At 30.2% G+C, this 72,089-nt stretch overlaps 3 protein-coding genes, 1 long non-coding RNA gene and 1 pseudogene across 5 annotated transcripts in view; 4 read left to right on the plus strand and 1 right to left on the minus strand.

Annotated features, from left to right (window-relative positions):
• Window positions 1–10,929: 10,929 nt before the first annotated feature.
• Window positions 10,930–16,334, plus strand: LOC136980525 (nose resistant to fluoxetine protein 6-like). Its single transcript, XM_067276653.1, has 9 exons — window positions 10,930–10,993; window positions 11,708–11,791; window positions 11,853–12,015; window positions 12,089–12,168; window positions 12,928–13,047; window positions 13,389–13,512; window positions 14,546–14,732; window positions 15,122–15,264; window positions 16,093–16,334. Exons 2-9 carry the CDS (start codon window positions 11,754–11,756, stop codon window positions 16,270–16,272), a joined length of 1,035 nt encoding a protein of 344 aa, XP_067132754.1. The 5' UTR covers window positions 10,930–10,993; window positions 11,708–11,753; the 3' UTR covers window positions 16,273–16,334.
• Window positions 16,335–21,437: 5,103 nt separating this feature from the next.
• On the plus strand, window positions 21,438–22,859 carry LOC136980531 (tigger transposable element-derived protein 1-like). The gene has a single exon (XM_067276655.1). The coding sequence runs from the start codon at window positions 21,438–21,440 to the stop codon at window positions 22,857–22,859; it is 1,422 nt and encodes a 473-aa protein (XP_067132756.1).
• Window positions 22,860–40,741: 17,882 nt separating this feature from the next.
• Window positions 40,742–59,049, minus strand: LOC136980530 (uncharacterized). Of its 2 annotated transcripts, XR_010881573.1 has the most exons (6): window positions 58,857–59,049; window positions 54,623–54,664; window positions 54,346–54,441; window positions 54,026–54,156; window positions 43,931–44,036; window positions 43,750–43,860 (listed from the first exon to the last, which is right to left on the minus strand). It is a non-coding gene; the product is annotated as an uncharacterized lncRNA (long non-coding RNA). The 2 variants fall into 2 exon arrangements; XR_010881572.1 differs by lacking the exons at window positions 43,750–43,860; window positions 58,857–59,049 and adding an exon at window positions 40,742–41,030 and having other exon boundaries at window positions 54,627–55,347.
• On the plus strand, window positions 56,010–57,651 carry LOC136980527 (rab GDP dissociation inhibitor beta pseudogene; annotated as a pseudogene).
• An 11,109-nt stretch (window positions 59,050–70,158) lies between the features above and the next one.
• The window catches only part of LOC136980528 (nose resistant to fluoxetine protein 6-like), an 11,635-nt gene continuing 9,704 nt past the window's right edge, over window positions 70,159–72,089 (plus strand). Inside the window, exon 1 of the mRNA XM_067276654.1 lies at window positions 70,159–70,504. Coding sequence (XP_067132755.1) covers window positions 70,201–70,504 — 304 coding nt within the window. The 5' untranslated portion in view covers window positions 70,159–70,200. The remainder of the gene's footprint in view (window positions 70,505–72,089) is intronic.

Below are 72,089 nucleotides of genomic sequence, written 5' to 3' on the forward strand. Positions count from 1 at the left end.
AAAAAGAACCAAATGGCTCCTTAAAGTCTGAGTCGAAAAACCTTTAATATTTTTTTTATAGATCCGAGGATACTGAAGGCATAAATCAACGTTTAATAGGCTGAGTCTTTGTTTTGGTTACCATATGCATGCAGCATTTGTAATAACTGTTTTTTAGTATAGCGGTCATTTATCCCAAATTAAAATATACAGTAAATTGAATTGGAATTTTATATAGAAAATGATATTCTGCTGATTGGACGAAAACTGTTCGAAATTCTTAAATTCAAATCAGAAAAGTTTCTAAATTTTTAATGTGAAATTCAAAATGTGAAGAACTCAACATGGTTTGTAATATTAAATTTTTTCTGATTAACTTACTTTTAGTTGTATATAAGAAATTATATTTACAGAATGGTGCCGAAAACTACTGGTATGATGTTCTCTTTAGTGACAAATCCCTGTTTTGTTTCTCTCGTGTTGATCAAGGCCTGCGTGTATGGATAACAACCAAAAAGGCCTTCGAAAAGAGCCGTATGAAGAGATCCGAAATAAAGAAAACCGAATTGTAAGGCTATGTTTAATTATATATTTATAATATATAAATATGCATACTGTTTCATTATTCGATTATATTTTTAGACATCCGGTGGCCATGTTTTTCTACATAGTTTTCAAACTAGCTGCTTTGGTCGTGTATTTCTTTTCGGGTTGGTTTTATATCGATTTTACTATACCCGCCATTACTATAATTCTTCTGTTGTGCATAGATTTTTATGCAGTAAAGAACATACTAGGACCAATTCTTATTGCATGCAAATGGGGATATTACGTAGACGATAATCGAATCACTCATTGGTACTTCCAATCTAAAAAGGTACTTAACACAAACGATAAAATATCAGATTTAACATTTAATAGCTAATAAATTAATTTAAAATATTTCAGAAAACGGAAGAGACCATTGATTATGCTGAAAATTTAATATTTTGGTCAATTTTAATTATAAATCCCGTGATATGGTTAATGATGTTTTACGCCACCATTTTCCAACTCAACGTCAATTGGTTTGCAAGCAACCATTATTATATATTAAAATACGAAAAAATAACGGTTTTTTTATGATAATATAGAGATTGGGGCCGACGTTTCCAATGCGAAAACGTGTACGTCGGACGTTCAACGCCGCCTTCCTGTAATCCTAGAAGTTTGACAATGACATTTGAAACGTCAGTGGAATCATGCTCGACGTTTTAAACGTCATTTTGAAACTTCTAGGCTTACAGGAAGGCGGCGCTGAACGTCCGACGTACACGTTTTCGCATTGATAACGTTGGCCGCAACCTCTCTAATCTTAAAAATTATACGCTTTTTGGAGAATATATTTTCAATCGTTTATAACTTTAATTACTTATTCTAAATACAGAAAATTAACTTTCAGGTTGTCGTGTGTATCGCCTTAACGTTGAATATTATTAATTTGATTGGATTTATACATTGTAAATATCCAGCCGATTCGACCAAAACGGTTAAAGTTTTTAAGGATTTTTTCTCTAAAGACTGTTTAAAAAAGTAACATTTAGCACAATTAATGAAATTATTAATTAAAAATATCCCGTTTTAGATGTATACGACTGTAAAAAAAAAAGATTGAAGAAAGAACCTGAGCAACCTTAAAATTTATAATTAAAGTACTTGAATTTTCATTAATACATTGCTATGCTGATAGATACGAAGCACAAAATGTATAACTTATTTTCTAATAAAATTATAAAACTGAAATGTTTTATTTGCATAATGTGAAGGTTGCCAAACTTTTTTGGTCGTGGACTTCCTACAACTTTTCGAAACTTCACATCGACCCTCACCAAAAAGTTTGTGTTGCAAGCAAAAAAATAAAAGCTGTTACTATTTTAATGCATTTCTTACTCTCGTTTATAAAAGAAAGTAATTAAACGAACTATGAATAAAATTTCAATAAAGTATTATAAATGAAAAGCCAAGCCATTATTATTCGGTGTCATCAATTCCTGTAAATAGTTCTATTGTTTAGTTTATAAAACATGTTCATTTGGTTTTAAACAAATTTTCTAGAAATTGAAGTAAATAACACGAAACAGGTTTTTGCTAGAATCGTATTTAAATCTTTTAATAATAACCAACATTTATTTATTTTGAAATCGTCACAATACCGGGCTGCAATTTGTATTCACATTTTTAATTTATTCAATTTAAGATATAGCTTCTTTATTCGAAATCAGTAGCATCTTGCCTCCGTGCATTATACTTTTTCTGATTAGAACAAAGTCATGACGTATTTCTACCAGGAAATTTTTGAATTGACGTGACATCCGTTCTGGACCGGAAGTTTTTTAATAGTTAGTCAATGCCCGTGCTCCTAAGATTTCCATATATATTGTGTAGTCTGTCATTTATATAATACCATTTCCGAGATGAAGAAAAAAATAGCCAAAAAGACTGGCAACAGTGAGAATTTCCAGGTCGATTATTTTTTCTAATTGCAGCTCAATAACACTGATTATTCTGTGTATTCAGAATTTAGAAATTTGAAAAAAAACTAAAAAGAGGAAAACAAAATAATGTTTCTTAGTAACATCTGCGAAAGAATATACTGTATATTATCTATTTCGAACAACTGTTTTACCTCTTATTAAAATTTCTCAATTTTTTATGTTGACAATTAATTGTATTGACATTACAATGAACACACTCAGCAAATTGTAAATTAGAAAAAAAAACGTATACTCGTATTGACATTTGTCAACTTCATGGACAAAAAAAAAATTCAAAACAAATGGAGATTTAAATATTCATACCTTCGAATTAAGTCACTAATATCATGTTTTAAATTTCAGATTATTGTTCCAACTTAAAGCAAAAAACATGTGAAAATAACTGTTTCGCGTATTATGTACTACAAGATAAATCAACCGAGTCTGGTTTGTTCAAAAGGTGTTGGTTTATTTATAATTATTATTACCGTTTTAAAAAGAAATGCTTGTTATATATTCAAGGTCCAACTTACAAAATTTGCTTTGATGGAACACATACAACACATGGAATAAATGTTTAAATTATATTATATTCTGTATAAGAAAGAAGATTTTCCGAAGAAGGCTTTTTAATGAAGAATGGCACTTCATTGATAAAAATCATCTCTACCATAACAGATGGTTAGTGTCAGTTTTCTTACAATAAAAATTAAGAATAGAGTTGTAAAAAATTTATATTCAGCATTTGCGATCACCTTTGAAATTTCGTAACGAATGGCGCCACAAGGAATTTCATTTATAATGACTAATAATATATAAGTTATCATTTAATTGAAATCTCACTACAACCGGAAAAGTTATGTAAAGTACTTGATTTTAGTATCTTAGGAAACCGACTATAATTGCGGTCGGTAAAACTTCCGTTAACCTAACGGGTACTTCACGCGGATCCGAGATTAGTTTGCCAGGCCTGGGCTTTTAAGCGTGCACCGAAAAATTAGTAATAATAACGATAAATATCAAGTCAGATCAAAAGTTCAAATATATTTAATTAGCAACTAGAATGTACTACTTACAAATGTCAATAATCCAAACGAAATTTATTAACGAAAATCAACAAGTCAACCCGACAATAAACTCAGCTACTTAGCTTAACTTAATAGTAATTCCCCTTTGAAATTCGACAATCAAATACTTAGAAACTATGAACAAAATCTCTTACTAATTAAACGTCTATCCGTCACCTCACTATACGAAGAAACTATTACTTCCTCACTCCTTTCGATATCGTCAAATCGTCAATCGAACTCCTCCTCTTCCTTGGATCGTCCAATTATCAATCTGGACTTCTATCAGAAAATACTTCGCTTTCGAATCTACCTCGCTCTCAAAGTCGCCTCGATTTGGAATTCACCTCTCCTTCTTCGGTTAACGTACGGGTTTTATACTGTGAGGTGACGTCACACTTGAGCTGGGTTACTCCCCTTATTTACATACTTAGTTGCTAACATTAACTTTCTTTTCTGGCAGCTTTAAGTTTCCGACAAAGCTTATAAACCGTTTACAAAATATTTATCATAGTTTTCTGGGATGTTTAAGACGGTTTATCAAGTATTTCTCTACTAGTGATTGTGGGGACTCCCCTTTCCATTTTTTTTTCTGCGGACTGTTACTTCCGCCTGGCAGCGCAAGTGCGCAAGATTTTTCCTATGGCGCTTATCTCTCCGTGAGTTGTTTTATCTTCATTTTTTTCATTACTAACAAGAGAGTGGTGGGGAACCTTCGTCCTAAATAAACATAAACCCCAAACAAAAGATAATAAAACAGAAATAATAATAAAATAAAAATAACGTTCGGACTCAGTTCTTTACACCTATGCAACTTGTTGCTGCACTTTTACTTCGCGCAACAGCTGAGAAAGTAAAATGACGTTTATATTTATGTGTAAGAACAAACGTATCAATGGATATCGTGATTGATTTGTTTGATTGCTTCACCCTTTCGTATCAATCCGTAACTAAAAACGTCAATTTTACTCGAGGAGTAAAAGCCAAAGATTGCTTGAATTTTGGTAATTACTTTCAGCAGCACGTAACGATATAAATGCCTAATCTTAATTTTGTCAATTACAAAATGGTCTACGTAATAATTAAATTATCCATTGCTATTTTGAAAATATAAATATTTTCAAGAAAGATATTTTTAAATGTATTGTATTATAATTATATAACTTTACTGGGATAGTTATATTCTTTGATATTTATATATTAAAATAAAGTATAGAGGAAAGTGTATAGAAACAGTGATCGCGAGATCAGTATGGTAATTCATCAGCTGTACATGATTTGAATGTTTTTTATTTTTATTTTTATATAAAATTAGTAAAAGTGAGAAAAAAGATAATAAATTTACCTAATATTCCAAGAAATTTGTTCAATTTAAAATATAATCTTTTCATATTTCGAAAAACTTTCGTACAGGCGAACTGATCATATTTGATAAACGAAACAATAGAATTATTTATTATTCGGTGTCATTATTTCCTGGAATGGCTTGGCTTTTCATTTATAATATTTTCGTAAACAATACGATGAATTATTCTCCTTATCAATAGTCGACATCATTAAAATTTTTTCTATAGTTTCCTTGTGTTTTACGAAAGCATGTACCTGTACTTAAACAATACTTGACGGCGACGAAATGAAGATCAGCATACTTTTCGTCTTACTCTTTTCGTTAGTGGTTCCAGGACATTTGTTATTCACAAACGAATCATTTGACCACGAAACACAACCAGCAGACGAAAATGAAAGAGTTTTAGGTTTTATTAAAGATATGGATGGAAAAATGAAAACATTAATAAGATCCGTAGTCAAGTCTAATTTACCTTACGTGTTGAAGATGTCCGAAGAGGTGACGTTATCTTCTTCGTGTATGAGTAGTTTAATGCGATTCGTGAAAGATTTCATGAAAATGAAAGATTGGACCTTCAGCTGTGAGTATGTCTTAAAAAATTAGTAATTACACCTACGTTTTAATATTACTGTTTGCTTATGCTACATATTACAGAAAGTAAATGATGCTTTTTAAGATGAAACAAAACTCCTGGTCTAAAGCAAAACTACATTCTTTGATGTTTATATTATGAATTTCTAAATTAATCTATTTAATTAGCGAAGTTGAGGCCGAAGTTTTCAACGCGAAAACGTGTACGTCGGACGTTCAGCGCCGCTTTCCTGTAAGCCTAGAAGTTTGGCAATGGCCTTTGGAATATCAGTGGAATCACTCTCGACATTCCAAAAACCATTGCCTAACTTCTAGGCTTACAGGAAAGCGGCGCCGAACGTCCGACGTACACGTTTTCGCGTTGAAACGAACTTCGACCTAAACTTCGCTATTTTCTTTTAAAAAACGTAGTCTTAACAGTACGAATTTTCATGTATCCTCAGTAATTTGCCTACGGATTATCAAGGGTCAGCTGTATATGTAAAAAGGCACGATTTTGTTTATCCTTTTTAAAGCTTAATAACTCTTGTGCTTTTTGATGAAAGATTCTGAAATTCCGTAAACAGCTTTGACTTTTAAAAAAATTAACGTTCGTAAATTTTAAATGCTAAAGGGGGTTGGTATATTATATCTGGAATAAAGTTGAATTAAATGAACACTGTACCTCTTATTAGCATTTATAGTTTTGAAACAGAATAGTGTAACGAATGTTTTTAGTATTAAATATTGGCAAGAAAGTTAAGCAACTCGTTGCTATATAATTGTTAATGCTTAAAGTTGTGTTCGTTGTTTCAGTATTGGATTCTATTGGAAAACCCCCGTCGGGATTTTTAGGAGGAACATTCTGGATTCAAGGTGATTACGATCAATGCCTTGACATCGAAACCATGGAAAATAAAGTCATCAAAGGAAAATTCTGTTCAGTTCTTATCAAATTTCCGAAGTTACGACAGGAAACAATACGGATGGTTTCTTCATCCGACATCACAATCGTTCAGTTATTGAAAAATCTAGGTGTAAGTATGTAACGATTTTTTTATATGTTATTTTGTATCGATAAAAATAATCAAGTCTTTTAGCATGTGCGATACATAACTCGGTACAATACAGTGAAGTTTCTGAAGTGTGTTGAATTTCAAATCAATGTTTAATATCGTAACTGTTTAAAAAAAAAAAAAAAACTATTGTAGTGAGGAAATAATGCAAACTTCCTGCCCAATTTTAATATCTATGGTTAATTTTTATTATCTTCAAAAAGAAATTACTCATACTTAACTTTTGACTGTTGTTAGAAGTGCTGTAATAAGTTGGTGTTTGACTGTAGCCTATACATTAAGCTATAATTTGCGAGTCTAAATAATAGACTGTAATTCACTTTTATAACCATTTAAAGAAGGTTTTTGTACGAATAAACGGAAACATGACGTATTTATTCTTAAGCCTCTATGTTTTTATTATAAAATTTAATTATTTGAATGCCTACTTGGACAGATCGTATTAATAGGACTTATTATACCGGTGTCCAAGTTTTGCAGAATGAGAAAACGTATTCAGAGGAACCAGGAAAAATCTTTATTGTTTTTCTGTTTTACCTCTAAACAATTTACAATAGTAACACAATCTGTCATAGTAGACATTTAAATAATAATTAAAAAAAATATATAACGTCTTTCGAGTTAAAGAATTACTTAGAAGAGTATTTAATTTTCAGATATTTTATGTAAATGCATTTCACAATAGAGTTTTCGTCGATCTCTCTTCAGTAAAAGGTACACAATTCGACCGAGTTTACAGCAATACTTGGATCTCCTGGACAGGAATTACAGTAGCAATGTACATTGTAATTAGTTACAACAGATTTTCGAATAACAATAACTATACTATTCACGACAAAATAAAATACAAGTTTGTGATATTACCAACAGAAAATAACAAGGAAATCTACTCTTTGCAGAATGCATACATACATACACGTTACGTAGATAGTTTTTCATCGTCACGAAATAATGATCTCCTAACTTACATTTTATAGGTGCATTATCGTTTTGCAGCACCCAATCTTTTGCAATTGACCCATTTTTAAATCGTTTCAAGACATCTTTGTGGAAGACCTGATTAACTGTCTGTCCTGAAGCAAAAAATTCTTTGTGCAGAATTCCACAGCCGTCGAATGAAACGATAAGCATTGTCTATACTCTGGAACTTTGTGCCATCTAAACGCTTTGTTTCTTGGTAAAGTAGCATTTTCGTAAACTTCGGTTGAAGCCGTAAACGTCTCGGTTGCAAATGTTTTCACTTACCTGATTTGGTAGCGTAACTTTGTTCGAGATTTTTTTTTCATTTCAAATGTAACGACGTGTCAAAGCACTACCCTACATAAACAGGGATTTTGAAACGGGTCTAGACAGGCTGTTAGGATATTCACTAACGTAAAAGTACTAATAAATTATGTGTTAAACTGCACTATAATTAAATAAAAAATCAATAAACTTAGTCCTTGTATATAGAGAAATGAGACTTCTCTCTTCAACGCTACATCCATGTTATTTTACAACAACGAGGACTATGTATATTGTTATTCTCACCTTCCTTGACATACATTTGTTTGTAGAAAATTTACTAATAACATTAATTTCCTTTCAGCATTTGCTTTTTTTTTTATTTATCATTCCTATTGACATTCTTTTAAACAATGCTACAGGATATTGCTACAAGCACTTTTACTTGTATCACACATTGCCTATTTAGCTGTAATACACATTTTGTTTGCACTTCGTCGTGCACAAGACAACCGCTTTTGTATGTTCATTCGTATGCGTACGTCATGTATCACAATAAGATAACAGCAAATTGAAAATAATTTAGTGAAACGAATTACATATGATAAATGCAAGATTTTTAAATAAGATTTTTGGTGTTAATGGACTTGATTGTCTTCTGTATATCCTTAAATATTTAGGCTAATAAAATGCTGTAATTGATCAACTTAAATATTAAATATCAGTGTTATATATGATTGAAGTACAGCATGTCTATATTCTGTATAATTGTGTATAAAGTTACTGATTACCATGTAGTATTATATACGTTAATAAGCAGCTTTAGTACAGTACAATTTTTAATAGAATAGTTTATATGTGACTTACGACGAAATGTACTTAAGACAGTAGAAACAAAATGTAATTCGGGGATTTATTGATGTGTAGAATGGCAAAAATTCGTTCTTTTATGTCAACTTCTAGTATATAAAATGGCTAAAGGTAATATCGTAAACCTTTATATGTATTCATATGTACTGTACATATAAATGATACAAATATGCTCTGCTGTAAATGGCACTCATTACTTCATTACTGTTAGTACACAGACTTATGAAGGATATCAGAAAACAAACCTAAAACAATGTTCTTAAAAAACATAAAAATTAATGGCAATTCTTGTAATTTCCAGAAACCTTTTTCTATATCTCAACTGCTAAGCGTGTTAAAGGAGTTTCGTTTAGATGTTTGTATTCCAGATTCCTGTAGTGAAAATGACTTGGAAAATATTGGAAATTGGAGTAAGATTACTGCAGTAAAACGTTTTAAACATTTAAATATTTTATTGTTTACCGTAATGTCATAATTCAAAGATATTTTTATTATAACGTTATAAAAATATAAATTATTACCTGATAATTAATATACAATATATTTGACAATTATTTTTAATAGTTTAACTTTATGCTGTTTTTTAAGTAATAAGAAAAACTCTAAAAATTGAAGTCGAATTCTGTAAAACAAAAGAAGAGAAGAAAGAATATTCAACATCTCAACTGATTTGTTTGTAAGTTACTTTTTCTATTCGCGTTTTAATTATTCGGCAACAAAATTGCAAGCTACAAATTCTCACTAAAATTTATCCAGTCGGCTGTCTATCCGTTTGTCTTTCCTTAATCTCGAAAACAGATTTAGAGTGGATCCGAAAACAGTGGCAACAGTAGAGCCCGATAAACTCTACATAAACCTACGATAGAAATTAAAAGTCATTATATATTAATTCAGAAATATTCACCCGAAAGGTGTAAGATAGATGATCAGCACGACTCTATTGTTAAAAGTATAATGTGCAGGCACAGCAACTACATATTTGAGAAGGAAAACATGTATTTTTAATTAAATAGTGTGAATGGTTTGTTAACAAAATTAAAATAATTAACAACTGTAACAATTTTTCACACTTTACAAATACTATACATAAATATTTCCAAACATAATTACTGTAATTATGTTTCTGTATACGACTACAACCTATTACTTTATTTGAAGTTATAGGTCTTATTAGATTTTTTATGCTTGTAATTGTTATTGAAAAATAATATCTTATTCTTTAGATAAGTGTAGGAAAATAAAACAAAAAATTTATTTTAATTTCAGAGCCGTGTTCGGCACTTTAATTATTTCTGTAATCTTAGCAACAACCGTTCACACTGTGTCGAAATCACAAATAGTTAACAAAGAACAGATAAATGGTAAGTCAGTCAGTTGCAGAAGTATTGTAAAAAAACACGTGTTTATTTTTGGAACTTACACAGCAGATAATTTATATATTTTTCATTGTTATTTAATAATTCAACACTTGATATTTATAGGAAAAATATTTGACGTTGTCGTTTCGTTCTCCGCACTCAGCACTACAAGTAAACTGTTTTCCAGCAACACTTACGAGAATACAAAAGCGCTAAGTGGAATCAAAGTTTTACTTATGAATTGCCTTATATTTGGTCACGTCATGACAAGTTCCGATATAATACAGACCGTTACGGGTAATTATGTCTTGTGATAACAATATGTTTATATATATATCTCTCGAAATATACTCCACAAGACAAGTGTCTTGCTAATGTTACAATTATATTTTATGACATTGTCTATAAAGAAACTTATTCTTAGAAAATAATAAATTTGACAAGTTGCTGAGGCATTTATTTTTTGACGCTATTAATCGGTCTACAAGTGGCCGAGTAAATTAATCAATTGAACGTGTGTAGGCCTTTTGAAATATTTTTCACGTTTATAACATCTAAATACAAGCCAGTTTCCCGTGAAAAGTTGTTTTGGAAGACATCAGCCTAGGGCCTAGGCAGATCGATTACCAGCCACGTTTTTAATATTTGTATTATAGTTATGTCTCATTATATTTATTTTTGGCAATTTTCATAATGTTTAGCTTCGAAAATATAAATTTTACAAATTTTCACTTTTTAACTTTCAACTTTAACTTTGTGGTTCTTCGCATGTAATTTTATTTTAGTAACGTTATTATTCGGAGTGAAGATGTTTGTATCTAACGTAGTGATAAAATATAAACTTAACGTTAATATATAAAAAATTTTTAAATATTATTTTAAATTTACTTGCAGAAAAATATATAAATTTATCAAGAATAATGAATTACATACCAATAGAAATTGCTTCTAATTTCTATGTATTAATTGAAAGTTTCTTCTTAATCAGGTAAAATACACGCAAATCTGTTCAATTGTAATAACGATAAATTAAGATAACCCTACTTAGTTAATGCCATTTTATCTATCTTTGTACGTCTTAAATCAAACGGAAGGGGACAGTAATTAAAGCATCCATATTAAACGTTCTGTAAACGCGTCGTGTGATGAAAAGGTCAGATCGAAAATATAACACTATTGCAACAGAGTGTTTGCGGTAAACAATCGAACAATAGTGAGAGTTATTTATGCAAGGACACTACTCAATACATGTTTTATTTTGAAGTCTAAATCATCACATACGATCAATTATAATCATTATTTTCAGAATTTGAACAATACATCTATAAATTTTCGCGTATTTTGGATGGCTGCTATTTTACTCTCAAAGACAGAGTTAGATGGATGAAAGCCAAGAACAGATATGAAAAGATATAAGATCAGAATACCCCGTTAAACCGAGTAACCCCAATTATATATGTACTGAAATGTCACCTTACGAAATTCGGTTGCATTTCAATTCTTAAATTTTTCTGTAGACAACGTTTAATAACGATACTTTAATTATGACCATTATTAGTTGCCGCTCTATAACTTTATCTGCTTGTAAATACAATGATCTTTGAAACAGTAGTTGCAATTAGAGTAAATTTAAATTACGATGTTACGATTTGTTATATAATAAAATTGCTGATAAAATTATCCACATTTTTTTTTTATTTAGTGGATTGCTGACATGTTACACACGAAAACAAAGAGCAAATTCAAAGATGCAATATGTGCAATTCGTGATGAACAGAGCTATCAGGTATAATAACTTACATTAAAGTTTCGCATAAAAGAAGCTTTTACCTACGAACTTTTTTCAGGTTAACTCTACCAGTTCTTTGTGTTATGGCCACGACTATTATTTTACCTCTTCTGGGCGATGGTCCACATTGGGAAGAGGTTAAACGTCACGCTGAATTTGCAGAACGACATTGGTGGGAATTTACAATTCATATTCACACTTATACAATTTATACACATAACGTAATTGTTTTAATTTTCATTTGAATAGATATTTTTATTATATTTATAATCCGTGTATTATTTTAAATTGCAGTTTTTGTCTCATTTATGGTTTATGAGTGTTTTGATGCAATTAACGATTATTGCAGCACCATTGTTATTTCTGTGTGATAGGTAAAGAGATAAATTACTTATATGATTATGTAGTGATATTATTAAATTGAAATTTTTAATTAAACAATAATTACAAAAATTATTTGCATAATAATTAAAATTAAAGATGGCTTTGTTTATTTCAATTGAACACTGGTCATATAATTATGTTACAACTTTAAGGATATTTCTCAAAAAAACATTTGTAAATCTCCGATTATAAAAATTCGTAACATAATAAAAATGTACACCAGTAATTTAATGCACAATTAAACCTGTCGAAAATAAAACATCTATAAAACAAAAAAGATTTTTCTCGGATGCAATTACACTAGGGCGTAATCAACGAGTACACAAAAAAAGAGCATAATAAATTTATATGCCTCTGTGTCCTTATTTATACAATTTATTATGTAAATTTCTACTAGGACATATCGTATTAGTAAGACTTATTATACTGATGTCCGGGTTCCGCAAATTTAAGAAACCTATCCAGAAAAAACAATTTTTTTTCACCCGTTTCAATTGTACACATTTCACACGCTGATGAGGAACCAACAGATCGGTCTTTCATCAGCGGGTTTACAGCCAATAATTATTGAAAACATTTTTTGAAATAAAATATTAATTATTGTGTATGTTTCGTCTTAATTTATCACTAAGAATTATTTAATAATATCGATCTTATTTGTTTTAATTATACTATAGATAAATTAGAAGCATTTCATTAATTTATTATTATGATTTTACTGATAAAATTTGTATATATTTTTACATCAGATGGCCAAAACATGGACTATTTGTAATAATTATGTTAGTCATTGTTGGCATTACCTCACACGTGACTTACATGGTGACGACAGGCAACTTCGTTTTTATTGGATACTCTTTTGACAAGGAGTATGTTTTAGTAATATTTAATATTTAGGATAAACTATTTTATATTTTCGTTTACTTACATAGCTAAACCTTACTGTGGCAATATGCGGGAACGTGATAAATCTATTTAAAACACATTGATATTCTTATGTACTGTGCGTTTGTTAATTTATATAAAATAATTATTACGTAATATACTTAATGGATTTCTGTATCATTCAGGTTCATACAGAAACTATAAAAATAACTTTGTGAGGCCACAAATTATTTTTTTAGTTTGTTAAAAAGTTTAAATAAAAATAAGAATTCATACATTATAATTTAGTTAGCAAGAAATAATAATGTTATTAATTTTTTTACAGAAATTTGTATTCTTACCTAGCTTTTAACTATCAAAGACCGTACTACTCGCACCTCTGTTCCTATTGCACGGGTCTATTAATTGGAAATATTCTGTCAAACAAACTGCAGCTGAAGATTAAAAAAGTAAGTCAATTTCTTAAATTTTTGTATTGCGCATTGCACGTATCGTAACGTAAATCATATTAGAGACAAATAGTCACAAGTGAAAATGGTAAAATTCAGAATTTTTGTTATTATTTATTCAGATGAATTAAATACGAAATTCGACGAGCTTCACTACACTTTCGTTATCATTGATATGTTTATGCTTTAATGTATAAATACAGTAGAGTGTCGTTAATCCGAATCAATTGTAAACTGGGGTTGTTCGGAGAAACGATTATGTACGAAAAAATATATCAACTTATCTAATATTGAAATTCTTCTCTGCTGCGTGTCGCTTCGTGTTAAATTTTCTTCGATTTTAAGCCTGACGAAAATTTTTTTAATAATAATCGAGGCTATCGTATCGTCAAAAATTATTTCTTTATTTTGTACAAACATAAATATATTGAAAAATATAAAAACAAAATAATTATACTTTAGAAGTTAATCTAGTATCAAAAACGTTCGATTCACCACGACACAGTAAGACTGGAAAGCTTTCGGTTAACCGGCTTTCGGATAAACAACTCTCTTCTGTACTAAACTACAATTTTAGTTCTAATGTTGTCATTAATCATGTTACAACTAAATTATATATAAATATATATTTTAAATACAACAATAAATCTGAATTTTAGTATTAAAATATATAATCGTAAAACCTTTCTAAAAAGAGTGACATTCCTGCAAACGATCAATATTAGTAGTTTAGTGGCTATTTAGCATTAGTAAAATCTACTATTTTCGACTTCTGGAATTTAATATTAACAGTGGCCCGCTTGATGGCAATCATATAGTTTTTGGATTCGGAATAAATGCTTTCTTAGACCTACCAACAGATATTGACGTCTACCATTTTTATTCCTTGATAGATTTGTCGAGAAATTTATTAAACGACTGTAAGTGATCATCGCTATGGTCATTTGCTAAACTATTTTTTATTCTGTGTTTCTAATATTTCATATTATTAATGTATATTACATTTACTTTTAAAAAATTTGTTTTTTTTCAGATTTACCGTGTAATCTTTTGGATCATTTCCTTGTCTTTATTGATGTATTCTACTTTTGGATTGCACAAACAGATAACTGAAGTGTCTCCAAACAAATCCTTTGTTTTTATTCACAAAGCTTTGTCGCCGTTCATGTTAATAATTGGACTTTCGTGGACATGTGTAGCTTGTATAACTGGACATGGAGGTACGTCGATTGCACAGCTTTATATTTTTTAAACATAACTCTTTTGCTCGAGTTTCACTTTTATTCTCTGTTGTATACATTTAAAAGAGTATTGTTTTAAATATAAAAATACACAAAACTGTATTTTTCTTTTCTAAATTTAATCATGAAAATTGTCGTTTAAAAAAGTAATTTATTGTACTGCTGCTTAAAAGAACCAATTGACTATAATAATTCGATATGCATGAATCATTTCATTTTATTCTGAACGAAATTTACCTACGTCGTGTCTTTTGATTAATTTACATAAATACAGTTTATTGTGAAAACTATTTATAAAATTATTGTTATTTCTGCATTATGTAAACATGTCAACTGTTACTTCTGTCAGATATATTTTTTATTTTCAGGTGTTGTTAACAGATTCCTGTCTATGAAAGTCTTTACCATTTTTGATCGTTTGAATGCGTGGGTTTACACGCTTCATTTTCTAATTATACTTTATATTTACGCTCAGCTTAGAAAAGCTACAACTTTTACTGAACTAAATTTGGTATGCCAGGTTTATTTATATATTTTTTAATTTAAGCAGTAAAAGTTCCAGACTTAAGATTACAGTAGAGAGTCGTTAATCCGAATCAATTGAGGACAGAGGTTGTTCGGATTTGTGATTTGTTCAAATAACCGATTACGTACGAAAAAATATAACCTGTCCGATGTTTAAATTTGTCTCTGTTGCGTGTCGCTTTGTGTTCAATTTTTCTCCGTTACGTGTCGCTTCGTGTTGAATTTTCGTCGATTTTAAGCCTAACAAAAATTTTTATAATAATAATCGAGGCTATTGTATCGTCACAAATTATTTTTTTAGTTTGTACAAACAAATTAATATATTGAAAATTATAAAAACATAAAAATTATACTTTAGAAGTAAATCTAGTATCAAAAACGTTCGATTTAGCACGACACTGTCCGACTGAAAATCGTTCAGATAATTGGCGATTTGAATTACAGGAATTCGAATTAAGACTCTCTACTGTACTTATAGTGTTATAAAAATTATTCTAAGTAGTATATAAAGAAAAAATATATATATAATTATATTGATAATGTTTTACTAGAACAACTTTTTAAAGCTGTTAACACAATTAGCAAATATATAATAATAAATAAGCTGTCATAAATATCTAACTTAATTTTTGTGAGAGAATAATTAGAGTCAGTACTACGACAGTGTATTATGTGTAATTCATATTTATAAGTCGTATACTTAAATATATATAAAGTTTATTAACTATTTTTTGCAACAAAAAAGCAATAACAGCGTTTAAAGAAGCAAACGGAAATTTAGAGATTGTATTGTTAACATTATTATATTTTTCAGTGGATGCTGTTCGCAGTGGTGTTGTTTCTTTCGCTGATTGTATCTTTTTTCTATTACATCTTTATCCAAGCGCCTGTCGATTTTCTGGCTGCGAAATTGTTACGTTCAAGTTCAAGGAAGAAAGCTCCAGTCGAAAATTGCCAATTAACAACCATAAGTACGCGACTTCGATCAGATTAATATGCGCAAATTATGAATAGCAGGTTATTGATTATATTGAAATGCTTGTACTCGATGTTTTAAGTACTTATATTAACACATATTAAAATGTACTCATTTGTTTTAGCTTCATACTAATAACGAATATTTAAAAATTTTTATTCTTCCTAGAGAGAATGACAAATATATATATATTGTATACGAACTATTAAAGTATTTCAAAGTTAATAAATTACTTAAATGCTCATAATTATTCAGTGTTTTAATATATATTTAAAATAATAAATATTACGTGTATGTGTACTGTTCATACTATTTTGGCATTTTCAAAATTCGTATGAATAGTATTAAAATTTTCATTGGCCAGAGGCTGTTTTTATATAAATCTTTAACGAAAGGAGAAGTTTCAGAAACTTTCTCTCTTTTCCACAGAGTAAGAACGGCAAAATACATGCATTGACCCGCAAAAATAACGAAAATATGTTATAACGGTCGACTGCCGTATGTGAGAAAGTTGATGATTAACCTCTTAACAGTGGAACAGTCAGACGTAGCGCTACCTACTTAGTTGTGGAGAAACCGTGGGAAAATTTTTTAAAAATTTTCCCACGCGTTTTTCTCGTTTCCGTTTAAGAAAAAAAATTTTAAACAGTTACGTCTAGTAAAGAAAAAATCGTTCTTTATTGTCATATAATTTTTTTATATATGAATTTTTTTCGCAGTAATTTTTTGCAAAATTTTTTTTAAAATTTATATTAAATTCTTTTTTGATTTTCCATCCGTTACGATTTTTCGAAAAGTTTTGAATTTATTTTCAATTTTATATAATTTTTTAAAGTTTTAGGCATTTAAGTAATGACGATTTTTTCCAACCTGCGAATCAAATTTAAGAAAACGTAATTGACAGTTAACGAATTTCATCCACCACAATAGATGACGTAAAGGTTGTTTCGTTTACAACTATGACGACTGGAGGCTTTTCCCCCTAGACTGAAATGTGGGTGAAGGTCGTCTCGTGTTCTACTTTCTGTAGAAGTGACGTAATCATTGTAAATAAAAGAAAATTTCAGTATATCTTTTATTTAAAATTTTAAAATTCGTTGTTCAAATTTACACCGAAATATTAAAGCAGATTAAAATATTAGCATTTTGTAAATAAACTTACTTCACATATAATAAATTTAAATGAATTAATCTATAAAAAACAACAAAACAATAAAGAAATGTAGAAATATTTTTATATTCATTTTCACATTTATAATATATGTTATCGTCATTGATCGATATTTAATTTTAAAAACAATTTTCATCATTGGCATGCATCAGAAAAAAAATGCACAACTTCCCTAAAACACACTTCATTGAGAAGGTCCGCTTCACTCTGAAAAAGCCGACAGTTTTATGTCAGAAATCCAATGTGTAACCTACTTTCTCTAACATAGTAAAACAAAGTAAGTTACAGTACAACAATACACATAAACATAAATAAATTAGTAGCCCAATAATACATACTTTAATGTAAATCCATATGTTATATCCAAAAGTCAGTTTTCCCAAATTGTTGAAAAATAAATTATTTTCAACTTTTCTTTTTGTAAAGTAGCATATTTTAAAAAACAAGTTCTATATTCAGAGTAAAATTTCCACCTTTTATCCGTTAAAAACAACGCAAAATGTACGAATCCACGTAATAAAAAATTATCGCAGTGAACTTCGAAAAAACGAGAAACAGAATTATTAAACCGCACTTTACGAAATCTGGCGCGAACTGTCGTATACAATAAACAAAACGAAAATGCTCTTGTCCAATGTCATCAGGTGACAAAAAGTTTCTAAATAAACGCTAAAAGTTTTAAAGAATTCTTTCACAAAAACCGATGAATTTAATTAATACACAATAACTAAATCTGTTTAATAAAGATTAATAATTTTCCATTATAATTATGCAAATTAGATCTAAAAAAGATCATCGCGCAAATTCTCCCGTGAACCATGGATGACTCTTACGTCATCTGGATTGAAGTTTCCTGCAAAATACTGAAAATTTTTATATAATTATTTTACTAATTCAGCCAAATTTAAATAATATAAAATGTCTAGATCTGTTTAATAAAGATTAGTAATGTACTATCATTAATATGCAAATTAGATATGACAAAGATCACTGTGGAAAAATTCCGCCAAGATAAAAATAGTTTTCGGTCACGTGATCACCAAGAAATACGAAGAAATATGCCTTAAATTTAATGTTTGTGTACAAATTAATACATTTTAACTAATGTCATCGTTTAAAATTGAATGTGGCTGTAAAAATTAGTAAATTGTAACAAATTTCATCAAAGACAACAGAATAATTTTCAACTCATAAAAACTACAATAAATGATTATTTCTTCGAAAGACGTCGATATGCACGAATAAATAATAAATATACAATAATGCTTTTATCCATTTTAAGTGGATATTGTAAAAATTAAGCTATTTAATTTGTTTGGCTTTTATAATTTAGTTTCCGAATATTTTACTGTGAAATTCCATTTAGTAAACAGAAACGAAGACAAGCTATTAATTATAAACAGGACAATAGAATAATTTTTACGTAAATTGAGTGTAAATACAGAAAAAAACGAATTATATCAAAGGTGGGGACAAACTAGCTTACATCCCCAGAACAGAGCTTATAAATTCGTTGTTATTTTCAGCCTGTTTCTACTTCGACTGTTTTTTGTTGGTAAAAAGTTAATGTTTTAAGATGTTCTTAGTGAAGAAACATAAAAGTATCGAAATATACTATTCACACACACAAAAATATTCATGTATGTCAACATACTAAGTCCGACTGTTCTAACTGTTAAGAGGTTAAGAAGGAGAATATCATAAAAACTTTATTTTTTAGTATAATACAATTTACAAAATCGAAAGTTCGTATATCGTATTATTACGAAAAAACTACATCGAAACATACAAAGTGAACTAATTTACTTAAATACAGTTCATTATACAACTGTCGATACTCTTGCCTTCCTCAGTTTCCTCAAACAAAATTCGAAAATTTCAATTAATCCTATAAATATTTAAGCGCAATTACTATTCGAATGATATATTATTATATCAAGCTGAATTTTACATAATTTGTAACTGTAATTACAAATATAACTGAAAAATATTTTCGACATAAACACTAGGCCATAATTATCAAAACAAAATTCTTCAAGTATAAATTTTTCTGATCGAGTAATATGTAATAATAGTTTTATCTATTAGTCTTGCCATATTCTACTTTCTATGTTCACATCCATTTAGTTTCATCTAATTACACTTTAAATGTAAAAAAATCTACCAACAAATTAGTTTGCTAATAAAGGGACTACTTGCTAATTAAAGTTTGTATTCTTCTTTGACGTAGTTCTACGTTTTAGCACTAAATTGGTAGACATGTCTAAATAACACGCTTATAAACACTAAATACCATAAATGTTTCGAAATTAGAACTAGATAATTATATGCAGAAATAAATTAGTAAACCTATAATACATGCCTTTATTTATATCCAAAGATCAGTTCTCGCTAATTGTCGAAAATAAATTATTTTCAACTTTTCTTTTTGTAAAGTAGCATATTCTGAAAAACAAGCTCTAAATTCAGAGTAAAATCTCCACCTTTTATCTGTTAAAAACAACGCAAAATGTTTGGATCCACGTAATAAAAATTTATCGCAGTGAACTTCGAAAAAATGAGAAACACAGAAACACCAAGCCGCACTGTACAAAATTCTGCTGATAACTGATTCATCCAACAAATTCTCCCGCGAAACATCAGATCACTGTTATGTCACGTGGTTTTGAAGCTTTTCTAAAAGCAAAACACTAAAAATTTTATATAATTATTTTACTAATTCAGTCAAATTTAAATAATATAAAATGTCTAGATCTGTTTAATAAAGATTAGTAATGTACTATCACTAATATGCAAATTAGATATGACAAAGATCAATGTGGGAAAATTCCCGCCAGGATAAAAACAGCTTTCGGTCACGTGATCACCAAGAAATACGAAGAAATATGTTTAAAATTTAATGTTTGTGTACAAATTAATACATTTTAACTAATATCATCGTTTAAAATTTAATGTTTCTGTAAAAATTAGTAAATTGTAACAAATTTCATCAAAGACAACAGAATAATTTTCAGCTTATAAAAACTCTACAATAAATGATTATTTCTTCGAAAGACGTCGATATGCACGAATAAATAATAAATATGTAATAATGCTTTTATCCATTTTAAGTGGATATTGTAAAAATTAAGCTATTTAGTTTGTTTGGCTTTTATAATTTAGTTTTCGAATATTTTACTGTGAAATTCCATTTAGTAAACAGAAACAAAGACAAACTGTTAATTACAAACAGGGCAATAGAATAATTTTTACGTAAATTTGGTGTAAATACAGAAAAAACGAATTATATCAAAGATGGGACGAATAAGCTGACATCCTTGGAACAAAGCTCATATACTCATTGTCATTCTCAGCCTGGTTCCCACTTCGACTGTTTTATCTTGGTAACAAGTTAATTTTTTAAAATAAAAGTACATTGTTCTTAGTGAAGAAAGATAAAAGTATCAAAATATAATATTCATTAATAAAAATATTGATGTACAGTGGTACCTCGATATACGAGTGCCCTAATATACGAGTGTTTTGAGATACGAGCCGCCGAGCGAGCGATATTTTGCTTTGAGATGAGAGCAAGATTTGAGATACGAGGAATCGCACACTACACCGCTGCACACGACCCCAACATGCGGGACGCATGTTGGGGTCGTGTGCAGCGTCTAACGGTTTTTCCCACTTCAGACTAGACCTCAGTCTGTGTGCTTGTTTCCCTCGTTTTCGAAGCATTTTTGATAAGTTGGGTTCGCGTTTTTTGCTTTTTGTACATTTACAAAACATTATCACATTTATTTTTATAACTATGGGTCCGAAGAAGAAGATGATGTCTATTGAGTTAAAGCGTGAAATCATAGAAAAACATGAGCAAGGTGTGCGAGTAATTGACTTGGCGAGGATGTACGGGCGTAGCACATCAATGATATGTACTGTGCTTAAACAGAAGGAGTTGATAAAGAGTATAACGCCAGCTAAGGGCGTTACAATAATTTCTAAGCTCCGGACCTCTCTCCATGAAAAGATGGAAAAACTACTGATGGTGTGGGTGACAGAGAAGCAGCTTCAAGGAGGAACCTTAACACAAAGCATCATATGTGAGAAGGCACGAGCGATTTACGGTGATTTGCTGAAGCAGATCCCACACACTTCCACAAACGAGGAATCGGAAGACTCGTTTAAAGCCAGTCGGGGCTGGTTTGACAACTTTAAGAAAAGGACCGGCATTCACTCCGTCGTCAGGCATGGTGAGGCAGCAAGTTCGGATGTGAAGGCAGCTGAGGCTTACATCAAAACGTTTTCCGAACTGATAGAAGCCAAAGGATACATCCCCCAGCAAGTCTTCAACTGTGACGAGACAGGGCTTTTCTGGAAAAGGATGCCGAATAGGACTTACATAACGGCAGAGGAGAAGATGATGCCAGGTCACAAACCCATGAAGGATAGATTAACTCTAGCACTTTGCGCCAATGCGAGTGGCGACTGCAAAATCAAGCCTCTGCTAGTATACCATTCGGAAAATCCCAGAGCCTTTAAGTCACATAAGATTTTAAAAGAAAAACTGCAAGTTATGTGGAGGGCAAATCCGAAGGCGTGGGTCACCAGGAAATTCTTTGTGGAGTGGATAAACCTGGTGTTTGGCCCTTCTGTTAAAAAATATCTACAGGAAAACAACCTACCCATGCAAGCCCTTCTTGTCCTCGACAATGCCCCTGCTCACCCACCAAATCTCGAAGATGATTTACTCGAAGAGTTCAAGTTTATAAAGGTTCTCTACCTACCACCCAACACCACTCCTATCCTGCAGCCCATGGATCAGCAGGTGATTTCTAATTTTAAAAAGTTGTACACCAAGCACATTTTTCGGCACTGCTTTGAGGTGACGGAGAACACAAACCTTACCCTTCGAGAGTTCTGGAAGGACCACTTTGACATCGTGATATGCCTAAAAATTATTGATCAGGCCTGGCTGGGTGTTACAACGAGGACCTTAACCTCTGCATGGAAGAAGCTGTGGCCTGAGGCTGTAGTTGAAAAAGCCTTCGAGGGATTGGAACCCGAAGTGTCAGTGGTAGAGGAGCTTGTTTCTCTGGGAAAATCCATGGGTCTGGAGGTGGATGAGAGAGATGTGAACGAACTCGTCGAGGAACAGTCTCAGGAGCTGACAACCAAGGAGTTACACGATCTACATTCGCAGCAGCAAACGGTGGTTCAACGAAAAATTAGTTTTGAAGAGGAGCCAGAGATGGAGGAGGTTATCTCAACAAGAGATATAAAGGAGATCTTGGCAATGTGGGAGAAAGTTGTAGAGTTCGTGGATAAAAATCACCCCGAAAAAGTTGCAACTGGTCGTGCATCGGAGTTGTTCAACGAAACTTGCCTAACTCATTTCCGCAATATCCTGAAAGAGAAAAAAAAACAAACCTCCTTGGACAGTTTTTTTTAAACGATCTGCAGGTGAAAATGAGCAAAGCGTGACGAAAAAAGCGAAGACCAGTGACGAAAATTAAGCGCTTCCGTAAGCACTTCACTTTTTCTTTTATTATGTTTTTATAGAATATGTATTTGTTATTTATAAATAAATGTTTCTTCTTGTAAATACATTTTTTCTTATTCAAAAACACTTAACAAAAACAACTGAGGTGGTGTTTTGGGAGCTGGAACGGATTAATGGCATTTCAATTAATTTCAATGGGGAAAATTGCTTTGAGATACGAGCAAGGTTACGGAACGAATTAAACTCGTATGTCAAGGTACCACTGTATGTCCATATTAGAAATGTATATTTTTTTCTGATATTAGAAATAATATCACGAGAAAAACATTAGATATATGAAATACGGCCACAAACAATTTCTTTCTGTCAAATTACGGATTAAACAGGTTTATTTAGAAAAATTCAATAGCGAATAACTGACGTTAAATATACAGAGGGTACAGTATGCTTTTTATGTGATAGTATCTGCGTTTACAAATTAACAATTTTTAGTTTTATTTACACATTATTATGCTATAATCTAGGAAACTATGTTTAATACACAAGACATACTACAGAAAGAGTAAAAAAGGAACGACAGTCATTGTAACTAATGTATTATTGAAAGTTTCATTCATATAAATAACTAATTTTATGAAGATACATTTTTTCCAGAAGAAAATTGCCAATATATCTCGTAAATATAAGTAAATTTTATTATAATTTAGATAAAAACACATTTTTTCCCACGCATGGCTTCTTTCCCCTCCCTCTTACTCTTATACTTGGAATATTCCATTTCATAATTTGATGTAATAATAACGTTTAAAATGATTCTAAATAAAATATTGACACTTAAACTAGGTAAATATATATTGTCATTAGTCTCAGATGTATTCATAAAAATGTAATAATCGATACAGTAACACTTTCTCACATGCTCCATGTATTAAAGTTTGCATCTGTAATTGAAGGTAATATATAACGAAACAAAATGTTTATATTATCAATAGTTATAAAAGATATCTTATTTTCACGTAAAAAAACAAAATAAGAGAGAAGAAACAGACAATCACTCGATATGTCAACCCAGGACATTCTATAATTCATTCCAAATTTCTAATATCGACATACATGAATATTTTTGTGTGTGTGAATATTATATTTCGATACTTTTATCTTTCTTCACTAAGAACATCTTAAAATATTAACGTTTTTCTAACATAGAACAGTTGAAGTAGGAACAGGCTGAAAACGACAACGAATTATAAGCTTTGTTCTGGGGATGTAAGCTTGTTTGTCCCATCTTTGATATAATTCGTTTTTTTCTGTATTTACACTCAACTTACGTATAAATTATTGTGTTGTGCTGTTTATACTTAATAACCTAACTTTGTTTCTGTTTACTAAATTGAATTTCACAGTAAAATACTCGGAAACTCTAAATTATAAAAACCACACAGATTAAATAGCTTAATTTTTACAATATCAACTTAAAATAGATAAAAGCATTATTAAATAATTATTATTTATTCGTGTATATCGACTTCTTTCGAAGAAATACTCATTTATTGTACGGTTTATGTAAGCTGAAAAATTAAATTTTAAACATATTTCTTGGTGAACACGTGACTGAAAGCTATTTTTATCTTGGCGGGAGATTTCCTAGTGACCTATCTCATATCTAATTTGCATATTTGTAATAATATTTGTGATAATCTTTATTAAACAGATCTAGATATTTTATATTATTTAAATTTGACTGGATTAATTAAATAATTATATAAAATTGTCAGTGTTTAGTGGGAAAGCTTCAATTGCATTGACGTCGTAAGTTTTCTCATGACGTATAGTTGGCGGGAGAATTTGCGCAATGATCTTTTTTTATATCTAATTTGCATAATTATAGTGGTAAATTATTAACCTTTATTAAACAGATTTAGTTATTGTGTATTAATTAAAGTCATCGGTTTTTGTGGAAGAATTCTTTAAAACTTTTAGCGTTTATTTAGAAACTTTTTATCACCCGATGACATTGGACAAGAGCATTTTCGTTTTGTCTATTGTATATGATCAGTTCGCGCCAGATTTCGTAGAGTGCAGTTTGATGTTTGTATTTTCTCATTATCTTTTAAGTTCACTACGATAAATTTTTATTACGTGGATTGATAGATTTTGCGTTGATTGCAATGGATATTTTAAGGCATAAAGTTTACTGTGAATTAGTTCTAAATTCAGAAAGAAAAGTTGAAAATAATTTATTTTTCGACAATTAACGAGAACTGATCTTTGGATATAATACTTGGATATAAGTGGAAGTATGTATTATTGGACGACTAATTTATTTGTGCATATAATTATGTAGTTCTAGTTTCGAAACATTTGTTTTTTAGTGTTTATAAGCGTGTTATTTAGACATGTGTACCAATTTAGTGCTAAAACGTACAACTACATTAAAGATCGATTAGAGGTTTTTAGAAAAACTTATCCTTTAACAATTTAATTTGATTATTATGGTTAGTGTTCATGTGTATTATTGTACTGTAAATTACTTCGTTTTACTATGTTAGAGAAAGTAGGTAGCACATTGGATTGAGGACTGTTTACTTTTCAGATTAAAGCGGTCCCTCTCAGTGAAGTGTGTTTTAGGGAAGTTATGCATTTTTTTTTCTGATGCATGCCAATGATGAATATTGATTTCAAAATTAAATATTAGTCAATGACGATCTCATATGTAATAAATCTGAAGATGAATATAAAAATATTTTTACATTTTTTTCATTGTTTTGTTGTTGAGGTTGAGCCGAAGTTTTGTCCGACGGCAAAACTTCGGCTCAACCTCGCTAATAAGAAAAAAGTAAATACTAGAATACTATTTCGAAATTAATCTGTTCTTGACGTTCAAAAGAAAGCTTTTTAAAATATTTTTAGCTCGTTCATAAAAATGCCTACAAATTCAATGTATTATTATGTACCAGCAATTATTTATTGTGACGTCGTCAGAATGTATTTCTTTTAATAATGCACTGAAGTTTAGAGGTGTCTTGCTGTGGAGTCGGTGTCAGAGTCGGAGTCGTGAAAAATCCCATGACTTCGACTCCTTTTTCTTTCCCAAGTTGTTATGTATATAAAAAACGAAAAAGTGTTTGAATCGTGTCACATTTGACTCTGCGAGTTTTTGCAAATTTTAACGTTTGGAGATCCTATACATTCAAAACAATGTCAAATAATGGGAAAAATTCGAGCGTCCACGTGCATATGTTGAAGTCTAATTTGTTTAATTTCTTTATTCTGTTCTGAACTATTAAACAATATCTCACTATGAGTAAAGTTTAACCCTCTGGCACTCGCCGGACCAGATTTGGTCCGGCAGGGAAGCGGTTTTGTAGTGACCTTGACTCTCGCCGGACCAGATTTGGTCCGGCGTTTTTACTTTAAGTTTTCTTGAGAACTATACATTTTATACATAAGCAGATCACATTATCGTTTTCTTCTGTTTTTATTCTACATCGTAGTATACTTTTTGGATTTTATTTTTAAATAAATTCGTTGCTTTAGATTTTTTAAATAAACGTACTGCTCAGATAGAAGTGTATCATGTTTAGTATTGAAGTAAATGTGTTGTTTTTCTTTCTGTCACTTTAATTTTTTTGCTAATTTTTGTTATATTACAAAGTTATATAGTTCGTTACATATTTTTATTATATTTTTCATGTTTTCTGGTGATTGTTTTTTTTTACGCCAGTTTAAACTTTTTTCGGAACATAAATGGGTTGGCGCAGTATGTTCCGGGGTTTTACATTTTATTTTTCTTGAGAACTATATAAGCAGAACACGCCATCGTCGTCTTTTGTTATTATTTTACATAGTTATTTGTTATTCGTCTTCGATTTTCAAATAAATTCGTCATATGTGGTCCGGCAGGAGACGTCTGACTTTGACTCTCGCCGGACCAGATATGGTCCGGCGTTTTTACTTTAATTTTTCTTGAGAACTATATAAGCAGAACACGCCATCGTCGTCTTTTGTTATTATTTTACATAGTTATTTGTTATTTGTCTTCGATTTTCAAATAAATTCGTCATATGTGGTTTGGCAGGAGACGTCTGACTTTGACTCTCGCTGGACCAGATATGGTCCGGCGTTTTTACTTTAATTTTTCTTGAGAACTATATAAGCAGAACACGCCATCGTCGTCTTTTGTTATTATTTTACATAGTTATTTGTTATTTGTCTTCGATTTTCAAATAAATTCGTCATATGTGGTCCGGCAGGAGACGACTTTGACTCTCGCTGGACCAGATATGGTCCGGCGTTTTTACTTTAATTTTTCTTGAGAACTATATAAGCAGAACACGCCATCGTCGTCTTTTGTTATTATTTTACATAGTTATTTGTTATTCGTCTTCGATTTTCAAATAAATTCGTCATATGTGGTCCGGCAGGAGACGACTTTGACTCTCGCTGGACCAGATATGGTCCGGCGTTTTTACTTTAATTTTTCTTGAGAACTATACATTTTATACATAAGCAGATCACATTATTGTTTTCTTCTGTTTTTATTCTACATCGTAGTATACTTTTTGCATTTTATTTTTAAATAAATTCGTTGCTTTAGACTTTAGATATTTATATTATTTTGTCAGTTTTTGTACTAATTTACGCTCTTACATATTTGTTATTTATCGCTTTCTGTAATTTATTACATTTTTATTTAATTTTGTTAATTAATTTACCAAATATAATAGCAAGAAATGTTGTAAACAAAAACACGTGTTTTTACGGTCACGTGACAGGTCATGTGATCGCAGAAACCCCTGCGGCGGGTGAGGTGACGCCATTCTACTTCCTGTCACCTCTTTATGACGTAGAAGCTATCTAAGAAATAAAAATAATTTAAATTATTAAATGTTTTCTATTATTTAAAAGCATTATTTCAGTAAATAAATTCATTTCTCATTGTTTAGTTAATTTACCATTAATTAAATTTAAATATATTAAAATAATAATAATATTATTATTATTATTATTATTATTCATCAAAGTTAACGTAATAAAAAATATAGATAATACTTTTTAATTATTATAGCATAATATTTAATAAGTTAAATGTTTTATTTTTGTAATATTTAAAATATTATTTGTGTATGTTAAGATAGTTAGTATTGTGACATCCAGATGGCGCTAATTGTAAAAGTTTGGAAAATCTCTCGGTGTAAAATTGCGCTGGGGTGTTTAATTTCATTTTTCTTGATAATTATACATCATAAACACAAGAAGAATAAGCGATAGTCTTCTTCTGTTTTTATGTTACATAGTTATTTTTTATTCGTCTCCGATTTTTAAATAAATTCGTCATTTTTGATTTTTTAACTTTTTTTGCGTTCGTACATCAATTACGCTCTCACTTTTTTTTTAAATATTAAATGTTTTCCATTATTTAAAAGCGTTATTTCAGTAAATAAATTCATTTCTCATTGTTTAGTTACCATTAATTAAATTTAAATATATTAAAATAATGAAATTATTATTATTATTCAAAGTTATCGTAATAAAAAATATAGATAATACTTTCTAATTATCGTGTAGTATTTAATAAGTTAAATTTTTTATTTTTGTAATATATAAAATATTGTGTGTGTAGATAGTTAGTATTCTGAAATCCAGATGGCGCCAATTGTAAAAGTTTGAAAAAAGTTTTAATTGATGTAATTTCCAATTTTAATATAAAAATGCTTTTGGTAATAAAATAATTAAGACTATCAAACAGTTTATAATTTATAGTGATCATATCTACAATTAAGATTAATTTACATATTTTATTTATGAAATAAGCAATATACATATATATATATCTACATTTTAATGGGTATTTGGAATACATTTTAACCCATTTGTTACACAGTATCAATTTCAGTTTCCTTCTCAATTGGATGAAATTTTTGTTATTTGGGCTTCCAGTTAGAACAAGAATTTGTGGTCTATAATTTTTCACATAATCTGGAACTAGATTTAATTTTATAACAACATTAAGAGCAATTTGATACATTTGAGCCTGAGTTAATGATCCCCAATTTACATCTGTAATGCAAATATTCATTTTAATGAATTGTTGCAATGCTAATAAATCTTTACACATATAAATAGAATTATACACACACAAACACAGTATCTAAAAATATTCTAACAATGTTTTTTTGGTTTCAACAAAATTTTTTTGTATACAAAAAATTTGCATAAAAATTTTTCTTATGGTAATTATATTGGTCTTTATTAATTCTACAAAAACTGTTTTAATAAGCTATTTTTGTTATAATTTCATTGCCATTTATAAAAAATTTACTAAAACTTAAAACTATATTTTTAAAATTTACTATATAGTTGAGTATGGTTATAACATACTCCAATGAGGAAACATTAAAGAATGTTATAATTGAAAGTATAACTTATGAGCAAGGTCTTGAAAAATCATAGTAAATAAAATAGCAATTTATTGCATCAAAGTGCTATGCAAAAAATGAAAACCATTAAAGAAAATTCAATGATTTTTATTTGTTTTTATTTCACAGACTGTTCACAGAGAGTTCTTAATGCCAAGAAATTTACTGTTTGCATGTCTCCAATGTTTATAAAATATCTTTCAAGGTGTTCTAACATAGCAAATGCTTTTGATATTATTAGTGGTGAAAACTTAACATCAGTTCCTTCTGCATTATTGTCAACTTCACAGTTGTCATGGATACAGCTGTCTGTTAAAGACAACTGTAAGAATATCATTAATATTGGCAAGATTATCAGCAGTTAAAAACTCCAAGTGTTGTCTGTAAATTAAAATGATTTCTATCTGGTTCCCATAATTCCTCAATGTTAGTGTTAAATATAAACAGATTCAGAGATTGCAACATTTTGTTCTTTTGATATTGGATCATTTCTCTAGGTATCTGCTTCTAAGCTTAAAAAATACAATAATGCTATTTACCAAACTTAGTTTGTTAAACAAGCTTAATATGTGCAAGTCTTATGACTCATAAGTCATAAGACTTGTCATTTGTTGTGGATTACTCGTACAAGTAATCTAAAAATTATTTTTCACTAATTTTAACAAAATAATCAAATAGACGAATCTGTTTAAATTTTATTTTTAATCCATTCTAACATAAATCTTAATTTCTACAAATGAGATCACACTAACACTATTTCTATTTTAAAAAAACTTAATTAAATAAACTATCATTAAATAATCAATCTCACATTTTTAAAAATTATTCCCCAATTCTCTGAATTTATTTCAGATACCATCTTTTTGATCCTTCTTGATTTCTTTTAACCAATTCAATATTCTTTTTCTGACTGCTGCTTTTGTGTTATTTCCTGCTGCTCAAGACATCTACTGCAAAAATTATGAGCAGCAAGTATCAGTCTTTGTAATATATATTTGTAGATAACCACTTTTGATATTAGCAGCATCAGATACAGTTTGCAATACTACAATAGATAATTCTAAGAAACATCTATTAGGACAAAGTTTAGTATTAATAATTAGTTTTAAGTATTTAGTCCATTTTTTCTTGTCCTTGCAGTAGATTAAACCTCTGTTTTACTTAAAATATTTTGTATGCATTTTTTTTTTGTTTATTTTTATTGTATTGCACTTGAATGTTTGTTGAGAGTACACTCATTGGCTGACATCATGGGTTGTGTGTTAATTGCTTGTAAAGATTCCATTGTCATTTTTAATAAAATTTTAAGCCAAACAACTACTAGATAAAATCACAGAAAAGTAGCCTGATGTTATTTAATTAATTTTTTAATAATTTGTCCTAGAGGAAGGCATTAGGTGCAATCTCTTATTAAATTTAATAAGAGATTGCGCCTAATGCCTTCCTCTAGGATAAACTATTAAGAAATTAAATAAAATCACAGAAAAGTGCCCAATGTCATCCAGTAGTTGTTTGGCTTATTTTAATTATATTGGGTTTAGAGATGTTTGTATATATAATGAAATTTTATTTGTACAGATTTTATTGTCACAACCCATTACTTAAAATCTTACTTCTCACACTGATATCAACAACAGGTAACTTAGATAAACTTTCAATGTCTGTAAATTCTTTGATTTTATCAATCTTCCAAGAGTATTCTGCAGAAGGATGCTTATGTGTTCAAACAGAAATGATGCCAATAATTTGTTTCCTTGAAACTTTATCAAGAATGGCTCAATGTCAGGAGCTACGGACAAAAAATTATAATTTACATTGTATCACCTCACTTTTATTTTCCAATACTGACTTAACCATAGCATAATATTTGTAGAGGGTTCAATTCTTTCAGCTTTTCCATTCTTAATATATTGTTTTAATTTATGAAGTTTAGATTTTTCTCCTATTATTATGTAACTGATAGAATAAAACTTATTAGGCAAATGCTAAGCCCTCACAGTGGAAAAGGTTCACAAAGCCATATAAAATTTACATTTTATTATTAAAAACAGAATAAATTCTGTATTTTTTAGTAAATATAAATAAACCTTGTTGGTAATAACAACAGATTACTCTTTTACTCTAAATAATACTTGTTTGTACAGTACTCAACAGTTGTAAAAATAGACAATACAGTGTAGGCTATTTGATTTAAAAAGAATCTTAATTAGCATTAATAAAATCCATTTAACTACATCCCATGAGATTAAAATATATTAATTAATTAATTATTAATATGTGCATGAAAACAGAGCCGGATTTTAGGCGATTGGAGCGATTGGTGCCAATCGGGCCCCGCGCTTGAAGGGGCCCCGCATCACATCAAAATTTATATATATTTAAAAATAGTACATGTTACAAAAATAAATATCCAAGTATATTGTTATGAAAAATAAAAACATATTTCAATATGTAAATTAACTGTTAATTAATTTTGTTATTTATAGTTTGAGGGGCCCCGCAAAAAAAAATTCAATCGGGCCTCGCAACTATTGGATCCGTTATACTATTGGATAAATTATAATTATTAAAGTTAATATGAGATGGCGCCTAACGTCTACCTCTACTGCTAAATTGGTTTATAATTTATGTAATAGCCGTAAATAGCCCGATATGATTCGGCAGTTGTTGGTATTTAGATGTAAGTTATAACTTAAGTTATTTTATTTCCAATCGATCTTTTTAATTTTGTTTTTACTACGTATTTGTAGACTGAATAGTACCCTAAGGATATACTTTAGTGGGGACATATGGTCTAGTTTCTCCCCAGTTGTGGAACAGTTCAAATATATTATTGGGGGGTTTCTATTTGTGAAGTTTTGTGATAATTTGTTGCTATTGTTTTTGTCAATATTTTTAAAATTAACATGATTTCAAATGTTATCTTTTGTATATAATGAGAAATGCTCATTCTTTGCTTTATATATAAAATTAATTATATATTAGTTACTTATCTTCTAGAAATAAATAAATAATTCTTTCATTAAATACGATAAGTTTCAATAAAACGTTTCGTAAAAAATATTAAAATACACGCAAATACGAATATAACATAATTAACTAAACAATAACATTAATGCCCGATACATTCTAACCTACACGCCACCCGGTCGCCCCATTGTGGGCCTGGCCGAACTCATAATGGGCCTTCTAAAAGAGGCCCTCTTAGTGCCCACAGGGCGGAAAGAGTTAAAAAAAAAAAAAAAAAAAACCTACACGCCATCAATGCCATAAGATATCGGGCTAGATAAAGGCTATAATATTATTTAATTACGAAATAATTTAATCCTAGAGTTAGATGCTATTTCTTATTAACTTTAATAATTATAGTTTAATGTTCAGCATTAATAAAAGTTACCAAAATGATTAATTTACTGTGTTTTTGTTATTTTTTTACTCCTGTTTTCAGGTATTCGGTATTCGGCCGAATAGCGAAAAATAGGCCGAATTGGCCGAATACCGGGTAGTAACCGAATATTCGTTACATCACTAATTTTCACCAAAACAACCGACATCGATTACACGTTCATTTTCATCGTTTGTCACCTTGTGTTACAGTTTAATCATTCCTTATCTTAGCTCCACACATGCTCAGGAATGGGCTTCGTTCATCACACTACGGTTCACCGTTAACGCGCGTACCTGCTTGTTCTTGTATGTGTTGATTATCACTTATTGTTATACCACTGTAGCACTGTATATCCGCTGTATAGCCGCTTTCATTTGCACCCGTGTAACCATTTTCTTGTGTAGTCAAATTTATTTTCTTACTATGTAACATATTGTTTCAAATAAAATCCCGGTGCGGCTGGTGACCTCCCCTTCCCCTTCTCACTTCTCTTTCACATTTTCATCCCCTTTGGCCTCTGCCACAAATAACTTTTCCTTCTGTCTAACTGCTCTAACACCTTCTCAATCCTTTTCATCCCCTTTAAAGGAAATACCATTGAGTAATGCCTTCTAAACTTTCCACCTGTAATTGACATCGATTACGCAGAGTTACCAAAGTCAAAACGCGTGAAACACTAATTACAGTTCACAAGATTCAGGAAAGGAAGAGAGAAAATTAGAGGATATCTTCAATGCACCAGAGAAAAATGATCCTAAGGATGGAGAAGGACTAGAAGGATATTACTTTATGAGCACGTGTGCCTTTTTCATGTATTGTGACTTACAAAAAACAATCGGAAATGATTTTTGTTATGGTTGTCTCGTCACCCCTACTTCGATTACGCGTTCCAAACTTCTCGAAAGATCGTTTAGCCTATATTAATATAATTTAATATTATTAGTCTTCGATTAATAATACTTCGAACCAAATATTTGGTATCAAAGGACGACGCAATTTCTGAAATTACTAAGACGCGGCTGTTCTGTTGGTTTCGTTAGAACTACATTCATTCTGAGATACAAAAATCGACGAATCTATATCTATATCTATACTACTATATAAAGAGACAACGTATTTTTCGTTTGTGACCACTAACAGTGAAAACTACTGAATCAATCGTTTTAACTGTGGCATCTTTATGAACCCCGGAATGTTTACTACTAATCAAACTTTCAGATGCCGGAGAGGCCGCAACGGGGGGTGCTAGTGTATTATATTTTCGAATGCACGTATAGTACAAAGCGAGAAATTTGCAATTTTATTAAATCAGATGTACTGTACAGCACTTTGATCACGTTACAGAAACAAGAATGTTGAAATCTTTTACAGAATATTGAAGACTTACGTGCATTAATATCAGAGACGGATGCCCCTTTATCTATTTAATACAGAATTTATATTAACAATATTTATGGCAGAATTCTCTATTTAAATCCAGATTTGACCCTATTGATATAACTGGAAGGAATAATGAACATATATAGAAAATAATAGACAGACAATAAAAATACAAAAAGTAATTCATAAACTAATTGGCGATTTTAGAGTATCGAATTTAATTCGATGATACGTAAAACAACCTTATAATGTTTTAATTGCGTTTTAATCTTGAACTATCCTACAAAAAAAAACACGCAATTAAAATGAAGAATGGGGTTTTTTTATATATATAGTGTAGCTTAATCACGCTAAATTATTTATGATTAGCCAATAACCGTTTCAATAGGAAGAAGCTATTAGTTTCCGAAATGCCTTTTCTGTAAGCTTCTCTAGAACTATTATCTAAACCAGGTGGAATTGATTCACAGCAAGGTCGTTACTTCCACTATCTACAATGTTTCTAATTATAACACTGCTCTTGCATCGTGTACTTTCTTATTTTAAATCGAAGCTTTGTTATCCACATGAAAACATTCGTTTTTATTCAAATGTTTTAAAAATAAAATATGTTAATCCGTTTTTAATTAAAGAACTATAAATTTGAATGTTTTTCTAATAATACTAAGCATAATCGAACTTCCCAGGCAAAATATGATAGAAAAACAAGCCAATTAAGTATTTAGATTAATTAATTTTCATTTTTTTAACAACGTTTTGAATAAACTGAATTAATTAAATTATCATATTAGTCTATTTAGAAAATAATTATTATTTGAAAAATTGATGGTGTTTAGTAAAATTTTAATGTAAATTAAAAGTACTACGTATATTATCAAATTACTTTTATTAGTTATTTAATTAATAAAACGATACATTCAAATTCTTATCGGGCTATATAATGGTCCGATAAAAATACGGATGAATCGTTTTATTAAATAAACAATATATATCGGTTGGAGATTTAAAATCAACAAAAAGAAAATGTAGAAAAATTTAAAAATCCAAAGCACCTTTGATGCATTGAAATTAATAGCAATATTTATAAAAAGTACTCTTTTGAAATTTAATGAAAACTTTAAGGAATATGTTCTGTAATTTGAAAAGTGAAATTTTCTCTCTTTCCGAACAATGTGAAAATTATAAAAACGTTGTTGTTTTCGTATTTTTGAACGCATTGATAAAAACATTTCCCGTTTGTCTGTGCATTACATACGATACGCTGCATTTTTATAACAAGGAAATGCTTAGCATGGTTTATTTACCAATATATAATATACCATAAATTAGTGTTCATTATAAAATATTTACTACATTTCAAAAGCGTATCACGATATACGGGGAAAATTGCGTAGACAGTAAAAGCATATATAGATATATGTAAAAGAGGAAACAGTTAACTTCGCCATCTGTGACTGCGGGTGAAATAGGTTAAAAACAAGAGTCTCCCGAATTGTGAAATGACCCGTGGTTAATAGTTCATAGAAAAAGAATTAGGACACTGTTTCCGGATCGTACTAGTGTTGGGCACAAATCAGTTGTAAAAAGCCAATTATTCGATTCGATTGTTTTTCTTAGAATCGACTGATTCAGTTGTTCTGGCATACTTCTAGAGAAACTAAACTTTTTGAAGTAATATATAAGAAAAATATATTCAAAAGACTTAAAATTTATAAATTTTTATTAAATTAGAATAAAAATTCTTACATGATTTCATTTATTCTAATTAATTAAACAAATCCGAGAATTAGAAATTACTTAAAGCGTCGTCTAATTTTAAGATGGTTCGTGTTAGTTTTACCGACTTTTTAATTGTCGCATTTCCCGGACCAACTCGACACGTCCCCAATCGTAAATCAGGAGAGAGAGCGATCCCCCAAGGGAGAGTTGGCCGGTCATCTTACATCGTGTTCAAAGAGGAATTTTGCGGACCAAGAAACGACTTAAGTCGAAACACGAATTTACTTGTTACTAGGCTAAACCACAAATAACCATTTCCAGACAGTGTGACAGAGCTGTGGACTGTACTGTACATCAACACTACGTAACATAAACACACGTGTTACAATTTTGTTAAATTGAATATAGAACTTAACACACATCTTCAATATTTCTTATTATAACTTAAAAACTTATAACTTATAACTTCAATATTATAACTTAAAAAACTGAAATATATTAATATGAGTGAAGTCATCAATTTGAAATTTTCTATATAGCATTTCTAACAATTAGTTAACGAGAAAAGAGAGATAAAGAAAGTTTAAAGAAAGTGCACCTTTTGCCACCTTTTTTCTGATTGCTTCGTGTTCGTAAATGATCGTATTATATACAAATCAATGAAATGCTGCGATAATTTAAATCAGCGTAAATTCTGAACTTTTTTTAGGTTTTAGCAGACCACGTTATATCGAATCAGTGTTAAGCGAGGCAGTGTTAAGCAGTAATAAATTATCATCTCTGTAAATGATGAGTACATGATTATAACGTTTTTCTGCTTCAGAGAGTGAATATTTGACACAGTTTATATTTTTTTTCCAACGCTTTTACAATATAATATACTATAATAACCCATTAGTTTTCTCACGCGATTACGCGATTCCCCGGAAGTAACGATTTTCCCCGGTAAATTTTTTGATTGGAAGCTTTTGATAAGAAATTTTCTGGTCTAAGTAAAGTCAAATAACATTGGGTGAGGCATCCCAATTAATTTCATATCATTAACTGATATCGCTGATTTAATTATTATAGCGAGTGAATTAATAAATAAATTGCCCGTATATAAATTTTTTAAAATTTAATAAATTCCGATTAATTTATTACAATTAATTAGATATTTATTTATAAAATATAATTGGTATTTTAATTTGTATAGTGAAGTTTGATAAAAACTGTAATGATAAATTATCCTGGAAGAAAAACTGAATAAATATTTTTAGAAAAATAGATACAGGCTTACAAACATCTGTTAACTTTTAAAAGTATTACATGTTAATTTAGCTGATTTACAAATATGCAATATAAGCATGTTCAATCTTTATTAAATAAACTTTTAATTATAATAAAATTTCATTTAAATATCAGTAGTTTTGTACACTTTAGCATTTCATTTTTATAAGAACACGTTAATATAATTAAATATTTACATTTCCAACAAGTGTTTGAAACAAAGGCGTTTCGAAACAACTTTTTACTCTTAATAACCGTATTCTTCTTCAAGTTCTGGAGTGAGTAAATAAACAGTCACAAATAAAACCTTTGTATAGTGTAATTTTACGTTAAAGTCAAATCACTGTCTACAAAGGTGATGTTTGTAATTGTTTAGTCTTACTTTAATTATTTATTTATAACAATATTTTAACACATTCTGATTGTGTTATTTTGTCATATAAGTTTAGAACGTTTTAATTTATAATTTAAAGGTTATATACTTGATTATTTCTTATTATTCTTTTTCTTCTGAATATTTCGTGATGGTCCCGTAAATTTTGGTCTAATGTGTTTTTCTGACTCAGAGAAGATGCAGCTGGGTCCAACCGTCCAGAAGGTTTGCAAAATTCCGCTTTGAACAGTAAGATGACCTCCACCCTCACCGGGGGTCCCTCGCTATCCCATTTTCCACGATTTACGATTGGGGACGTGTCAATTTGGTCCGGGAATGCGACATTTATATCGTGTTACACTCCGATGTTTTTAAAGCGAATTGACCCTGAAGTAATTTAATTTTTCCATTGGTATTTTTTAATCATTTTATAATGTTTTATGATACCATAAAACACAAAATTGTCACAAATTATATACGATTACAATATAAAGTAAAAATAAATTAATAATAAAGCAAAACTATCAGGTATGTCTCCAAAGTCAAAAAGTAAAATATTACATTGTACTATTTTATAATAAATATTCAATTTTAAAACTTTGGATTTTAAGTTTTGCATATATTTGCATGTTCATAAAAAAAACAGATAAATAATAATACAAATGAAATTTTTAAACTTTTCTTTGCCTGAAGATGACTGGTAAGATGGGAAATTGGTATATTTAGATAGTCATTTGTTATGTAAACGTAATATATCGGAACTTATAAAAAAAGTAACGCTTTTCCATGATTTTTTCCCTTTCCTAGAGCAATCTGGCCCCAAGCATGTGCCTTCTTCTGATTCTCACCCTATACAGTATTTACCTTTTTTTCACTATGTTTCTTCAAAAACAAAAAAAAAAAAAATCTTTTGCTAGATGTATTCTTTTGAATTATTTTATTTTACTTTTTCAAAATTTCTAAAAATGTGTTATTTATATAGTTATATATATGTATATATATATATATATATAAAATATTAATAAAAGTAGAATAATTCAATTGTTAAACTTTTATTAAAGTTATATAACCTGTAATTATTTATCACTCTTCTCTTATAATGCAGTACTTTGAGCTGATTCATTCTCAAACATGATCATGAATTCAAGAATCAAAAATAATTATAATGGAATGAGCTTAGATGTAGCTAATAATTTTTTTTATTAATTGTTACATTTTTGTTATTTCTTTGTAATTAAACAGATGTTTTCATATTTCAAACAAAATATCAATAAGATTTTATGATCAATGGAAAAATAATAATACAGTTATTCCTGTTATGATACTTTACATTTTAATTTATATTTAATATAGAACAATGTCTAGTTAAAATCTGAGTTAATTACACTTTATAGGGTTTATTGTATTAAATTTAATTAAAAAATATATTTAAAAGAAAAATAAATTATATGTATTTTATATAATGGTATATTTTTCAAAAATAAGTATTCGTAAAGCAAAAGAATGAGCTGAATCACAAAATTACATATTGTGAAAAATCTTCACTTGAAAATATTGGAAGATTTAAAATTTTTAAATGTAAAAATTAAATTATGTAGAACTGAAATGTTTCTTTTGTTTAATAAAAAATGTTTGCTCCATGAAATAAGAAATTTGATTTATTTGTTTTAAATTATATTGAATGTTTGTTAGCATTTATTTTACAACATATTTGTGTTTTAAGATATTTTATCTAAAGATCTGTTAATAAAGAAAATTTTTTATATATATATATATATATTTTTTTTTTCGTACAAATTAAAAATGAATATAGTTGCTGTTCATTGCTATTTGTAATTTTCTGAATTTTTATTTAATTTTGTTGATTTATCTACAAAGTATGAAAGAAAACATAATGAAGAAAATATTAACCGATCTCTTTAAAAGCACATGTTTCTGTTTAAAAACAACATATTTAAATTTAAATACTTAATCAGAAAAGGTAAAACTTTTTGAAGAACTAGCAATGAGTTTGTAAAAAATTTTTAGCTTATAAATAAATTTATATCTTTTTAAATCAATTTTAATTAGGGAGTTAAAAATTAGAAAATAAATACATAGTCATAGTTAAATATTTATCTTAAAATACTTCCACATTTACAATATTTAATATTAATTGTATCCTATAAAATCAGATTTTAATTGGTTGTTAATAATAAAAGAGTATTTTATTTGATAGACAAACAAGTAAAATTGTAACTGTAGGTCATCTCATAAGAAATTACAGAGTTTACAAAGCCATATTTATTTACTTTTATATGTTTTGTTTGTTAATTATATTGTGAAGAAAGAGTTAATTAAATTTACTTATAACAACAATGACCAATAACAATGTAGTTTATCAATAAAAAATGAATGCTAAAATCTTGAATGGTTTAAGAAGTTAGTTTTTATTGATAAACCTTTTCACAATCTGATGTACCTCTTGTTTCACTACAACTATAATAATTTATATATTTTTTAACATCTGAGAAATTAAATCAAAAATAAAAAGGAAAATTTGATAACAATTTAAAAAGTTTACAATTTATGTCATAGTAATGTAAAAACTTGTTCAAGATAAAATTATGTAATGAATTAGAGCTATTATATTACCTTAGAATAAAAATCACTTTCTTTAAATAAAAACAAATAAGTTTTATTATGAAACTTTCATTAACTTTTTGGTTTTACCTAAATATCATAAAATGAAACATTATATATGACATAATGATATCATAATCCAAACACAAATGTTACTAATTTTGCTCAAAAATTGTCCAGTTACATTCAGATTAATTATATAATTTGATGATTTTGATTACGATTAGTTATATTATCATCTGTTGATTATGTTAAAAATTAGGTTATTTCAGATTTAGTTAATTTTAGATAATTCTGAAAAATATTAACCTGAATTCAAGTATGCAATTCTATCTATTTATAGTGTGCAGGTATGCTGAGAGTTATATTATTCAGATGTAAAAATATCATAAAACTAAAAAAATAAAACTCTGCTGACAATGATTTTTGTCAGCAGAGTTTTATTTTGATGACAGAAATCAATACATAAAACTAACATATTTTGTCTTTAATGGAAGATTGTATAATGAACTAATATTTTATTTCAGTGACAAAACTCTCATATATGAAAAAAATAATTACTAAACTTTGTATATAATAATATTTGTAAATATTTTTTTACAATACAAGATTATATTTTTAGAGTAACATAAAAAATATTTGTGTGTGTTGACTACAAACATTTGAATAGTAACTAATTTTATTTAATAATGTACACTTTTATATAATGTATATTCCATTTATTTACATCCTCTGATTTTTCCGTGACATTTTCTGAAGAATTATTTTGCCTACTATGTTGATGTAGAATTCGACTCAGTTCTGTCAAGTGATGAGACAATGTAGTAGTCATCTGAATAGAACTTAACATTAAAGTATTACATATCTGACTCTGCATAACCTCTAAAATGGAAGAGTGCTGTAATTTACAAGTTCTTCAAGGCTTAAGAAATGATTATTGATGATTCCAGCTAAAATAAAAAATAAAAAAATATATATAAAAGACAAGTTACAAAAAATTGAAATATAATAAAATTCATAAGTTTTATATCTTAAAAATTTTATCATTTTAAATGTTAAATACTTAAATATTTATAAATAAATGGTCAATTTTATTAATTTCTCATTTATTATTAACTCATTCAATTTATTATTATTCAATTTAAAAAAGTTTAAACTCCAAATACAGTCAATACTATGTATTGTAATCACAGAAGCCTGATACATAGACACTCAATCAAATGATCGCATTAAGCTATCAGTCTATAAATCTGCTATTATTAATGATTAAATACTAAATAATTTGGCATTTAATCATTAATAATAGATTTATAGCCCGATTGTTTAAGACAATCATTTGGTTGAGTATTCAAAGCACTTAAAAATATATTTGCTAGCCACAAAAAGTAGCAAATATGTTAATTTTGAAATTTTGTAACAATTAGAACAATTCAAAAAATTTGATTATCTGAAGACTTTTCATGAAAACTTTTATCTCTTTCTTTATTATTTAACTATTTTAAAAAAATTAAAAGTGTAGGTTTATTGCATTTTTATATTTCACATGTTAATAGCATGAAGATAAATAAAGAGCTTGTAAAATTGGATATAGCTCAAAAAATACAAGGACAAAGAAACAATCTCCACGTAAAAGTCCTTTTACTAAGTGCTTTAAACAAGAATCCTCCATTCCCCTCACAGTAGCAGCACTTATATTCTCACAGGAAAGAAACAATCCTAGTGCCATTACTGCATATTATTTTCTAAATGTGCACGTACAGTACCTACACACACAATAAATATACTGTATTTTCCCTTGATTACATTGTTATACTGTAGTACTATATATCAGTGCACTTGAATAAGCATGTGCTTATGAGGTATGATTCATATCATATGAGCATCTGCTTATGTGACGAAACTTAGACTGACTATGTTTCAGATTAGAGACTATATGAAGTCAAGCGCTGAAAACACAACTATATTTAGTGCAGTGTTTTCTAAACTATGCACTCAATGATCAGGATGAGATGTTGGCACAACACAGATCTTTTTTGCAAGTTAATGATTTGTGTTGTATCTATTTGCTATACTTATCAAATACTGTGCACTGGTTGAACAAACAAACAAAAATTATGCAAACTGGGATAAAAATACTCTTGTTTGGATCAGAGAACAGAGTGGGACTTCAAAAAGGATGGTTAATGTTAGTTATGGAGCAGTCAGTTTATCTATTAATATATAGAACCCACAGATGGGGTTGAGCATTTTGTCATATTACAGAGAATCAGACTGGAGAGCTCTGAATGTACTTACTTTTGCTATTTCATTTTAATGAAAAGGTATTCCTATTCCTACTTTTTAAATTTTATATGTAAACAAATATTTAAACATGTTTTACAAAATTTATTTAAAAAATTTTTTCTTCAATAATTTTATTTTCCTTTTTATTAGAAGAAGTAAAAATATTAATTTTAAAAAAAAATGTGTAAACTTTGCTTACTTTGGTTGTGACTGAGGATTAGCATTATGTTTACTATCACGAGGATAAAATTCATCTAATATATTCTTAGGAATACATTTTAACATTTATTTAGGAAAGATACAAAGAAGTTGCCATTGAACATCCAGAGAATCAAAGACCGTACAATTTTCATAATGACCTACAAAATAAATCATTGTCCTTAAAATATAAATTCGAAAAAATTGTAGATCTACAAATTCCCACTGTCATCTGTCTGTCCTTAATCTCAAGAATGGAGTTAGATACAGGAATGTAAAGACCAAATATAGAATAGGGGCAGAAGGCCCCTATATACAAACTTCTGATGCAAACTGGAAATCACATTATTTCAATTCAAAAATTTCCCTGGAAAGGAGTTCAATAATGACTGGTAGGACTATGTTGCTAACAGAAAAAGTATGATGTTCAGAGGTAAATCAATTTCAAAATTTACTTCATCAATCTCAAGATAAATTATGAAAATTTCATGTGACTATCTTCTGGACTATCCATGTATTTATAACTTTTCTAAATAGTCTTTTTTTGGTCACGTTCTTTGAGTGTGGTTATGATCATGTGCATTAAAACAAATGTAAATCAGCACCACTTAACTTTCTACTTTTAACATAGTAATGTTTAATTTAAACTAAATATTCTAAAACAAAGAACAATATCTACTATGTTTACTATCACCAGTAACAATGATGTGTTACATTTCACAACTGTTTTAATTAAATCACACATTTATTTCAGATAACCACAGCTTTTAAAAATACATTAAAACTTTCTGTTCAACCCAATATAACCTTTACTTATTAATCATGACATCAGAAGGCATCACTGTACTGATTATGATGTCTTTAAATTTCAAAACATATCTTTATAAAACCTACAAGACTAAATCTAAGTACTGTTTTTACATGTATCAGATAATTTAAAGAACATTAAAAATTGAAGCACGGCATTGTGACAATGTCACAATAAACAATCGCTTGTTCTTATAATAAATTGGTTCCTTTTAACTGAATTACAGATATTAGAGTGTGCACTTTTATTTAACCAAAGCATTCACCTGCTGAAAGTAAAGTGGTACTTTGTTAACTTCTAATATCTGTCTCTTCATCCTTGGTTGTGAATATGGCCAGAAATACAATCCTGTTACATTACTAAAAATGTGATTTTGTAATATATAAAAAAATTATTTATCTCACTAAGATTAATCTCAACTACTTGATCATATTCACAGTTCTGATCTGGGGTTAAGAGTTCTTGATATTGATCAGCTAAATTTGCTATTTCTAAATATTTGAAAATAAATTAGAAATAAAACACAAATTTTTTAAACAAAATAAAATAAAGAATTCTTACTGTTTCTATTTGTGGCATTAAGATAATCTTTCATTCTAACATTATACGGGAAAGATAGAAGTTGTTGCTCTTATTTCTGCACCCACATTACAAATTGTTCTCATTCCTAAAATGTAAATTTAAGAAAAATTAGTATTTCATATACAGTAATGTTTTAACTTTCAATTATATATAATAATACTTTTATTATGAATTGTGAAAGACTAACTAAACATACTTGAATTTTTGATTGACAAACTTATATACATAATACAATATCTTATTTTTGTACACAATAATTAAAAAATTATCATCTCAATATCAGCTTTAATGTATTGTGTTAATATTTGAAATTTTTAAAGCTTAAAAAAATTTTGTAACTTGATGGATTCTCAATATTTTCTACATCAGTCTTTACATTCTAATCACATATGTTAAAATATGAACTTTTTAGTACCTCACTATAAATATATTATTAAATAGCATTTCAAAAATTTGCCTCTTTTCAATATAGCAATATTCTATAAGAACATGTTTAAAATATGTAACAGAAAAATTTAATTAACTCTTTCAAGACATTTATATAATAATACTATATACTATATCATTTCAAAAATCATTCATAAGATATATATGTTTACACTAATTTGAAATTGTAATTAAAAATATTTGATAAATTTATAAACTAGAGCAGTCCTGAAAGATAAACATTAAAAATTGAATTCTTGATATCAAAAAATAGTGAACAGTTTTTAAATATTAGAAGTTTTTAATATTCAAAAACCCATTCAAATAATTTGTCAATAAAATATTTCAGTGACAAACATATTACAAAACTATTAACATGTAAACATTTCCTACTACAACAGTTTTTATATAAAATTTTAAAAGTAAAAAATTCTAATTGTTCTGCATTAAATTATTTCTATAAGTTTGCAAATATATGTATTATTATGAGAAAAGGAAAATGTCAAAATATCAATATTAAGTAAATTTATTTAAAGTCGTATTCAAAAGATATATTCTTCCTTTATATGATGGAAATACCAATTTATCAGTGTTATAAAGAAAATCTATATTGCTAAGTCATTATCAAAAGTATTATATAAGATTATTATTCTAATATTGGCCATCACCTCAAAAAGTGCACACTCATATAATGTACATATGTAGATGTAAATTCTTTGTGTAATTAAGAATAATCTTTGTTTTGTGATATTTTCTTACATTTATGATTTCCTTAATGTCAGCCATTAATTTTTCTTGCAGAGATCCTCAAATTTAGAAATATTTCAGTAAAAAATGCAAATTGAGACTCTGCAGGCCAGAGTGCCTTATTCAAGAGTATATTTGCAATTTTAGTAACTATTTGTTTATATAATTTTAATTAAAAATAAATATTTTTTAGTTAATTTAGTTCAATCATTATTTGAATTTTTAATATTCAATATTTTATCCTTCCTTTCAGTATTTGTTTACACAATGAAGATTGTGTAATGTTATGAATAATTTAAATAAGTAATTGTTGTAAATCTAATAATTCATCTCTTTCATGTCATGGGCTCTAAATTCAGCAATAGAATTGTAATGTGCATTACTGATGTCATTCAGTAAAAATAGTTGTGAATGTTGTAATGTATAATCACTGCTGTATGATGAGTTAACATTAAACTATGTATAAATTATAAATATTACTGTACTGCTTGGTTGTTCAGATATTTAACTAATGTAAAATAATGTATATAAAGTTTGGAATTTGTCACAAAAGATGTCATATTAGTAAAAGATAAGAAACTTGTTACATGGAGAGATTATGAACAGAAGTTGTATGATATTCCTGAAATTCATAAAACATTTGTAAAAATGAATTTCATTGCTTCAAAGCAATGTAATAGCAATAGAAATATTTGTACAAAAGATGTTTCCTGTATTTTCTTGATTATTTGCATTTGCTTTCATAAGGATTCAATGATATGAAAAGTATTCATATTAAACTTAATTTTTTAATAATTATTATTTGTTAATAAAAAGTAATTTTTTTTTATTTTATTTGTTTTTGTACAAATTATTTGCTATTCATCGCTGTCTGTAATGTTACAAAGTTTTATTCAATTTTGTTGATTTATCTACAAAATAGGAAAGAAAATAATAATATTAACAAATCTCTTTTAAGTTGAAACAAACAAAAGTTTTTTTAAAGGAAACAAAATACATACATATATCTAAGTAATATATATATATATAGCAAATTAATTAGATGTTTTATAATATATTTTAGACCAAAAAATAATAGTAACATTTAATAAATTTTTTAAACCTTGATCATACTTTAAAGATTTGTAAATTAAACAATTTGTGGTAGAAAACAAATCAAATGTTGCAGGATTTTTAAGCAAGCTATTGCGGTTTAAAAAAACCTAAAATTAGCATAACAAAATCCTGGAGATATACAGATCTTGTAATCAATCTAGTAGGCTAAATTGGCCCCATTTAGTTTTGTTCCCATTTTTCTTGATAAGAAGAAATTCATTTAACATTACCCGTCAATAATTTACTTGGAATTCTTTGGAAAAAAAGCATGTAAACAATTGGAAAATGGATTAATTTATTTCAAATTCAATTTTGGTAAACAGATATGAGACAAGATGTAATTATTTTGGATAAAGTGATAGAAGACAGTCATTTTTAGAGGTAAATATACATGTAAGCAAATGATCAATATAATAAACACTAAACTTGTTTAAACTATTCTAAAATTTAAACAAAATGACTGTCATTTTCTATAGTTTTTTGAAAATATGATGTATAAATTTGTATTTATAAAATCCTTAGAAACAAAAAACTATGTTCCAAGAATAACATTTGTCAAACAAAAAATGGTAAAAATGCAGTTCCTAAGACCATGCATAAATCTATGTACTGTACGTGTGTATATATATATATATATAGAAATGTAACTAATTGCTGTGCATACATCTATAATGCAAATACAGTAGAGACAATTTAGATTGATTACATTTAAATTAATATTTAACGTTTTTTAAACGACAAGTTTCTAACATAAGATGCAGTCTAACATAACATACAGTCTGTAACGAAAGTATAAATACATTTTTTTTTATTAATTTTTAATTTATTATTTAGTAAAAGTTTTATAAGGTTATTTTATATATTAATTAAATTATTTATACAAAGTTTTATCATAAGTAAAATAATTACATCATTACACAATTTTTTTGATTTTGACGGTAACAATTATAAACACTACAAAAAAATTAAAAACAATATATTTTAATTTATTAAAATCAAAAAAACTTAATCACTTTAAAAATTTGCAACACCAACTCGTTTCTACAAAAAATACAGACTTCTGGACAACAATACAGAAACTAAGAAAGAAAAAATTAGACCATCAAATAGAAATATCAGCTTGGAATCAATATTTTAATAGATTTTCAAATATTGACAATCCATCAAATCTTAAATAAAAGTTTGAAAATGGTTTAATAAAGAAGTATTCTTGGAAACTGCAAAATTTAATTTCATGTTTTTAACAACGTTAAAAATTAATAACAACTATTTATATTACATTATAAATATTTTTATTTTTATTAAAAAATTAGACATGCTGTAAGAAAGTAATGTTTTTAGAATTTTTAAAAAATGTAAAAATGCCAGAAAATTTTTTAAAATTGATAGGTTCCAGTCTCTATTTTCTTTGTTTTATTGACACCGTGTATTTGTTTGTTGGTATGTCAATATGATCTCTACATTGGAAGCCTCTCTAACAATGACTGCAATTTTATTTCACTCTACTTTCTATTTGCTTATCATTTGAACTAACTAAAATATGCTCTTTAACAATGCTGAACATAGAATAAACCAAACTGTATTTCAATGTTGAAGTTGTTTACTTGCAAAGATTTTTTAATCACAATTTGATATTTCAAAATGTCTTCAGGTTGAGCATATACCATTCAATTTACAATTTTTGATAAAAGTATATTAACAGATTCCAAATGTGCCATTTGGTTTATTTTTAATCTAAATTTGGTGTTGTTAAAAAGCATATTTTTATTTACTACAAAACTGCAAAATGGTTTGTTGATTATCCGATGGATCTAAGTCCACGGATGTAATAAGGATGTATGTTAAGGACTCAAGTAATGACCAATTACACGTGCACGAATTTGGCGAAACAACAGTAATTTATTCTAACAGTACAATAACCGCGAGATGCTTCCTAACCCTCAAGTTTACACGATACACGACTTAAAACTAACGAAATTTACAATACTCTATATACATATATACATACACATTTTCCTTCTATACAATAATTGCATATATTAGCCTTCGACGAATCACGGTATTATGTTAAGTAAATGCAACACGATCTCGAGTTCCAAGCGTTCCTTTTCTTTACGTTAATTCACAAAACTAATAGTTCTTTCCGATACCTGAACGTAATTTACGTCACCAGAAGTACGTCCCTCGTTGATACTTCTCAATTACACTACGATGGAAACGGATTGTGCTTCCCGACTGAAAGTGGTCGCCCTTTCTAGACTCCTGTTCTCCCGGTCTAACTCCGACGTCCTTGCTGACCCTTCCTCGGCAACCTTCCTCGACGAATCCAAAAGCAGCCAAAAAGTGTCCTCAATCGTGAGAGTCCCTCAATTTATATTTCCCGCTCTCCGGAAGTCCGCTTCACTTATTGTCCCACTCTGGACCAATCAGAAAGCTTCTCACGTATCCTAAGGTGACATCATAAGAAAATTCCACGCGACACGGTACAAACCAAGAAAACCCGATACATACAAAAAGGAAACCGAGAAAATAATTAATAATAATAATAATAACAATAATACATAGTTGCGTAGCACTACATATCTCCCCCCCAAGCGACTCACTTCCCGTAGTGCAAACTACGGAAATCAATTTTGCGTTCACGTAGGTTATAAGGTTTCTTACGCACCTCAAGGTCAGTGCACTTCTGCACACCACTTGTGTCAACACCTTGCGTGTTAGTGACCACCCCACGTCTCCTCACCAACCGATCATCCAGGACTTCATCATCATCCTCCAGTACAATTCCTCTATCCTCCCTCTTTTTTTTCTTATTACAAATCGGATAGCCATAGCAAGGTTTTAGGCGATCGACATGGACAGTCTCCTGATCCTTCATATTGCAACCCTCCACACGATACGTAGTTGGGTTTATCACCTTGGTGATCCGAAAGGGTCCTTTATAATTATAAGAAAACTTATTCCCTTTAACACCTTTCTTTCTCACCCAAACCCTCTGCCCTTCCGAAAAACTTACTAATGTTCTCCCTTTGCTTCGATAATCCCTTCCTTTCTTGTTGTAATTTCGCGCATGGATACTCGCATTTTCCCGTAATGCACGGAGTTTCGTGACCAGGAATGCCCTACGCTCATCGGTAGACATATCATCAGGCAGGTATTCGATATTAGGGGTACGGGGATCAACACCATACAAGAGGAAGGCAGGTGACTCATTTATGGCAGTGTGGTGCGAATTGTTATAGGCAAAACATGCAGAAGGTATCATTTCATCCCATTCGACTCTCCCATCGTCAGAGGATTTAGTTATCATTTCGACTAACGATCTGTTCACCCGTTCGCACGTGCCATTCGCACAAGGTCGATAAGCGGTAGTAATGTTCCTCCTAATTCCTAACCACTTGCAACAGTCCGAGAATAAAGATGATAGAAAGTTGGTACCTCTATCGGAAATAATTACTTCTGGGGCACCGTACCTACAAACGATTTCATTAAATATTGTATTACTCACAGACCATGCAGTTTGGTCCTTCAAAGGGTGTGCTTCGACGAAACGAGTGAAAATATCTACTATTACAAGGATGAATCGGTTACCGCTGCTCGATGTGCGGATAGGTCCTACTATATCCACAGCAATCTTTTGGAAAGGTGCCTCAGCCGTCTCGTTTTCTTGGAAAGGAGCCTTTCCTTTGTGTACATTATGCCTCTGGCACCTTTCACACGTCTTAATGACACCTTCGACCTTCTCCCTCAAATTCCGAATATAATAGTGTTTCTCAATGTTAATTATAGTTTTTCGCACGCCCCAATGCCCCGACAGATTGTTTTCGTGAACAGCCTTAATCACTTCCCTAGCAAGATCCTCCCCTACGCATAATTGGCTAACATACTTGTCACGGGACTTCAAGAGGCTTCTTCTATACAGGCATTCGCTTATTACTACATACTGGTGCATATAGCTCCCAATATTTCTATTCCCGGGGCTTCTCAGTAAATCCCTTTTTATGGGGCCAAAAGTTTCATCGCGATCCTGTGATAAACCAATCTCGTATCTATTAGGGATTACAGCCCTTGTAGATTCAACATCGAAGTGATGAACCCCGTTAACGTTCCTCGAAAGGAAGTCCGCTACTTTATTGTCAACGCCTTTCACATGTTGGACTTCTATATGGTAGTCCATAATCTCCATTATCCAACGAGTCAGACGCTTGCTCCCATTTTGAATGTTGCTAAGGAACACAAGGGGTTTATGGTCAGAGAGTATTATCGTTTTTTGGCCTAGAATTAAAAATTTGAAGTGTCTTAAGGCTAAAACAATTGCTAGACATTCTTTCTCAATTGTGGAATAATTGATTTCTGCCCCTTGAAATCTCCTACTAAAATAGCCTATCGGAGCCAGTCCCTTTTCGTGCCGTTGTTCGAGCACCGCAGCTGCCGCGTTGTCAGATGCGTCAGTGTGCAAATAGAATGGTCTATCAAAATCCGGGTGAGCTAGAATTGGTGGGCTTGCTATTGCCTCTTTTAACTTTTCAAAACCTCTCTGACATTCTGGGCTCCATAAAAATCTCTTCCCTTTCTTGGTGAGTTCTGTTAATGGAGCAGCGATATCGGAAAACGACGGGATAAAATTCCGAAAAAATCCAACCACACCGAGAAAACTGCGGACCTCTTTTACACTACGAGGTGTTTCCACTTTCTTGATCGACTCAACATTGTTGGGATCAGGTCGCACACCCTCGCTATTAATAATATGTCCTAAATATCTCACCTCCTTTGCTAATATTTGGCATTTACTCGGATTTAATTTTAGGCCCTCATCCCTTAATGTACTAATTACTCGATCGACAAGCTCAAGATGATCCTCCAAACTTTGTGAAAATAATACAATATCATCTTGAAACACAAAGCAGCTATTTCCGACAAATTTTGCTAAGATCTTCGTCATAATGTATTGGAAAAACCTCCCACTATTCTTCCCACCCTGAGGCATCCTACAAAGTTGGTATTTTCCCCATGGTGTGGAGAACGCAAATATGTGTCTTACCTTGGGATCTAGAGGAATCTGGAAATACCCTGCTTTTAAGTCCAATACCGAGAAATATCTGTTCCCATTAAGTTGGGATAAGATGTCGTCTATTCGAGCCATCGGGAATATTTGGGGTTCTGTTATATCATTAATTTTTCGCAGGTCCAAAGTGATACGAATCTCACCAGAGCTTTTAGGAACAACATGTATAGGAGAGTTCCACTCCGATGAGCTCTCCTCACATATACCTGCTTTTATCAGCTCACTAACTTGCTTCTTAAGGCCAGGTAAGTAACTGTACGGAATTCGGTACTGTCTAACGTTGACCGGACGTTCCGACGTCAGGCTAACAGAGTGCATATGTCTGCTAGTGCCAGATAACTCGGCAATTTCGCTAGCAATAGCGTCCGGATACTTTCTCAAAATATTTATTATTTTCCTCTTAACCGGTTCATCTAGGTGATCCAATCTCCACACCTCTCTTTCTACCTCTGCCACCCCTACCTCACTATTTATATTAATACAAAATCTCCCTTCACGACCTTGCTTATCTGCCTTAACCACTGATTCGATCCCCACCAACAGCCCAGGGTGCTGGCAAATAATGTCCATCCCGATGATCATCTCGTAACCTGCCCTTTCAGGAAACCCAACACTTGGTGTTGTCGTGCATACCTTTTTCCCATCGTGGAAACAGCACTCGATTGCTACGGCCTCATCACTGTTTATGAGTGCTCCCGACATCCCACTAATACATGAATTGTTTGGGACCACCCAATTCCTATTTTCACGCCTGATATATTCAGTCAATTCATTCTTAATTACGGTCCTTTCTGCACCTGTATCTACTAGACCAGCAATTTCACGTCCTAGGATTACACCTCTTACAATCGGTAACCCCCGGTCTGACAAGTGGATCTTTCTGGTCAGTTCTAATTTAACTAACCGGTCATTCGCCTGACCTTTCAAATGACCTCTGACTAGTTTAAACCTCTTCTCTTGTTGCATTTTCTCGAAATATGGCCTATTTCACCACACGTGTAACAACGGCGCTCTTTTCCCCACCTCTCGCGGTTATTGTTCCCCTTCATGTGCTCGAGTAAAGATGCCATGGACTCGGTCAAACTCCTTATTTGAGTCTCCAACTCCTCTACACGCTTACCCAATTGTACTTCCCTTCTCTCCAACCCCCTTTCATGCTCAACATTTGCGCATACCTCACTTATCCCACCTCGTTTGTTGCAGGCCGATTCGATTTCCTCTTCTTCTTCGGCCTTTACTATCGCCTCATCCAAGGTGTCCGGCCGCCTCTGCATCACCTGCCTCCTAATCTCCGCTAGTAGTCCTTTTATAAAGCATTCCTTAACAGCATTGTCGCGAAGCGTCGCTAAATTAGAATTGCGCGTCACCGCTCGTGAAAACAACGACTTAATCCTAATCCCGTATTCGCAAACCCTCTCCCCTCTTCTCTGGGAGATCTTTAATACCTGATCAAACGGGTCCTGTTCTTTTTCTTTACGACCAAAGCACTTTATAAGAGCCCTCCTTATTTCATCATAGCTCATGACGCCCTGGTCCCTTAAATCGAAAAATAAAGACAAGGGCTCACCTTTTAGGCGGGCTTGAACTACGGTGACCTTCACAGTCTCATCCCAGCTTGCCAACGACGCGACGTTCTCGACGGTTTGGAAAAACCTACTCACATCTAAAATATCTCCGGGCAGGTTCGAAAAACATGGGATCATGCCCATAAATCCCGTTACAATAGGCACATTGCCCAATTCCCCTGCCCCTGAAGATCCGCTGGTAATTTGTTCATCCATAGTTTACCGAAACCTTTTGGTTTTACAATAATATAATTTACAATTCCAATGGCTATAATTACAGATATAAGCGGCAGTAGGATGAGGGGTTAATACAAGATGCACGTTTGGTCGGTCCTTTTACAACAAACAACCCGATCAATATCCTGTCGCGGACGCCAATGTTGATTATCCGATGGATCTAAGTCCACGGATGTAATAAGGATGTATGTTAAGGACTCAAGTAATGACCAATTACACGTGCACGAATTTGGCGAAACAACAGTAATTTATTCTAACAGTACAATAACCGCGAGATGCTTCCTAACCCTCAAGTTTACACGATACACGACTTAAAACTAACGAAATTTACAATACTCTATATACATATATACATACACATTTTCCTTCTATACAATAATTGCATATATTAGCCTTCGACGAATCACGGTATTATGTTAAGTAAATGCAACACGATCTCGAGTTCCAAGCGTTCCTTTTCTTTACGTTAATTCACAAAACTAATAGTTCTTTCCGATACCTGAACGTAATTTACGTCACCAGAAGTACGTCCCTCGTTGATACTTCTCAATTACACTACGATGGAAACGGATTGTGCTTCCCGACTGAAAGTGGTCGCCCTTTCTAGACTCCTGTTCTCCCGGTCTAACTCCGACGTCCTTGCTGACCCTTCCTCGGCAACCTTCCTCGACGAATCCAAAAGCAGCCAAAAAGTGTCCTCAATCGTGAGAGTCCCTCAATTTATATTTCCCGCTCTCCGGAAGTCCGCTTCACTTATTGTCCCACTCTGGACCAATCAGAAAGCTTCTCACGTATCCTAAGGTGACATCATAAGAAAATTCCACGCGACACGGTACAAACCAAGAAAACCCGATACATACAAAAAGGAAACCGAGAAAATAATTAATAATAATAATAATAACAATAATACATAGTTGCGTAGCACTACATGGTTCTCACTTTTAAAGATGAAGTGACTCATCAAGCATACCCAGCTGCAATATCTATTAAGTTCCCATCAGCACAATTTAATTCCTAAATGGATCTTCATTAAATACATCTCCATTCCACAATGTATCAGGCTGACTGTTCTGAAGGTAGAATGAAAATTATTGGCTAAGCTCATCACTGAAAAAATGGGGAAGAGGGAATGGGAAATATAAGAAATTTACATCAACTTTACAAAATTGATGTAAATTTGCTAATTCTGTGATGCATTTGTGTGTAATTCATGGATATTCATCAATGTCAAAAGAACTGTTTTTTTTTAAAAAGTTTACCTGAATTTAAAGGTTTCAATAGTCTATGAATCTCCTCTTCCAACGGTTCATATGTATATAAAGGAAACTTGATCCCCTGCTCTTTGTTCATTGTGCCTAACAAGTAAAGTGTTAAAAATGTTAAAATGTTACACTTTTAAAATAAATTATGGCTCTATATACAAAACTTTTCTGATAATAATATATATAAATATTAATCACGTATCTCAAGTGTAATATTTAATAAAATACTGTATGCAATTAAATCAAAATTAATGAAAAATTTATTGCATAGTACTTACATATTTAAATGTGATTTTTGGTTTGATGAGTTTGATACCTGAAAATATATAGAAATAATGGGATGTAATTGTCCTAATAATAAAATTATTTAAACCTTTTTTTCCATAAGATCATTCAAAAAATAGTGAAAGTATAACTGCAACTAAAACTGTAACCAATTCTGTTCTTATTATTAATTTTTATACTTTCTGTTTTAATATTATTTAAAAATTATCAATCAATCAAACTTTATTTGTAATAAGGAGAACCTTGTTACAGGGGGATAGTATTATAATTGTCTTTAAGTTTACAAATAGAATATAGTAAGTAAGTAATGTGTATTGTAATAGGATTAAACCTGTTACATGGGGTGTTTCAATTATTAGCCAATCACAATCATACAACAACATATTAGTTCCGTATAATACATCTTAACTATTTAGTTTAACATTGACACATATATACATTAATAAAAGCTGAATCTTTTAAATAACATCTTATATAACTTAATTACAAAAATTTTAACAAATTGATTAGATTATAGTTACAATTCTGCTGTATGAGAAGAAATTTGTACTTGATATTTACATTGGTAATCATGTGCAACACACGGAAGTATTATCCATTTCGGGACCCTAATACTTTTTTGCGAGAACAAAACTTATATATTGGTAAAGATCCCTAAATCCATGACAATATCATATCAACTTTGTTTAAATTTAACTGTCATATTCTTTTTACACTTTTTAAAATGATATGATTCTAGTACCGCCTTTAAGATATCCTAGTTCCTATAAGATTTTTAATCTCCTCATGTGATAATATGCCATTAATATTGTTCCGAACTCTGGATGGAATGTTATAATGCTGTAGATTTTACTAATCACTTAATGGAAATTTCATTCTATGTTCTAATTAGTACTTTGTTATAAAAAAACAAAAAGTTAAATTTTTTAAAAAATTAAAAAAATACTATTTAGAAATAATTATTACAGAAAAATAATTCATTTAAATTTTATTACTTTATATAAAAAGACAATCAAAATATATAATGAATTTTTAAGTATTCTTACCTATATTATCATGGGACAAATAAGCATTCTATAATCTAATAATTACAACACTCTGCTGAAAATAATTTATTTCCCTTAGTATTCCTGCATAATGCATTGATGTTTCCATTATGACCTTCTAATTCCATATGAAGTTTTGATTCACCATTTGATTCTATAGTCCAAACTCTAATAATTTTTGGATATATACGATTAAAGATTAGAAATAAATTTGGCACTTGAGGTAAGTGTTAGGCACCATCTCTTATTAAAATTAATAATTATAATAATTTAAATAATTTTAGATTAAGGTCGCATTTTGTACTGGCTTGAACAGCCATTCGAGCTGGCAGTGTGGCTGGTTCACTGATAAAAGTCTGAAAAAAATTAGTTGTATTTCGGATCCAAGCTTTAAAATCTTTTCGTTAATAAAATCATGGATGAAGAATACGACGCTATTGTTTTAGGTACTGGTCTTAAGGAATGCATCCTTAGTGGACTACTATCAGTAAGTGGAGAAAAAAGTTTTACACATTGATAGAAACAAGTATTATAGAGGTGAAAGTGCTTCTATTACTCCACTTGAAGATTTATTTGCAAAATTCAATTTGCCATCAGCGCAGTTGAATGAATATGGACGCTCAAGAGATTGGAATATTGACCTTATTCCATAGTTTCTCATGGCTAATGGTCGGTTAGTTAAATTGCTCATTCACACTGGTGTAACACGTTACCTGGAATTTAAATCTGTTGAAGGAAGTTATGTTTATAAAGGTGGAAAAATTTTTAAAGTTCCTGCAGATGAAAAAGAAGCTTTAGTATCAAATCTCATGGGTATGTTTAAAAAAAGACATTTCAGGAACTTCTTGATTTTTATACAAGAATTTAGCATGGAAGATCCAAAAACATGGAAGGATATTGACCCCAATAAAACTAATACTGCTCAAATGTATGAGAAGTTTGGATTGGATAAGGATACAGCTGACTTTACTGGCTCATGCCTTAGCTTTGTATCGAGATGATGAGTATTTAAATAGACCTTGTGTTGAGACAATTTTAAAAATTAAGCTGTACAGTGACTCTCTGGCACGATATGGAAAAAGCCCATATTTGTATCCACTTTATGGTTTGGGAGAACTGCCACAAGGATTTGCACAATTGAGTGCTATTTATGGTGGTATGTACATGTTGGATAAACCTATTGATGAAATTGTCCTGGAGGATGGTAAAGTAGTTGGTGTACGTTCTGGAAAAGAGATTGCAAAATGCAAACAAGTATATTGTGACCCATCCTATGTTCCTGATCATTCAGAAAAAGTAGGACAAGTTGTTGTTGTATTTGTTTGATGAACCATCCTATTCCAAATACTAAGGATGCATTATCTTGTCAAATCATCATTCCACAGAAACAAGTAGGCCAAAAATCAGATATCTATGTTTCATTAGTATCTTACACTCATCAAGTTGCAGCTAAAGGTTGGTTTGTAGCTATGGTTAGTACTACAGTGGAAACCAATAATCCAGAGAATGAGATTAAGCGTGGACTTGATGTATTGGGACCAATCAGACAAAAATTTATATGGGTGAGTGATGTTTATAGACCAAAAGATGATGGCAGAGAAAGTCAGATATTTATCTCTGAATCTTACGATGCCACTACTCATTTTGAGACTACCTGTCTTGATGTATTGGATATCTTCCATAGAGGTACTGGAGAAGATTTTGATTTCTCTAAAGTCAAGCATAACTTGGGAGACGAACAAGATTAGAAATTTCAAATAGCTCTTTCACGTCCCATTTTGTCATTAGAGATATCCTTTCTATACAGTTCTCTTTAAACTGCTGTGATGATGAAGTTTCAGGAGAGTTTCCAGAAATCAGCTTTATATGTTTTATTTTTTATTTTTAATTGTCTTTTGAAAAATTGGTGTATGTATACATATCTCGAATGAGAAGGGAGCAAATTGTCCAATAGAGAATATTGTCCTAGACTATAGAAATATTTTAAATAATTTGAATAAAAAAGATCTCTACAATTTATATAACTATTTTATCAAGGCAACAGAAATGTTAGAAAGTTAACTCAGCAGAGTCAACTTATGATAATATTGTTAAGTTGTTTGGATATAATGTGATGATTATCAATTATTGTTATTAATTATTAATTATGTTAATAATAAACTAATTTGAATTCTATTGTATAAAAATTCTTGACAGTTACATTATTATTGAATGTTCTATTATCAAAGAATTTGAATAAATTAAAATTATACAACCCCCATAACAGGGATAATCCTTTTTTGTTAATAAAGATTGATTGATTTTTATATTATAAAATAAAGATAAATTTTTTAAAAAGAGATCCAATTTTACTTAAGAACTAATTCAGGAGCTTGATTTCCTTCATACTTAGGACAATATTTAAGATGAAAACAAGATACTTCTTTATGATTAATTTTACATTTACTCTGAATAGAATTTATTAAAATATTTTGGATGCATAATTCCATTCTTGCATACACAGATATAACTGGATGAGATCTATATAGATAAAAATTAAAGTATCTAAGTAGACAATCTGTGTATAACATTACATTAATCAAATAAATTTTAGTTTTTTTATTAAGTTACAAATAATGGAATTTAATATTGTATAAATAAAGAAGTATCCAATGGAAATTTTTAAATAATATGAATCTAATCTTTCGCTTAATTTATCTCTAAATTTGATTCTGTTAAAAAATATTTTAATTAATAAAATATCTATATGTTCCACGAAAATAATCTTTTCAGTTTGAACTTTCTTCATAAAAATACACAGCGCCATCTTTCGTTTAAAATAAATAACTTATAAATATCCATAGTCATTTCTATTTTATATATGTGCCGCCATCTATCGCATATATTTTAAATTATTTAAACTTATATCGAAAAATCGTAAATAAAATATATTTTTATTAAGAAATTTGCTAACATTCATATAAAATAACAATAAAACATAATTAATATTATAGAGCCAATTCCATGTTTAAAGTATCTATATTAAAAACAACATATGCATCGAAAATAATATAAATAAAAAGGTTTTTGATATACTTTAATACAAACATATCATAAATTATTCGCTTGTTAAAAAATAAATCATTTGAAACATTTATAAAAGAATATAAAAGCTTTATAAACGAAATAAGACAGTACCCTAGTCACGTGACACCACACTTCCGCTACGTCACCCTAGTCTGACGTCACCGTTTAAATAACCGGTTTAAAAGGACAAAGGAAAATCCAAAGAAATGAATATAACTTTAAAACTAAAACTTAATAATACTCTAAAATGAAAACATATTAATTAAAATATATAAATGAATCTAATAAAAGTAAATTTTTTAAAAAAAGTTCTAATATTGCTAAAATTCATCGATTTATATATTATAAGGCATTTGTGCTGATTGGGGGGTACGGCTATTTCAGAGGTTTTCTTCCAGAAAATTAATAATTTCTAGACTAATTTGACTCAATCATGTCCAAAACACGTATAATTTGTTGGAAATTAGCGATATAAAATATGCTATAAACAAAAAATTGTCGGAATACTTACCGAGTGTACCCCGTTCGAAGACGCCATTGCTTAAGCACGATGTCGTCGCGGAGCGGTACATTAGATGGCGGACGCGTACGAAGCGTGTCACGTGACATTTCTCGGTTCCCTTCGGTCACGTGACTATTCACTCGTCTCGGCCACGCCTCGCATCTCTGACGTGTTTCCCGATAACTTAATCTTCTGGCGGAGGAATTAGCTAAACTTTGGAGACATCACGTGATTTAACCGAGCCTTTGAAGCAGTCCCCGGACTACAGGTTGATAAACTTTGCATTAGTTACGTTTCCGGTAATACCGTAACGTTCTACAACAAATACCCAGACTCAATTTTTAAAAACTAAAGTAATAAATGATCGAATTACTTTAAAATTCAGATGAAATTCCTGTAGTTCCTAAATTATTAAATAATTATAAAGTTGTTATCTAAATTTACAAAAAAAATATATAACTTTAGTGAAAAAATAAAATCATAACAATATTATACATATAATTTATGTAAGATATGTGACTAATTCCATATAAAGACTTTTGTTTAAAAATAAAATGTTTTCATTAAAACAATAGATGAAACGTGTATTAGATCGGTACTCAGTGTCAACACTTTATCGTTAAATAATGTACAATTAATTTTAGTACTTTCATAATATTTTCGAAAGTTCCAAATGATATCACAGAGAAATTCACTTGTTAGAATGAAAAAACATGAGAAATGACGTTCAAAATGAATAAAATGAACCTATAAAGGTTACGACAGTTACGTTACAGAACGTATAATCAAAAATAATAATAAATACAAAAATTAATTATTCTATTATTTTATCATTAACTCATTTAATATGGCCAGTGACATAATAATGAGTCGGTTTCAAATTACAATATTTATTATAATTTTATATACATTATCTATTAAATTATTACTAATATGATATATATTATGATGATAAATATTAGTCAGATGCAACAAAAGATGTCTAATGTCTTCAGATAAGAAAAAAATAGAGTTATATATATTTAAGACACGAAAGAGATTAGGCTATTTAAAAGCAGAGTGAAATTATTAGTTAGGCCGCGACTCCACTAGCCGTAAAAGGGCCGTAAAACCCCTCGCTGTAAAAACTTTTAATCACGTGATCATGATATTTTACGACCTGCTCAGGCGTAAAATATCATGATCACGTGATTAAAAGTTTTTACAGCGAGGGGTTTTACGGCCCTTTTACGGCTAGTGGAGTCGCGGCCTTATTTATCGAATTATCGTACGTTGTTACATGTTGATTTTAATCCATATTTAAAATGGCGTGATGTTTGAGATTAATCTCAAAAGACACTGTGGCCATTTGGCCTTTTTCAGGTGCCACAAAAATACAAAACTAACCAAACATTAGAAAATTAACAAAAAAAAAAAAAAAAAGTGAACAAACTAATTTCCTGCATTAAAACAGAAAAGGCATAAGTGATCCGTTGTAGCCAAAAACCCTTCGGAAAATTTACTTCGCCCTTCTTCCCTCTTTTCTTTTTGGTGTATATCAATTGTTAGAATTGATTATGCAGGAAAAAGTTTTTGATCAGCAGAATCGTTGGTTTTTTTTCCTTTCTTGTTTTCGGTTAGAACGTTCTTACTTTGAAGATCTGACCGAGAGGGTTTTTCTTATGTTTGGGTTAAATTTATTCTTGTTAGTTATTTCTTGAAAATTTCTATGTAACAAGTTCCAGTATTTTATCATTTGAAAGACTGGGTCAGTTCATCCAATTGGAAGTTTTGTTGAGGGTTTTAAGAAGTTAGAATTTAGACCAGTGTTTCTCAAACTTTTTGGACCGCGACCCCCCTTCTGCACTTAAAAATTTCAAAGGACCCCCGAAGAATAAGTATGTGTCAAAAAACATCCCGGAGGGAGGGGGTTAGGCTCGTATTTAAATATTTATATTATTTTTATTATTTATATGTGCAATTTATTTAAGTAAAAATTATTTTATATATTTTTTATTTCTATTACAGTCAAACCTGTTTTACAGTTTACAAATTACAGTCTAAACATGAATCCATAGTAAATTTATAAAATATTTGAAAAAATTGATCTGGCATCAATTTTTCAGCGACCCCCAAATATTTTTCACGACCCCCACTTTGAGAATCACTGATTTAGACGATGCAGTAGTTTTCCTTCCTGCGATGATTTTCGAAAATGCTTAGAAGATAACTGTTATGCGTTTTAAGTTTTATAAATTTAAAGGAGAAAAGTATAGTTTGCTTTACGTATAAAGTTTTTATGTTGTCGAGTTTTTCTTGTTGATAACAATTGGAAGTTGATTTGTAGTAGTTGAATTTGATGATGGCTCTCATTAGGTGATTTTGTTGTGTTTGCAGACGGTTAACGATATAGTTCCCCATATAGTTATACCGCATAGAATTTTCGGTTCTGTACAGATGTGATATAGTCGTTTAATCGTATTTATGTTTAGGAAATCCTGTATTTTTCTGATTATGCCAGTAAACTTGGTGACAGTTTTTGTTACATTTTCGATATGTCTATCGTATTTGAGTTTATCATCTATCAAAACTCTGAGCTATCACTTCAAATAGGTCATTCAAGTAGATATTAATTAAAGAGGATGATGATAATCGGACGGTAATTTTCTATGTCCCTTTTAGACCCTTTATTTTTGTATATTGGTATGACCATATTATTTAAATCGGAATGATCTTTAAATATGTTAAGTATCGCACCCTGTAATATGAGATTTTGGACTCTGATATTGTTTTTGAATAATTAAAAAATGTAGTAGCTAAATTTAAATGTAATAGGGTACCGGGTATAGATCAAATTAGAATACAATGTTTTAAAAAGTTTATCTAATCAATCTCTATTAGACTTGTTAATAAAATTAAAAAAACTGCAAGTTTCTCAAATAACTGGATTGAAATTCTATTCGAATATAAAAGAGCTGTATCGAGAAAAACTGTATCGTTTCTTTTTACGTTTTAAGTTAAGAATCTTATAATCGAGATGGGTTGATAATTATAGTTATATTTTTGTAGATTGTAAAATTTGTCATATTAGGTATTTTCTCCTCGTAATGGATGATAATGTCTAATACAACACATAAATAAAATAAAAAATAATACGGAATTAATCAAACACTTTATTGTAATCACAGTTTACAAATTTACGGTAGAATTCTTAAATAAGATGATTCCATGAACTCATTTTCGGATTACCTGTATTACAACGTGAGCCAAATTTAAACTGTGCTTACGGGTACAATAATCATTAGTGCAATTGTCCCAACCACTAAAATGTTTTCTTCTCTATGAAAGAAACTGCCATTCTGATGTGGGACTTTCCTTTGTTCTTTTCTAAATGAAACAAATATAAAATACAGTACTTAAATCAAAGTTTGAGTCTTTATTCGTTTCTTTTTCGGTCTCCTTTTAAACTCTCATATGAGAAGTTCAGTACTTTCTTTCATACAGAATTGAAACATTTTACAATAGTTGCGATAATTGTCTTAATAACTATGCATTAGCATTTCTTAAATTTAGGTTAAGCTGTCCTAAAGATGAGCGAAAGTGGTCCCTATGGAACCATTTTATTTTACAATAAGCAATGGCTTATTTAAAGCTGAGTTTGTCAGATTCAGTCACTAGTTTGTGTGTTTTCTAAAACCATGGCTATTTCAAATCAAATATTTCCGGATCTTAGTGAATTTCGAATGCAAGACCTTTTTCTTGTCACAATAAATAATAGAGAAACCATTCAGTGGGCAATGGACAACGGTCTACTAAAAAAACATCGCATTTGCGAAAACGGACGTTGTACGACAGGAAATTTGATGCGACTGGAAGAAACGGACAAAACAGACGGGTTAATTTGGCGATGTTCAGCCGGTAGGTCTTGCAGAAAGAAGATTTCTATACGCAAGGACTCGTTTTTTGAGCAAAGCCATTTACCGATATCAAAGATTATACAATTGGCATACATGTGGGCGTTTGAGATTGATAAACAGGACTTCATCAAGCGAGAACTGCGGATTTCTTCTGCCCACACAATTGTGGACTGGAAGCAGTTCTGTCGTGACATATGTCACGAGTGGTTTATCCAAAATCCAATTGTTATTGGAGGGCCTGGCCATATTGTGGAAATCGACGAAAGCTGTTTTGTTCGTCGAAAGTATAATCGGGGTCGTCTCGTCAGAGAACAGTGGGTGTTCGGTGGATACGAATGTCAGTGGGTGTCTTAAGAAAAAAATAGAGTTATATATATTTATCTGAAGACATTAGACATCTTTTGTTGCATCTGACTAATATTTATCATCATAATATATATCATATTAGTAATAATTTAATAGATAATGTATATAAAATTATAATAAATATTGTAATTTGAAACCGACTCATTATTATGTCACTGGCCATATTAAATGAGTTAATGATAAAATAATAGAATAATTAATTTTTGTATTTATTATTATTTTTGATTATACGTTCTGTAACGTAACTGTCGTAACCTTTATAGGTTCATTTTATTCATTTTGAACGTCATTTCTCATGTTTTTTCATTCTAACAAGTGAATTTCTCTGTGATATCATTTGGAACTTTCGAAAATATTATGAAAGTACTAAAATTAATTGTACATTATTTAACGATAAAGTGTTGACACTGAGTACCGATCTAATACACGTTTCATCTATTGTTTTAATGAAAACATTTTATTTTTAAACAAAAGTCTTTATATGGAATTAGTCACATATCTTACATAAATTATATGTATAATATTGTTATGATTTTATTTTTTCACTAAAGTTATATATTTTTTTTGTAAATTTAGATAACAACTTTATAATTATTTAATAATTTAGGAACTACAGGAATTTCATCTGAATTTTAAAGTAATTCGATCATTTATTACTTTAGTTTTTAAAAATTGAGTCTGGGTATTTGTTGTAGAACGTTACGGTATTACCGGAAACGTAACTAATGCAAAGTTTATCAACCTGTAGTCCGGGGACTGCTTCAAAGGCTCGGTTAAATCACGTGATGTCTCCAAAGTTTAGCTAATTCCTCCGCCAGAAGATTAAGTTATCGGGAAACACGTCAGAGATGCGAGGCGTGGCCGAGACGAGTGAATAGTCACGTGACCGAAGGGAACCGAGAAATGTCACGTGACACGCTTCGTACGCGTCCGCCATCTAATGTACCGCTCCGCGACGACATCGTGCTTAAGCAATGGCGTCTTCGAACGGGGTACACTCGGTAAGTATTCCGACAATTTTTTGTTTATAGCATATTTTATATCGCTAATTTCCAACAAATTATACGTGTTTTGGACATGATTGAGTCAAATTAGTCTAGAAATTATTAATTTTCTGGAAGAAAACCTCTGAAATAGCCGTACCCCCCAATCAGCACAAGTGCCTATTATAAATATCTACCGATTAATTAAATAAACTAATTATATATTCTAACAAACCGAATGTATATGAAAGAACATACCTACATGTAGAATATACGTACATGTTAAAAACGTACTTAAAATGGCAGTACTGTCGACTCGATAGTTGGATAAGAAAGAACCGTTGGAAAAATTTATTAAAATTAAAATTAACATAATTTACGATAAATATAATAAACTAATACTTTAATATAACATAGAATTAATAGTATACTAAAATTTAGTTTAAATTTAAATTTAGTATACTAAAATATTTAGTATACTAAAATAGTATACTAAAATTTACTAAAATTAAAATTAACATAATTTACGATAAATGTAATAAACTAATACTTTAATATAACATAGAATTAATAGTATACTATCAAATACTACATTAACCAAACTTAAAATTTAATTAGATTAGATAAAATTGCAATTAATTTACAGATCATTAACGTAACGGTTGTTCTGACAATCTGTGTTTACAGGTCAGGGGATTGTTTCATATAATGTCTTATAATTCGCGAAGATATATAACTATACAAACATAATATATATGAAAATGTAGAAAACAAAATTCTTCATTTAAATAGCATATAGCCAAACAGAAAATATGAGTTTAAATGATTTTCTTGCGATTTGATTAAACACGATTTTACAAGTCGTTAATGTAAACAAAGCAAACGAATTTTTTTTGAAAAAAGTAAAAAATACAAGCGGATGTAAAGTATACCAAACAAAACTACTGATATTTGCGTACTAGCAATATTTTTTTCATACTTCTAATATAAAAATTTGATTTTATACGAATTTTTTAAATAATACAAGTACATTCACTCAAATGACCTTCAACCTGCCCCGAGTCTTTTAGTGCAGGTCTGTAAAACAGCTTCCCCGCTACACGACTGCAAGAGAGTTAAACAGGTGTATTCTGCAGGAACATCAGGTTTGACTCGTCTATTCATTATATACATTTAAAGATCCGTTATTATTACCCAGTCTATTAAGCTGTTTGTCTTTCGACTGACGAGTATTTTGTACTAAAGAATTAGGAGTAAAGTTCAAAGTAACGTCGGTAAAGTTCACAAAAACGTCCGATGTGTTCACTATTGACGACCGACCCGGTGCGCCAATAATACTCGATGAGGTTCTGTGTGTCCTGTTGGAAAACACCGTTGCAGGTCCGTCGGGAAGACACCTTGCGAATATTCCGTTGCTCGAAGGCTCCGCTCAGGTCCAACGATCTTAGAAACTTCTCTCGCCAACCGTCCGGATGGCGTATCGTGGGCGAACTTGTCCGAACAGCGTAACGAGACGAACTGTCCCGAATCACGTAACCAGATGCCCTCCTTTCACCACCTGCGTCCCTCTCCCCTCTTCGTACACACATGTCGGCCACGTGTCGGACGACCACCCGGTGTTTTCCCGTCCACATATGGTCAGTCCCTCCCTCCACCGTCTTCTTGGAACAATGATCGTTATCGGCGCAATAAGGGAAGGGCGGGAATCGTGTTTACACAATTCCACCCCGACATTAGGTCCATCATATCTAGAGTCCATTGTTTCACCAATTCTTGAATTAAAATCTTCTAATAGAGTATGAAGTCGTATGTTGCCAAATATCAATTAGTTTGGAGGTTTTGTTTAAATTTGTTAAATCACCAGGAGAAATGTAAAGGAGCATCAAGGTCATTAATTTATTAGTTATATTTGTAAGAATAGGTCTGTCGATTGAAATAAGAAGCAGGATGTAGTTGTCGGATTCTTTTGTTTGTATTATTTTACAAACATATCTTTTTATTAATATACAGAGACTACCTCTTGGACGACCTGGGCCTATTGGTTTATGTGCCATTACTGATTTAATTGTAAATTTATCAAAAAAATTCGAATTATAAATCAGTTCAGAAGTTATCCAAGATTCTGTCATAGCGAAGATATCGGGTTCATGCTTGGAGTAAAAAGAGTCGATTAGTGGAGTTTTATTTTTAAGCCCTTGGCTATTCTAGTTGACAATAGTAAATTTTATTGTATTGAATTTTATTTCGCTTTTTAGTATATCAGCTTGTTGTATTTGTTAATCTATAAGACGGAAAAGAGTTATCCACATGGACTAATTTCCCAGTGTTTAGACTGTAAGTTGATTTTTCACGTTCAAATATTGAAGTGTCATTACGTAGTTTGACCAAGGGATTGTGTGCAATTCGTAGTAACTTGGGAGTAAGCATTTACGTCTAATCCTTGAATTTTTTGTAAAGTCCGTTGATATTTGCATATTTTTCCATTCTTCTAGCAAATTCTGTTGTTTTTTTTGTAGAAAAGTAGAAAAAATGCGATCACGAATATAATTATTGCCAAGAATTAGACTTATAGTTGACTTTGGTGGTTTAGTTAATTGGACTATTACCAGGATGTCTTCTTCAGCTATATTTTGCAAGTTTAATGAGGTAGTGATGAAATTATGAATTTCTGGTCTAGAAATAATTTTAAAATTAAGATAATTTTATATAATTATATTATTGCGGTGATGATCATTAATGAAAGACTTTATTCTAAATTGAATACAATCTTTTTCTGCATGTAATTTGTTGACCTGTTGTTTTAGGTTATTTATTTGTTCTTCCATTTTTTTTCTGCTGTTCTTTAGTTTTACGAATGTTTTCATGTATCACGTCAAAATCTTTTTTTTCTAATTACCATTTGGCTAGAAAGTTTATCCTTAGAAGTGTTAATCAAGTTGGAGATTTTGTTCCATAGGATTGTCGTAGAGGTGTCTGGTGGATTGTCCGGATTATTAAGTAAAGTAGGAACGAAGTTAGTTGACTCACCTGAAAGACTATGAGTGCTAAATTGTAACAAATTCAGGTTAGGATTCACGTCCTCTGTAAAGTCTCTAAGAGAGATTTTTTTCGAAGTTAAATTAAAATCCGTTATCAGCCTGGAGTTTGACGAAATTAATTGATTTCCTTTGGCTTCCGGTTTAGAACGATTCATTAGACTGTTTTTGTTGCTATCAGTATGCTCTACAGCACTGTAAAAGTTTCAAACCCGTCATTCGATCATTGAATTGTGCCTAAATATAAACTTACTGAACAATTTGAGTTAGTCAGAAGAAATCAACACTTAAACTTTATGCAGATAACGAGGTGCTTAGAAAAAGTCACCAGCAGCCTTGACTGTTGGAACACGCTTCCTGGTTCGACAGTATATTATATTTATTGTTAAACACTATACTTTATATAATTTTTGTCTGAAGTTTTTACTTTTTGCATCCTGCTGTATAGTCTGCAATGTACCTCGCGGTAAATAACCAATTCTTTTCTGCTCAAATAAAAAATTTTGATCATCGAATGTGTTTTTATATAATAGAAATATTACTCTATAAACTTATATTTATAAATGTAGCGGCAGTTGTTATCTTCTATGCTGATCTGAAATTAAATTTGCAATTTCGGAATGACAATGCATAGAAAAACTTGTCAAACGAGTTCCTTTCATCAAGACAGTTTTCCTCCTCTCGACTGTATAAAAACTTGACTGTATATCTTGCTACATAGTGCAAGGATAAATAGAGTTTTTATTATAAATTAATTAAATTTTTATGACTGAAAAGTTTAAGGTGCAAATTTATTTTTATGTAGAGTAATTAAAGACTATAATTTTATTTCACAAATTAGTTTATATCAATCTTTCGCAAACTGTAAAACATAATCACTAGGCAACGTTCGAAAAAGTAATAAAAATTACAAAGTATGAAAAATGCTGATAAAATAAAGGAAAAAGACAATAAAATAACTAATAAAAATATTATGTAATATATTATCTATGAATTTACACCGAACCAATCTTAATTCCAGCGATTTATTTGCAAGTTATAAAGAAGAGTTCTGTTCCAGAGAACTAAAACGATAGCCTAAAACCTCTTATTAAAGTTAGAACGTTTTATTTTTGCAGTGTAAAAAATATAAAACATTATATGAAAATGTTAAATCCCTAGATTAATCAGAAAAAAAGACAATAAAAACACTTTTTCTGAGTAATTTTATTGTTATCGAAACAAGGTGAAATAACTCCTGCACGAAAGCTTCAAAAGTTTGTATCTGGCTGAAAAATATATGAAAACGCTAATTTAATGTAACAAGATATAAAAAGCAATAGTCTAAAAATATCGTGTACGAAAGTACGATTAATTTTAAAGAAGAATATCCAATGCCCTTTCCGATTCAATTCATACCAGTGGAATCGTCATTAATGCGTTTAAGAGAAGACAGATGTTATGTGTTTTTCACCTGTAGCCTGGAAGATTTCTAGTTTATTTTCGAGATTGTAGTACTTTTTTGGCTCTGTAGTATTCTTGATTTGTCTACCTCGGCTGCTTTAATAGCAGCATCAAGCTTATAGCCCAATAATTCGACAGTTCGTTTGTCTTTAATAATTAGGTATATGAAGAAAAACTTCATACTTTCGGACTTCGTACTCGTTTCTATTCTTGACCAATTTGCACAACCTGGCGTTACGCAGTTATTGAGCTACTGGGCATGGTTAAAAATTAATACAGCATAAGAACAATTATTCCAGATATTCCAGTAAAGAATTTTTTATGTCCTGCCACAAATAAGCGAAATATTGATTATTAACCATTTGTGACATGCCATAACGAGCAAAAATTAAAAAAAAAAAAACTAATAAGTAGGTTAAAAGTGATAAATACAAATGTATTCTGTCAGTTTATGAGTTGACTTTACTTCCTATTGAAATTGTTTTATGTCAAGGTTGTGGAAATTTCCACAACATTAACATAAAACAAGAAAAAAACTTTTAAGAAATTTTCGGAATTTCCCGGGTTAAAAAAGAGTAATCGAAATCCCGTTTGAAAAAGTTTAATATATATATATATATATATTGTATGATTAATCTTGTATTTGAACATCATATTATTTGTATACAGTATAAAATAGACCACCAAGAACGTTACAACACAGACTTAATGTAGTTTCGCTTTGCCTAGAAGCAATATATAAAATATGCATTTTATATATACGTTTACTCAAAATTAATGTACAGGCAATTTATCTGTAAATCAATTGTTAAAAAAGTTGATTCTGAAGGATATCAGGCAGCAACGCCCAGTTTCACTTGTAGAGGAAATTGAAAAGAAATTATTTCCATCAACAAAAATCTGCAGCAAACTTTTGTTTATTTACATTTTTATGAAGAAAATAAGCGTAATAAATTAATATCTTGGCAAAAAACAGTGATAAAATGCCGAATAGTAATAATAACATGCTTAGATTTTATAGACTAATGTCTTTAATAAGTATTATAAACATTTTGAAATCTATACACTTTTAATTACTTATCAATATAATAGTTTTTCAATGAAAAAATGTCTCTGAAAGCGATGAATCATTCTCCTTATCAATAGTCGACATCACTAAAATTTTTCCTATAGTTTCCTGGTGTTTTACGACAGTATATGTTTAATTAAACAATACTCGACGGCGACGAAATGACGATCAGCATAGTTTCTCCACTTTTCGTCTTACTGTTTTCGTTAGTGGTTCCAGGACATTTGTTACCCACAAACGAATCACGTGACCACGAAACACAACCAGCAGACGAAAATGAAGACGCTTTACGTTTTATTAAAGACATGGATGGAAAAATGAAAACATTAATAAGATCCGTAGTCAAGTCCAATTTACCTTACGTGTTGAAGATGTCCGAAGAGGTGACGTTATCTTCTTCGTGTATGAGTGGTTTAATGCGATTCGTGAAAGATTTCATGAAAATGAAGGATTGGACCTTCAGCTGTGAGTATGACTTAAAAAATTAGTAATTACACTTACGTTTTAATATTACTGTTTGCTTATGCTACATATTACAGAATGTAAATGATGCTTCTTAAGATAAAAGGAAACTCTTGGTCTACAGCAAAACTACATCTCTTGATGTTTATATTATAAATTTCTAAATTAGTCTATTTAATTTAGCGAGTATGTTAATAATATTTCTGTAAAATCATCGTTGAAGCTTTGCTCTATGTTACATTTAATTAAACTTAAACGTGATTATTCAACTCACTTTTGAATCTTTTATTATTATTTTTATATTAGTTATATAAGTTTGGCAACAGCCTTTGGAATGTCAGTGGAATCATGCTCGACATTCCGTAGGCCATTACCAAACTTTTAGGCTTACAGGAAAGCGGCGCCGAACGTCCGACGTACACGTTTTTGCGTTGAAAACTTCGACCTCAATTTCGCTATATTCTTCTAAAAAACGTAGTGTAAACAGTACGAATTTTCACGTATCCTCAGTAATTTGTCTACGGTAAGAATAGACTAAGGAATAACGTCACGCGTAATGTTGTTCGAGTTAAAGGAATCAGCTGATTCGCTACTGATGTCGACCCTATGAGACCGAGTAGGCATTTTTCTCATTAATGCAGGTTGAGAACTTTTGACAGTTAAGAATCGAGCCGCTGCAAACGATGTACCCTAGTTCGCAAGAAAGCGTGCAAATGCTTCGAATAAAGCGAAATAATAATAATAATACAGTATTTTGCACATTTTTATTTTTATAAGCCGTTTTTAGGAAGAAATAATAACCGAGTATTATCGGCATAATAATACTAACCATTCCATACTAATACTATTTAATGATCTCTGCTCGATATGAAATACGTATATAGTGTTTAAAATATTATAAAACTTCGAACTTTTTATTGAAAGAAAATATATTATTAAAATAAACAAAAATGCTTATTATTATAATTAGTAAACGCTGTTATTTGTATCACGTAAAATCCCCCTGAAAACATCGAAAAATGCAAAACAGTTCAAGAATTTTTTTTACTCTAGGTCTGTATGTTAATGTATAGTACAGCTGACCCTTTATAATCCGACAGCTATAAAACCAAAAGAGTGTCGGATTACCTTAAGGGTCCGGATTACCAAAAGTGATTACATATTTAGCATTGTTCTGTTAGCAGTAGCCTGCAATATTCCAACATTTTATGAGTAAAATGCTGCCTAAGTTAATATGAAAATGAAACACCCATTTCGGTTAACGAAAACATGTTTATAAAAAAAAAATATAGAAGCCAATAAATGCACATACAGTATGTACAGGCGTAAATAATGCAGTACGTACAGAACTGCTCACGGATAACAAAGAAATGTATGTCATCATGTAAGAATTGGGTGAAAGATTCGTGTCGCCACATCCTTCCGTGAAGCAAGCATACACGTAATCGGACAAGGACTACGGTGACCTTGACGACAGGGGCGTCGGACTACTGAGCATGTCAGCTTACAAAAGCGTCGAATTATCAAGAGTCGGCTGTATATGTAAAATAGCACGATTTTTTTTATCCTCTTTGAAGCTTAATAACTT

Source organism: Centruroides vittatus, unplaced genomic scaffold (genome assembly GCF_030686945.1).
Source record: "Centruroides vittatus isolate TY-2023 unplaced genomic scaffold, ASM3068694v2 contig_702, whole genome shotgun sequence".
NCBI classification, from domain to species: domain Eukaryota; kingdom Metazoa; phylum Arthropoda; class Arachnida; order Scorpiones; family Buthidae; genus Centruroides; species Centruroides vittatus.

Coding starts and splice junctions, on each gene's coding strand:
- LOC136980525 (XM_067276653.1), top strand. CDS start 11,754: ATGCAATATGTGCAATTCGTGATGAACAGAGCTATCAG. Junction 12,016..12,088: donor ATACAATTTATACACATAAC/GTAATTGTTTTA, acceptor TTTAAATTGCAG/TTTTTGTCTCATTTATGGTT. Junction 14,733..15,121: donor TTGTATAACTGGACATGGAG/GTACGTCGATTG, acceptor TTTTATTTTCAG/GTGTTGTTAACAGATTCCTG.
- LOC136980531 (XM_067276655.1), top strand. CDS start 21,438: ATGGAAAAACTACTGATGGTGTGGGTGACAGAGAAGCAGCTTCAAGGA.